Source organism: Lactuca sativa, chromosome 8 (genome assembly GCF_002870075.4).
Source record: "Lactuca sativa cultivar Salinas chromosome 8, Lsat_Salinas_v11, whole genome shotgun sequence".
Classification (NCBI taxonomy): Eukaryota; Viridiplantae; Streptophyta; class Magnoliopsida; order Asterales; family Asteraceae; genus Lactuca; species Lactuca sativa.
The window spans coordinates 71078662-71150750 of record NC_056630.2 but is presented as its reverse complement, the minus strand read 5'-3'; the positions used below and the strand labels follow the sequence as shown (position 1 = coordinate 71150750).

Here is a 72089-nt window from a genome sequence, read left to right as displayed (position 1 = left end):
CCTAATATGAGTTTATGATTGAGAGGCCATTTCCCCCATGAGTTTACGGTCGTAAACTCATGGGAATGGTGAGTTTGTGTGTTTAAAGGTCTCTTGTATCACTAGGAAATGTTCTAAGGTCAAATCAAAGGCTTGAGAAGTGTTTAGGGTTCAAAAGGGTACTCCCTTGGAGTTTGCGGTCCTTGGACCACTCCTTGGTAGTTTAAGGTCGTAAACACTAGGGTTTATGGCCGTAAACCCTTGAGCACATCATTTCTTTCGTGTTTTGTGGTCCTAAGCTCATTCATACAAGTTTCTAGTCCATTAAACATGCTAAGGAAGGAGTTAGGGACACCAAAACACCCTTTAAGGTGTTTACGGTTTTGGGAGATTCCCAAACGGTAAACATGTGTTCTTGAGGGTTTTGAGGTTCATTCCATGGATTTAACAAGCACACTAACTAAACAACTAGTTAGGAAGAGTATACTTACTTCTAGGAGGCTTGTAGAGGTGTTTTAGGACCCAAAAACACAAATGTGTTCTTGGTGATTTGAAGATCCTTTGAAGATCTATGTAAAAATCGGAAATTTATGGATGAGTAGATGTAGAAACACTATATTAAGTGTTTTTATGAAAAAAAAATCTAGGAGGGAAACTTACATTTTTGGCGGATTTGGAAGAAATGTATGATGATAGTTAAGAGAAAACCTTGTGTTCTTGAAGTGGGGAGTGGGAAATGAGGACATAAAGTGTAAACTCATGCTATATGCATGAGTCTTGGGGAAAGAGGGTGTTTACGGCCCAAACACCTATGTTTGGCCATAAACACCTTGCTAAGGTGTCGGGTTGTTCGGTTTGCTACGTGTCGCTAATACGTCACTTCTTTTTATTAAATCATTTGACGGAAAATAAAATAAAGTACTAAACGGGTTTAAATCCGGCCAAAAATATACTAAAATGTTTTTGAATATTATTTGAAGTGTTTGACTGTGGAAATTATACAAATGAAAATTTCGGGTTGTCACATTAAAGATTGTTTTTCTAGTAGTGTCATGTTGATCTTTTTTGCGATAATGAGTCTACAACCAAGAAGCATGCTTTAAATCTAGTGTTCATGATAAAACTAAGCATTTTGAAATAGATGTTCATTTTATTAGGAAAAAATTACAGATGGTATTATTGATCTTGTTAAAGATATATCTATAAATCAAATTGTAGATATTTTGACTAAGTCTCTTGGTTCTTCTCAACATGAACATCTTTGTGAAAAATTGTATTTGGCTGATCCTTTTTCTATAAAATAAGTGGTCAAATGATTAGTTTGACCGAGGGCGTTGAAATAATGAAAGGTTTTATCAAAATAACCATTTAACCATTTTATTATTTTAGTTTGTTTTGTATTTCCTTTTATTGTTTATGTTTTAGGTGTGATTTCTTAGTAGATGAAGGGTGCAGAGTGTAATTTGTTCGGGTCTTCACGCGGGTTATCAGGTCTATGGCCACCTAGCATACTTAATGTATTGTTGTTGTTTTTTGGTTAATAAGTGATATATATTTCCTTGTGAGTTCTCTCTCAGTCGTTGCTCTCTATTTAGGGTTTGTTCTTTAGGGTTTCAGATTCTTTGTTCACAATCCTTCAATATTTGAGTGTATTTTGTATGAGAGTTAAATAGGAAACTTGTAGTGAGACTCGGTTGTAATAGTACATGTAAAACGTTCTGGTTTGGTTTGAAATCAAACTGATCATGTTGTCAAATCATGTTTATAATTTTGTCACAATCCTTTTCAGCAAAAACAACTATAGGTACATGATCGATAAACAAACCACTAATAAATATAGACTAAAGTGCCTCTTGAATATATTTTGCAGCATAGACTTTAATTGACATTTACAAATTTAAGGAAGTAAATGTTATCACCAATAATAATGGGCGAGAACAAGGAACCAGCCTAGATTCAATAGACCCGTGGGAATGTGATTGCTCTTCCGATTACCTACTGCCATGATGTGACATCCCCAATTTCAAGGCCAGAAAAGACCGATTTCTTTATTCTTTGTTTTTAAAATCAGAGCAACCTTTTAAAGAAAACAGTTGTGGAATTTGTCCCCAAAACAAAATATGATAAAAATTATCAAATCATTTCTTTAAAGAAATGTATTTTCATTATATAACAAAATCTCGGGATGTCATGTTCAATACAGACCAAAAGCATAAACAGAACAAAATAGACCTTACAACAGTTATTCATAACTATTGGCCTATAATCCAAAATCTCTCGTCATGTCCACTAACTTATACCCTTGTGCCATCACCTGTAACGCAAAGAAAATTGAGTGGGTCAGGCTTGGGAGCCTGGTGAGCATATAGGGTTTTCAACCCACAATAATATAATTATTATATTTAATTATCAAACAATAAATCCAATTACCCACCCCCATTATCTTCCTTTATTTCATAGAGATTTACCCTAAGAACCAATTACCCTTCTCCCATTCATTGCTAAGAATTGTCCTAAGGAATTGGCATAAAGTCTAGTGCTGCCATGGTTCTTAGATTACATCTGGTGAACACGCAGTTCAAAATAATTAATGAACACCTAGTTCAAGAAAACCCATTGAACACACTCCGTTCAAAAATACCTAATGAACACTTAGTTCAAAAACACCTAATGAACACTTAGTTCAAAAACACCTAATGAACACTTAGTTCAAATATCCCTGGCGAACACATAGTTCAAAACATCTAGTGAACACTTAGTTCAAATATCCCTAGTGAACTCAATCACCTAAGGAACACAGAGTACGAAAGCTCTTAGTTCAAACCATGTGATAATAAAGTATATCTCGATCCTGCAAAACCACTAATATTATAAACACATATAAATCATATTTCTAAAACAATATATCCCATCCTGTCGATCCTCACATACTGACCCTATACAATGATCTTACGAGATCTAGCCTAAGGAATCGATATGAACCACAAACTGACGAAGCTGCTTCAGAAATTCCCTGGCAGCAAACGAGGATCAATAAAGACATCAAATGAGGGGAATGGAATCAGTTTCACCATGAACCTTCGTTCGTAAAAGAAAGAACCTCAAGACAGTTAATTCAGGGGTAGTTATCTAGATAACAATGCCTAGGCGTGGTCTGACTATCATGAGGTATTATACCCCCAGACTCTACCTATCCCAACATCGAACTTTGCCTAGCAGTGGCCTGAATACATGAGGTATTTCACCCCCAGACGCACCCTATCCAGCAATATAACACCTGACATACCTAGAAGTGGTCTATTACCGACACACTTTATTAGGAAGTCTACGAAGTTCCCTTAATTACTTCGTGAAAGAAAACGCTAACATATGAAGCTCGGTCGATCACTTCATAAAAGAAACGCTGACTCCAAATCTCTCTCAAAATAAAAGTATGGCGAAATACTACTAGAGTACTCCCGTATGCTCCCGTAACCGACACACAAAATTGTCAAAAAGACTTTGTACATGATAGTACTTCTGGCACATGATAGTACTCTGGTATGCGAAAGACTCGTACCCGAGAACATAATAGTACCCTGACACAAGCAGCACCTAAGACACAGAGCTTTGAAAAGGACTTCATACAAAAAATGTACTTCTATTCGTAGGACGTACTCTTAATATGAGGCTACTCAATGTCCAAACTTAATGGAACTAAACATCCCTATTTAAGTCTTAACCCATCACTAGGCAAGCTTGCAATGATTATAATCAATTTTCGATATTAACTCCGTTTAGGCAATGCTAACTAGTGTATACTTAACACAGAGTTTTAAGTAATAATATCATATATTCACATCTTAACACATATTGAACCATAACTGATTCGCACGTTGTATATCATCAAATATATCTAACCCGTATTTCGGACAATAACAAATACTTCACATACATATGTATATTTCATACTTTAATCAATACACATATTAAAATCACGTTCATAAAAGGGACTATACACATGATACCTTATCGAATGAACACATAATTCAAAAATACATAATCCGTACTCTCGGATCTAAAATTTACCTCCTTACCTAATCCATATTCCCGGATCTAAAACTAACCTCTTGATTTGATCCATACTCTCGGATCTAAAACTAACCTCTTGATCTGATCCATACTCTCGGATCTAAAACTAACCTCCTGATCTGATCCATACATCCAGATCTAAAACAATTTTATCTCTTTATCCTTTTATCTCATGGTCCAACCCATCTTTTATCACCTACCAACAACCTCATCTACCCATTTTCTACCCAACATATTCTTAGATACAAAATACATATATAGTTTAACTCATTAAAACTTATATAATTCGTCCATTCCACAACCATCTCAAATAAACAACAATATATTATACACATAGCACGTATTTCATAGCAAATACTTAATATTTATGTGTTAGAAGAAAGTGACCACACACTCACTTGATCAGAAGATGATCGGATAACACTACGACTTGTAGAAGTAGTATTCTTCGGTAGATCTGGAAGATCTTCACAAAAATTGGCTTCTCGCGGGCAGAGCTTCGGCTCGGAAACTTTACTTCTCAGGATCTTCGGGGCTTCGGGAATTGCTTCGGGTCTCGGGAATGATACCGGGGCTTCGGGATATTTCTTGCACGAAAAACGAGGTAAAACGGGAGAGATGGGAGAGGAATTGAGCAAGGAACTCGGCTGCCCTCGCGCCCTTTATATAGGGGCTGATTCTTCGAATTACGTTGGGCGTAATGTGGATAAGGCCGGTGACCCCCCCCCCCCTCTTCGGATAATATCGAATTTATATTTAAATTAAATACTTTAATTATTTAATAAACTTCAAAAATTCATATCTTCCTCATACGAGCTCTATTTTCGACGTTCTTTATATCCACGCGTAGGTGAGACTACGATCTACAACTTTCGTTTAGACTCTGTCGGCTAATTTTGAATTTATTTATATTATATTATTTTAGTAGGTTGGGACAGGAAAACTCCGTTATAATTTCATAACTTCTTCATCCGACGTCCGTTTTCGTCTGTCTTTTTATCATTGCACTACTAATAAAGAGATCTTCAATTCTCATTTAGATTTCTTCGACCAAAAATCACTCGATCTCAAATTCGAGTTTCGGGCTGCATACTGTTAAACTGAAACTTAGAAAAATCATAATTTCCTCATACGAAGTCAGATTTGGACGTTCTTTTTATGCACGCTCTCGGTTTAATGTATTCTATGACTTTCGTTTAGATCGCTAAGGCTAAATCCCGCTCTATCGTAAATTCATTATTTACGTCGCGCTGCGTCATGTCGGTTCTGTCGCGAAACTTCGACAGGTCATAACTTCTTCGTTATAACCCGGATTTCAACGTTTTTTATATGTACGGAATCCTTGTAACATATAATACAACTTAGTAAAGATTACTCATTCTAAATAATATTCTATCAAAAAGTCATTTTTTGACGCTTAACGTCTCTAAATTGACTAGCTCGGATCTAGGGGCATTACACACGACGCCCCAATGGCAGCCTTCGTCTTCAACGACAGCATCACAGCAATAGTGGAGCTCGGTGGTGCAAGGAGACGATGGGAGAGATAGTCGTACCTTCATTAGAGCATGACAACGATAGTCCACTGCTGGCATCTACGTGGTGCCCTTCGTTGTTGTCGTCAACTTCTCCAGCGGCTTGGCTTCGGTGGTTTCCAGCTTCAACAAGCAAGGGCGCAGCGGCTGGTGGTTGGGGTCATAAGGTTGGCAGTTGATGAATACTATTAGGGTAAGGGTTATGGGACGAGGATGACGGGTTACGATTCAGCCCTCGGCATTCCAAAATCCCTTAAATTTTAGTCCAATATTTACCAAACACTCCCTGACTTCTAAAATATTTACAAATCAATCCGGAAATTACACTTAGCCCCTAAAAATCTAACTTATGACATATTCAGCCCTTCCTTCTCTAAACATTACAATTTAAATCCTTATTTTACTCTTTAACCCTTGCTTCCAAAACTTTATTACAATAAAGACCTAATTTCTAGAAATTATGTCATTTAGCTCCTTATGACTAACATTGGTAACTTATTACGAATTTATGGCTACTATTCATTTATTAATCTTTATCCATTTATTTATTTAATAAATGAGATGTTACAACTCTCCCCCACTTAAATTAAATCTCATCCTCGAAATCATTCTTATCAATCTCGGTTAGCTAGACCACCTGAGCAACATATCCATGATCTTGAGTATACCACAACCTTCCTAAGCCAACTTAGCTCAAACCTCGCAGGGAATTACAACTCGAAGATTAATGAATTCCTTGCAGCATAAATGCATTTACTCCATTCGAACTCTGCAGTCTCGAGATGGTCTGACTCCCTGACAGACCGCCCATACTGAATCATTATTGTTGAATCTAGTCCACTTATCTCCCAACTAACTATTGAACTTCTGATAACTGGAGGTTCCCACTAGAAACAGTATCACATACCAAATGTCCCTGCAGAGCACTTATACTTGATCGAAGGCTCAAATAATCCTTCGATTAGAAGATTCATCCCTGCAACTGTTAGACTCGGATGAGAGTTGCGCAATAGGGCCAAATCCATTACTTTGAGATTATCCAGCCTGTGCCACACGTGACTTAGCATATTCACTTAATACCTAGCTTACATTTCTAAGATTCCCACAGAACACAAAGCAAGCAACATTCGGATAACGGAAAAACTAACCAACATACTCCAATCAATCCATTCCATCCTCTTATCAGGAATCTGTACTATCATGTAATTCTAAGGCTCATACAATCAAGCATAACCTAAACAGGCCATCCTATTACTGACTCGTCAATATTAGTATGCAGGTCTACAAGCTCATACAGTAGGCCTACTAGGCATCCTTCCTAGATCCTTAGCCATAACCTAGCATGCAGTTCACATATTCACAATTCATATCATAACATAACATGTATGGGTATCTTGGGGGAAACTTGCTTGAGGTCGGCCGATTGCACACATCACACTCATTGTTCTTTATTAAAAACCCTTAATTTTTATTTTAGAAAATCATTTTTCTTGTAAAAATCCTTCAAACCCTAGATTTCATTTTTAATTACGTAATTATAAAAACCATTAGTATGAAATATCAATAATGTCAACTCATTTCAAAATCAAAACCCAGTATTTCAAATAACCCAAAACATGTCATACAAAAGTAATATCATAGTACAACTCCCAAATATCTCATAATGCGTAAATCATAGTGTGATGTGCTGTGATCATGCCGGCTCCTTTCCTTTTGAAGAAGTACCTGAAACCAAAACTGAAAACCGTAAGCACGAAGCTTAGTAAGTTTCCCTATCATACCACATAATCACATACTTCCAAGAATATGTGGGTGCCTGGACTACCCTGTCAGGCATATCTGTGTGCCCGACCTACCCTCTCAAGCATATATGGGTGCTCGACCTACCGTGTCAGGCATCTCTGGGCGCCTGACCTACCCTCCGGTTTATTTCAACCGGTTACAGAGACTATTTCATCCCCTACCACTACCACATAATAACATAGCATAAACATACTGTTAGGCATATCTGGATGCTCGACCTACCCTGTTAAGCATATATGGGTGCTCGACCTACCCTGCCAGGTATACCCGGGTGCCTGACCTACCCTCCGGTTTATTTCAACCGGTTATTAGGACTATTTCACCCCTACCACTACCACATCATAACATAGAAATAAGCATATAAATCATAACAGACAGTGGCATACCAAAAAATTATCACAAAGAAAATAATCTCTACTATAAACAACTACCAGTGGGCCGGTATTGGTGCCTTCGACTCACTCATACAAGAAGGTAACCCACCTCACACTGTTGAAGTCCCATGGATAAAACTCTAGCTGTTTGATGACAGATTCCCGAACTGTCAACATCAAAACAACACCTAATTGATAATTGGGTTCCAATACATAGCCATAAGTCCATGTTTGGGGTAAAAAGACTATTTTACCCCCAACCTAGCTTGATTCATGCCCAAGGCCCAAAATCACACTCCAAAGGCCCAAAAGTAAAACAATGAACCAAAGCCCAACATATGGACCAATTTTCCAAATTAGGCCAAACCCTTCACATGGGCCTTACCCTAAAGCCCATCCAAATTCCCTAGTCCATATACTTGTTATTAGTTGGCCCATCAAGAATCCATACAGAAAGGCCCAACTCAAAACCCAACATAATTAGGGTATTCACATAAAATAACGATTAGGGTTAATTAGAAACACTTAACCCATTAAGGACTTAATCCATTAATCCATCAATCTACTAGGTCAATCATACAGTGTGGTCGGGCTTAACTCATAATTTCAATCCAATGGTCCAAAATGCGGGTCTAGACAATCCCAAAAATAACATCCAAAATTACGATTTTCTAAACCCTAATTAGGGTTTCTAGCACAAACGCATGCCAATTAGACAAATGGTTAATTTTTTAGGTTAATTAATGCTAATTAAGTCGGGCACCACCTACTACCACCTCGGGTAGTGGTGGTCAACATCGGCTCACGGTGGCCGCCACCACCTCGTGGTGGTAGTTATGATTTTAGACTAAAATATGTTCAAGCATTCTAAATAAAAATCACACACACAAATGCACACAACCACCCAAGGTGGCAGTTGGTGGCGACAGAATGGTGGCGTGAGGTGGCAACCACCACCTCACCTCACGGTGGTGGTGACAAGTTTTTTTCCTTGAACACTCCGGTTAAACATTACATTGTACAACATTTATCTAAAAGAAACACACAATATGACATACGCACACCCACACAGCCACCATTGTGGCGGCAGGCAGTAGTTAGACTCTATAGCCACCACTTTACGGTGGTGGTGGTGGCTTTTCTCCTAGGTTCCGGTCAAGCAACCACACATACGATATGCACTCTAGTGGTAAAAGCACACACACATGTCTTTTCTCGGAAAAATGGACACAACCACCTACCTGGTGGCGTACGGCGACGACAGCGACTCGGAACGGCGGGAGCATCAGCGCTAGTAACGGCAGATGATAGCGATGGAACAGCCCCTGGAGTGGTGGTGGTGATGCAACAGAAGAAGAAGAAGAAGAAGCGAAGAGGGTGGGCAACTCCCACCGAAAATAGCAACACGACACCCCCAGACTGCTCTTTCGATTACCTACTTCCACGACGCCCCAATTACAGCCTTCGTCTTCAACGACAATGTCACAACAACAGTGGAGCTCGGTGGTGCATGGAGATGACAGGAGAGATGGTCGTACCTTCACCAAAGAATGATAGTGACGGCCCACTTCTAGCGTAGCCGGTGGTGCCTTTCGTTACTGTCGGCAGCTTCTCCGACGGCTTGGCTTCGGTGGTTTCTGGCTTCAACAGGAAAGGGCGCAGTAGCCGGTGGTGGAGGTCATAAGGTTGGCGGCTGAGGAATACTATTAAGGTTAGGTTTATGGGATGAGGGTGACGGGTTACCATTCAGCCCTCAACATTCCAAAATCCCTTAAATTTTAGTCTAATATTTACCAAACACTCCCTAACTTCTGAAATCCTTACAAATCAATCTGGAAATTACACTTAGCCCCCAAAAATCTAACTTATGACATATTCAGCCCTTCATTCTCTAAACATTACAATTTAAATCCCTATTTTCCTCTTTAACGCTTGCTTCCAAAACTTTATTACAAAAATGTCCCAGATTTTAAGAAATTACATCATTTAGCTCCTTATGACTATCACTGGTAACTTATTACGAATTTAGGGCTACTATTCATTTATTAATCTGTATCCATTTATTTATTTAATAAACAGGATGTTACAAGTTGATTGGAATATTAATCTATCTCACTATAACTATTCATTTATTAATCTTTATCCATTTATTTATGCACAAACCTAGAAGGTCTTGTTAAAGAATTACTTTGAGGCTGTTAAGATATCTTAAAAACAATCCTGGAAAAGTGGTTCGTTATTTAAAAACTGATTCTCTTGTTTTGAGAGGATTTTCAGATGCTGATTGGACTAAGTGTCTCTTTTCTAGAAAATCTATAACTGGTTATTTGGTCTATTTTGGTGACTTACTTATATCATGGAGAAGTAAAAAACAATATACAATTTTCAAATCTTTTACTGAATTTGACTATAAGGCTCTTGGTTCGTTAACTCGTGAAATAATTTGAGTATTGAAAATTATGTTTGATTTAAACTTTACTAATATAGTTATTGTTGATCTTTTTTGCGATAATGAGTCAGCAATCAAGTAGGCTTTAAATCCAATTTTTCATGATAAAACTAAGCATTTTGAAAGAGATGTTCATTTTATTAGGAAAAAAATGCAAATATACCAAATAAGGGGGTATGGCGGTTTTTTCCGGGTTTACCGTTAAACCATAAACACAATATGAACAAAAATTAAAATCAAGAAGAATAAACTTACAAGGAAGGCTATGGGAAGAGAAGCAACCAGAGTCATATGTGCAGCAACAGTTTTTTTTTTTTTTTTTTAAATGTATAAGGGATATAATATGAAGTGTTTGAAAGAACTAGGAATTTAAGAGATAGGCTAAGAGAATCGGAAAGAGAGTGTTTAGAGAGACATGAGGGAAATAACAACATAATTTTTTATTCGTATGAATATTCGATGATTTTTACAATCGTTTACAATCCTTTATATAGGCAAAGGGTAGTGTAATATTTACAATTAAAATATCGACAGACAAAACTTGACATTACATAAAGTAAGAAAAGACTACACACCAAATAAAGTGATGGCACATCTGTAAAAGTAGGAAATAATAATTCTATACGACAATTACAATTTCATAAATGGCCCTTGAACTTGTAATGTCTTGTCTTTTTCACAAATGGCCCTTAAATTTGTTCAAACTTATCACTTTGTATCCTTTGTTGAAAAAACATCACTTGCTAAAAATCCCGATGAGTACTGTCAATACAAACCGGTCACCGGTTTGTATTGACAGTACTCATCGGGATTTTTAGCAAGTGATGTTTTTTCAACAAAGGATACAAAGTGATAAGTTTAAACAAATTTACCGGTTTGTATTGACAGTACTCATCGAGATTTTTAGCAAGTGATGTTTTTTCAACAAAGGATACAAAGTGATAAGTTTAAACAAATTTAAGGGTCATTTGTGAAAAAGACAAGACATAACAAGTTTAAGGGCCATTTATGAAATTATACTTGTCGTATAGAATTATTATTTCCTACTTTTACAGATGTGTCATCACTTTATTTGGTGTGTAGTCTTTTCTTACTTTATGTAATGTCAAGTTTTGTCTGTCGATATTTTAATTGTAAATATTACGCTACACTTTGCCTATATAAAGGATTGTAAACGATTGTAAAAATCATCGAATATTCATACGAATAAAAAATTATGTTCATGTCTCTCTAAACACTCTCTTTCCGATTCTCTTAGCCTATCTCTTAAATTTCTAGTTCTTTCAAACACTTCATATTATATCCCTTATACATTTAAAAAAAAAAAAATTGCTGCTGCACATACGACTCTGGTTGCTTCTCTTCCCATAGCCTTCCTTGTAAGTTTATTCTTCTTAATTTTAATTTTTGTTCATATTGTGTTTATGGTTTAACGGTAAACCTGGAAAAAACCGCCATACCCCCTTATTCGGGTTTGATTTCATAGTAGTTGAAGGGTGCAGAGTGTAATTTGTCCGGGTCTTCACATAGGTTATCGGGTCTATGGCAACCCAGCATACATAATGTTTTGTTGTTTTTTGGTTCATAAGTGATAGATATTTCCTTGTGAGTTCTCTCAGTCGTTGCTCTCTGTTTAGGGTTTGTTCATTAGGGTTTCAGATTCTTTGTTCATAATCCTTCAATATTTGAGTGTATTATTTTGTATGAGAGTAGAATAGGAAACTTGTAGTGAGGTTTGGTTGTAATAGTACATGTAAAACGTTCTAGTTTAGTTTGAAATCAAGTTGATCATGTTGTGAAATCGTGATTATAATTTTGTTACAATCCTTTTCAACAAAAACAACCATAGGTACATGATCAATAAACAAACCACTAAGAAATATAGACTAAAGTGCCTCTTGAATATATTTCACCGCATAGACTTTAATTGACATCAACAAATTTAAAGAAGTAAATGTTACCGCCAATAATAATTCATCAGAACATTTTCAGGCCAGAACAAGGAACCAGCAAAGATTCAATAGACCTGTGGGAATGGGTTTGTCAGACCCAAGTACGCCATAAAATCTCAATAGAGGAGTTTGAATCATGTCGTATCCTAAATGTCTTTTTGGAATCGTCTTCCTCATCCCAAAAATCTAAGCAATCTGTTGTGACTTTTGTTGTTTGCATCGGATCATAATCTTTAGGAATGAGTACAGCTCTAAACCTATTCCCATTTCCATACAAATCCTCAGTGCCAAAAGAAAATGAAATGATATTGTATGTTGAATTGAAGCATCTGGTGTGCCTCAATGAACTAAACGAAACATATCCTACACATGTCTCTTGATATTCAGGATCAAGTGTTTCATCAGACTCCTGCCAAATCTGAGATTGAAAATCTTCGTCTAAGCCTTGCTTTATAGTTATATTAATGCCCATATGAAGGTCCTCAGATCTGACAAACATCAGAATCCCAGAAAAGTGATTGTACCAGTCATGTGGAAGCGTCATATTACAAGTCTTCACCCAGTTGATCCAAACTACAGATGGCCCACTCCAAATGTCAATGCCTGAAAGGTTGATACTGATAAAGTAATGTTTGGCGTTTCCCTACCACAAAACACATTCAATCATGATTCACCTGTATTCTTCTTATGTTTGGGTTTATATATATACAAAAAAGAATGAAATTTAAAAGCCAAACCAGGAGCATGGAGTTTAGTAACATGTCACAAACAAGTGGACCAAGTTTGTGGTTCCCAGTAAGAGTGACTTTCCACAACCATTTACAGTTTGAAATATCTCCAAAGCTTTCAAGTGAGAAACAACCATCCGCTAAAACAACAGCTATACTTAATGGCAGCTCCGACAATTCTACAAGGTCTTTGCAGTATCTTATGTCAAGACATTTGAGCTGAGGAAGTAGCAAGAGACTAAAATCCAACCGAACAAATCCATTTTCTTGTAGATCGAGTTCCAGCAAATTGGGTAACTCCCAACTAGCAGCCGAACTGATGTCTCCATCTCCCAAACTGCAGTTGCTGAGAACCAGTTTTCTTAAGCATCCACTAAAAAACCATACACCTGTGTGGTTCATGTTGTCAGGTAAAAAATTATTAAATGATCTGCAACCTGAGAATACAAGAGTCTCGAGTTTCTTCGACTGGGTAATGGGTGGAACCATCTTAAGATTTTCACAATTTTGTATATGTACGCAAACAAGCTTTTCCAAACGTCCAAATGATGGATGAATCTCTTCTAATAAAGAAGATCCTTCAACTATGAATCTTTCAAGGTTCGGAATCCCATCAAAATCAGGTGTCTTGATCAGGCTTCTCAATCCATCCAGTTTGATCATCCTCAAATTTGGTAGATACTGTATACACAAGTGCACAGAAAGACAAAAGTTAATTTGCCAACACTTCATACAAAATGGGTATATTTTATAATGTTTGTAAACATGATTGCTTTTAAAAAGATTCTTTAAATAAAACCACACGTGTTTTAAAAAACTGTGTCATACAAAATCGGTATCTTACAAAACGTGAATTATAAAACAAGTCATGCTTATAATGAAATTATTGATAGGAAACAGCTTAAATTATTAATTTAGTCATACACTTTGCTTTTATCCATTAAAAAATATATAAGGATTACCTTGTAACCCTCCCAAAGTTGTTTTGCATTGATGTCTTCCAATGTTAGGCAACAAAGCTCCCTTGGTGGAAAATTTTCTGGCATTATAACCAATTCAGCTTTGTCCAGAAAAAATCCCAAATCAATACACCGAAGTTTCTTCATATTTGCAGCGACCTGGAGAACATGTTGTGGTTCCTTGCTCCTAGAACACAGAACATACATAGCTTCAATCTTGTCAAGGTTCTGGGATAGAGGAACAAATTGGTTTCAGAGTTGAGTTACAAGTGTTTCTCTATAAATTAGTATTTATATCATGAAAACCTAGCTTATCTGTTACCGTCATTGCATCCATAGCACATATTTTTAGAACATCTTCCTTCTTCCAAAGTCTACTATGTTTTTCAGGGTTGTTAGGGTGTTCCCCTCTAACAATGTAGTGTGCCATTTCTTGTACCAAATCATGCATATCAAACTTTCCATATTCTGTAATAGTTATGAGAGCCTTTTGTACCAACACCTTTATGCCTATAACAGGGTGAAGACCACAAGCATCAAGCATCGCCATTATCCTTTCATTTTTACAACGTCTTCTAAAGAAACATGCAATATCAAGGAACAATTGTTTCTCCACAGTCTTAAGTCCATCAAAGCTGATTTTTAGCTTTTCAAGTATATTAGCATCTGGGATTTCTTTCAATCTAGCCAAGGCACTCCTCCACTCATTCATCTCTTTGTCACATAGAAAACGACTGAGAACTCTAAGTGCCAATGGGAGTCCTCCAGCATACGAAACCACATCTTTTGAAAGCCTCTCATAATCTTCAATACGTTTGTAACCCCGGGGTGCATGTTTCCAAAAGAGCTTCATTGACTCTTCATTGTTTAACAAACTAATATTGTGTATCACATCTACTTTGTGTCCAGTTAATATATGTTCATCTCTAGTTGTGATTATTATTCGGCTTCCTTCACCAAACCAATCACGTGATCCAACTAACTCTTCTAGGTGCTCCAGGTTGTCGACATCATCAAGCACAATCAACACCTTTTTGTACTTTAATCTATCTGTTATCATGCGTCTTCCTTCTTCGACTCTCCCTACATGCAATTGCTTTTGTTTCAAAATACCACAAAGAATTTCTGCTTGCAATTTTTCAAGACCATTCTTATTACTTGATTCCTCCCGGATATTTTTTAGAAAGCAACAACCATCAAACTTACTAGAAATTTCGTCATAAATACAAGAGGCAATAGTAGTCTTACCACCACCCCCAACGCCCCATATTCCAATCATTCTCTTACCACCAAACCCAATTTGTAACTTTGATATCAAATCTTGCATGCGAGCTTCTACTCCAACAAGGTTGTCATCCACACTTGAAGTTATTGGACGCAACCTATGAGAAATTATGTCAACAATTTTTTTGATGAACTTTGACTCATGCCTGCAAATTGGATATACAAGGATGATTAAAACATGCTCGCAATGACAGATAGCCTTATCATAAACTACTTTGTGAGTTCTTAGCAAATGTTAATAGTGATTATAATATTTGGCGCTTATCAAGTGATCTAGTTAAAGCCTTTGTGTATCAATTAAGGTCATCAACATCATCCAGAATAACCAAAGCATTTGTATGACAGTTTACTCATCATCATCACTCTATACTACCACTTTTGTTTTCAGAATACCTAATAGAACTTCTTCAGATCATATCATCATACATGTTGGACTACTTAAAAAATATAGATATCGTAATTAGATTATTACATAGTACAAGTGTATAATCATTTGTGTCGTTGTACTCTAAAAACATGAATTATATCATCAAGAATTTGGCTGTATACTTCAAAAGCTTATAAGGTATAAGTATAAATGTCTTGTACTAAAGCACACATATCTTAAGCATAAAAAGTGCACAAGCAAAAAAGAATATTACCCATTGGCAATGTGTTGGGGTTCCCATCCAGAAATGTTACTTGCATCCACAAGTGCTTTTTTCCAAGATTCAACCTTCGTCTTGTTTTCCAACTCATGTTTGACAAATGCTTCTCCATATTTTCGTTTTTGTTTCCTCACTTCAGAGGGATCCACGTCATAAAATATGGGCATCACAATTTGACCTCTTGTATCCTTACATTTCATGATACGTTCAAGTTCATCTAAGCACCATGAAGAATCTGCATAGTTTTTAGAAAATATGATGATGGCTATCTGTGATTCTTCAATAGCTGTCACAAGAGATGGGCCAATTGATTCGCCCCGGGGAAGTGTTTCATCATCTTTGTAAGTAAAGATCCCTTGTTGTAGGAGAGCTGTGTAGAGATGATCCACAAACGTCTTTCGAGTATCTTCTCCTCTAAAACTAAGAAAAACATGATACTTCCACACCTCAGAAGAAAAGGTCACATCGGAAGGAGAAGAGGACAATGGATATGCCATAGATATGCAGTTTGAGTACTTCAACGAAATGAAATATAACTGAGATGTGAGTTTCCACTACCTGTTATATCATGTAGAAAAACATCATCAGAACTCATAATTGAAGTAACTGGTTTCCATTTAGAGAACCTTATAACTAGTCCTTAAATTGATTTTTTTTTTTTTTTTTTTTTTTTTTTTTTTTTTTTTTTTTTTTTTTTTTTGTCAATGAACACCTTTGACAAATAATGCAAGTTATGAATTTATGATACAAAAGACGAACATGAACTGATGTAGGTGTTGTAAGTTAGTTGTCACGCCACATTAGGCTACACGGTATGGGTGCGGTCCGAGACCGCACTTTGTGCCACATGGACCGGGAACACCGTCCAGCGGTCTGGTGCGGTCTTCGTCGCATTGCGGTCCTTCAAGGTCGTGTTCTGTGATTGGCTGAGAAGAATTGGGAAGGATTGTCGGTTGTTGGTTGTTGACTATTTAATTTAATTTTTTTTTCTTTTCCTTTTGCTTTTTCTTTCCTATATATATACATAACAACTTCATTTTTTTTCACAACACAATCTCTTCTCTCTCAAAAAAAAAATTAAAAAATCACCACTCTCTCAAAAATGTCATCTTCTGAAGAATTTCAGACTATTTTTAATACCGCTATTGCGTGTGTTCAAATGCGGAACAAACATACAACGTTGTATGTAACAACGCAACTACAAGTTCTCAACGGAGAACACGAAGATATATTTGAAGAAATCGTGAAGAAGCCAACCAACGTTTGGTGCAAGACTATTTTGCAGAGAATGCCACTTACCAAGGGTATTATTTTCGTAGGCGTTTCAGAATGCTCAAAGGTTTATTCGAACGTATAGTTGAAGATGTAACGAGGGAATGCAGTTTTTTCCAACAACACTACGATGCTAGAGGTACACCCGGTTTCACCCCCTTACAAAACTGTACGGCCGTACTTCGTCAGTTAGCATATGACATTCCGCCTGATGTGTTAGACGAAAGTTTAGGATGTCTGCTAGGATCGCACGAGATAATCTCCATTTTTTCTGCAAAACTGTGATTCGGTTTTATGGTCCAAAATATTTACATAAGCCTACACGTAATGACATCCTGCAATTGCAAGCTCATCATACTAGTGTGCATGGGTTTCCTGGAATGCTAGGAAGCTTAGATTGTCTCCATTGGGCATGGGAAAATTGCCTTACAGCATATCATGGGCAATTTACCCGAGGTGATCATGATCACCCAACGGTCATACTTGAAGCAGTTGCATCACAAGATATGTGGATTTGACATGCTTTTTTTGGTTCTCCTGGTTCGATTAACGACATCAACGTTCTTAATCGTTCACCAATATTTAACAACATATACGATGGATCCGCACCAGATTCTTCTTTTCAAGTGTGTGGAACGCCATATAAGTATGGTTATTATCTGGTCGATGGAATCTATCCTGAGTATGTTGTGTTTGTTAAATCGTTTACAGTTCCACATGGTTCTAGACGAAAGAAATTCAAGAGAGCTCAAGAAAGACCTAGGAAGGATGTTGAGCGTGCTTTTGGAGCTCTGAAGAAACAGTGGTTCATATTGAAAAAACCAGCAGCTTATTTAGGCGAGGAAAAACTTCAAGAAATCATGTATGCATGTCTTATATTGCATAACATGATTATTGAAGACGAAGGAAGAGCGATATGTGCATTTGACGAGGAAGAAACCATACCAGAGACACAACCCATAGAAATTGGTGGCAAAGAGTATATAACAAGAGAGTAGAGATACGTTGCACTGAAACATTTCACAATCTTCGCAATGACTTGGTGGAACACATTTACGGGGTTCAAAACATTAACCTTAATTTGAATCCACCGGATGACCCCGAAGACGAGTTCTCAGAGAACAACTTTATGTAGTTTGCTTTAGTTATTTTATTTGTGTTTTTTAAGTTCCTAGGATTATTTAAATGTCATGTGTGTGGTTTTTGTGTTTTATTTTTTTATTTATTATTATTATTATTTTTTTGGTAATGCAATGTAATGTTTTTTTTTAATTTTCAAGTAATGAAAATTTATGTTTTTTTTTATTAAAATAGAAGTTTTATTAAATTAAAATAGTTAAAAAAAAAAAAAAAAAAAAAAAAAAAAAAAAAACAGAAGTTTTATTAAATTAAAATAGTTAAAAAAAAAAAAAACACAAAAAAAGAATGTATGGCACCACTCCCATGGTGTGACAAGAAATCACACTTGAGTGGTAAAAAATGACATGACGCTTATATGGCGGGGGAGGGAGTGCGGTTTCGGTGGCACCACACCCTCCAGCCTTATACAAATTGATGTTTTATTATTATTTCTACTTTGAGATTTTTCTTAAAATAAGTGGAGGAAATTCCACAGGAACACCAAGCTTTGGCATACTCCTTTTCTAAACTCTTCCATTTGCAAGCTTATGCATCAACTTCCATAGGATTTGTTCCTTAATTTCTTATTTCAACATGAATTGATTTGAGTATGTAGATACCTTTCCTCAACCCCTTCACTCTTCTCTGTCAATTCTCTTCAATGTCCCAACTTTAGATCCTTAACATATGTTTATACCAAACAAGCATCTTAATCACTAACCAGCCTAAATTCGAAACACTAGAATTGGTAATCAGTAAATGACTAGTATCTTTGATCTAAATATAACGTTTCAATGTCCCCTCTTAAAAGATCGTTTAAATTTCCTATTACCCTGTTCGATTCTCCTTTTGTATCCACAACACATATGCACATCATGAGACTCATTTACCACTAATTCCAGTCGTTTATAACATAAAAAACATCTCACGAACTTCACAAATTGATTAATTGTTTCATCTAAATATACTAATTCAAAAACTTCACAGATTTGACTAGATTACGTCAACAGACGTTTCCGACATTCCAGATCGACATTTTTCTTAAACTGTTAATAAATTTACTCAGTAAGTCACTTCATTAACACTTCAATTTCTTTATTAATAATTTATACTTTATCAATATATCAGTTTGAGAAAGCGTACCTCAAACTCCCAGCAACTGTGGATTTTAGCAGAGTTCCTTTCTAAGATGTTACTTTGCAATCAAATCACCGCTTACACTTCAATTCCCGTAGAGTTTCTTCCGTAATTTGTTCTTTCAGCTGGGATCGATCTGAGTAGGAAATTTCCCAGCAACACCAAGCTTTGAAAAGTAATCCCAAACACCCTCTGATTATTTCCTCTCCTTTCTCACTTCACAAGTCACAACTCTTTAGATAGATCGGTCAAAATAATGACAAATTTATTCTAAGTTTAGAAGTTTCAACATTTAGTCCCCACATTTTTACATTTGACTTCTCACCTCCAAAACCTTAAATTTTGACCAAGTCCCCAAAAATTACACTTTCAAGTTTAGAAGTTTCAATATTTAGTCCCCAGACTTCTACAATTTACACTCTCCCCAAAAATTATACTTTCAATTTTTCCAACACTATTGAGGTCTTCAATTAACTATTGTTGGTATTCGATTATCGAAGATCATACATAATCGAATATACTAGTAAAGATACCAAAACATCAAAACCAACATCTCTTATGCAAGTATTGGTACTGAATTAATATCAATGTTTCAAAACTACATCACTTAGGCTGCATAGAGTGGACTCGGCACATCTTCGGCAGCGATAACATGGACTCGGGAAACACCACCCCCTGAACTCGGCATCTCCTCACCAAGTCTCTTTCTACGTCATCTGTTTTTTCCTTTTTTTTCTCCCCACTTGTTCAATAACTACAAATTGCCGTTGTTGACGCCACCACCACGACTACCGAGAATTAAATCAAAGGGGAAAGGAACGATGGATTCAATGCTAGACCAGGTGGGAAAGAACCAGCTGTTGCAATGTGAGCCTTCTCAGGATGCGATCAGAATACCTACGGCGTTACTGGAAGGTAGCGACTCTATTAAAGTTTGGTTAATGCAAATACGGGCATAAAAGGTGTCTGTGCGTAGAAATTAGAATATTGGGCTCAAACAACGTAGGTCATATGACGCCCTCAACTGTGAATAACGAATGTAAATCAAGCTCATGTGTTTTTAAATCAACGGTTACAAAGGAGGCCCTATAGTCGGCGACGTTGTTACCGAGTCACACGCCTGTTTCGTCACCGACAACTAGGGGTGTTCATAATCAGATATCCGAAAATTCGGATATATGAATTTCGGATAGTTGTTTTTGGTATCCGATTCCGTATCGAAAATTTTGGATATCCGAAATTTGAATATCCGAAATTTCAGATACGGATTCGGATACCAAAATCGGATATCCAAAAATTTGAAATTTTAAATTAGAAATGTATACGAAGTAATATAGGTATTTAATTAAGGGTATTAGGAATATGTTTTAGTTACTAACATTCATATCATAAGACATATGTAATTAAAATAATAGATCATGTATAAACTAAAATCAAGATTTTCAGATATCGGATATCCGAATTATCCAAAAAAATCATAAAAACATTATCCAATTCCGATTCCGAAAAATTAGATATCCAAAAATTCGGATATTTAATTTTTCGGATATATCGGATTCGGAATTGCGGAATTTTGGATACATATATTTTTGAACACCCCTACCGGCAATTCAGACGACTCCACCGATGCCGGCAATGATGCTGAGATCGTCATCATCGTCTGATGCGCTAAAGGGAAATAAGTTTCCAGTGCGGGCGAGCCTCAGATCAACCACCGGGGATTTCAAAGCTCTCTTGCCCCAAAACTGTTATGCTCCTACCAAAGCCAACCAACACAGGCTAAGGTTAATTTATAGAGGCAAAATCCTAAAGGATGATCAAACTTTACATGGTTATGGTCTGTAGGATGATCATAAAATTCACATGATGTGTGGTTCAGTCCTAGCACCAATAACATATGCTCCTGGCATTGGAAACTATAATACTCCCTCATCACTTTCTCAAAATGGCATCCCCAATGAAGGCTTTAGTTTGGTTGGACATGGTGACTGTGGTGCACTGTCTAGACTACTTGAAGTTGAACAAGTCCAGCAACACCTAACTCAGAATATGTATGGTTTCAATACTCCATCACACCAAGCGAATAAAGTGGCAGGTAATTTTGAAATCAAACGCATAACTCAAGCCCACATAATGACTGTTGATATTAAAACTATTGATTGGCTGGATCTAACTGTGCCTACCCCTACAATTGTGCAAGAGTATGGGAATTATTCACGTACTTTGTTCAAATTCTATTTTTTGGGGGTTTTGTTTATTTATTTGCTTCAACCTCGTGGCATTTACTCTACTGAAGTACCAAATCAATGAACTTATTTTCACATGATCAATCCAAAGACAATTGAGGTGTCAATTAAGAGAGTGGCACCATGGAAGCGTGATAGTGATGCTTGGAAACTTGTACTCACAAAATTGTTCCAGACTCTTATTTTATATGGATTTACAAAAAAAAGTGGTCTTAGAGTTTAGGATGATTTGAATACCGATGTTGTTGACCTTATGAATGCTGCAAAGAGTGCTCATGAGTATGGATTTTACGGGGTTGATTTTAACTCCACCGTTACTAGATTGTTAGTAGCTGATGCCAATAATTTTTTGAAGTTTGGCGACTTTGGGTTTGGGTGTAACATTCCGTTTGAAATTAAATTAATAAAATTAAATAATAAGCCCTAATACCCCGAGATGTAATTTATATTTTTGTTTTATTTTAGCCCAAAATCCATAATAATTTATCAGTGTTAGCCACAAGGAGATAAATGTTATAATTTATGGAAATTAGGAATTATTTGTAATATTTGGCTTGTAATGAAAAGATTTTTGGAGAGCAGGGGGTTGTTTTGTAACTTTGGACCTAAGCTAAAATAAATCTAGGAGGGAGGGACTAAAGCGTCTAAAAGGAAGGATTGTCTGAAAAGTCACGAGACTTAAGTCGTGCCTTCCGCTCCTCTTTCGTTCCTTCTATACGAAACCCCAAACCTTCACCCTGATATACTAGCCGCCACCTTATCCCTCCACATCCCCAACCACCGCCGACTTGCTGCTGTAAACAAGCGATGCCGCCACCTCCATTCCTTGTTGCACCGAACCGTCAAGCATCGCGACTGCCTTCCCTTCGGGCGAGAATGAGTGGTGACCGTGAGTGCGTCCACTGCCACCATTCCTCCATTGTCTTCTTCTTCTTCTTTCTGTTGCCATCCATAGTCGCAACACGACAGTTGTCGTTGCTACTCCGACTGCCCATTCGGCATCTTTCTGTTCTGCAGTCGCCGCCGCCGTTGTCGTTGTTTTAGCTATTTCATTATGTCATTCTTTTCATCGCCCCTCCATCGCCGTCCTCCTCCAAGACTTATGTGCAACTGCTTGGTGGGTGTTTCTGCCCATTTGTGTATGTGTGCTTCAATATGTTTGGCGAGTGTTGTTGGCTGGCGAACGAGAAGATCACCATGGCAGCCAACCATGGTGGCTGCCGCCATTTCTACTTTTCCGCCACCATCAGCCACCATGTGTGAGTGGCTGTGTGTGTTTTTTATGGTGTAAATATGCGTGTGTATTACGGCATGATGTTGTAAGAGCAATCTTTGGCCGTAAAATCAAGGAAAATCCCCCACCACCATCATGAGGTGGTGGCTACCGCTGTGAACCGTCGTCGACCACCACCGCCTGAGGTGGCAATGGGTGGTGCCCGGCCTAGTGAAACCTTAATCAGCCTAAAAACTTAACCTTGGACCTAATTGGCATATGTGTGGGTTGGAAACCCTAATTAGGGTTTAGAAAACCCTAATCTTGGAGACTTTTGTTTGGGACTTGTCGGGACCCGCATTTTGGACCGTTAGATTGGAGTTATGAATTATGCCCGACCACATTGTATGATTGACCTAGTAGAGTGATGGGCTTAATGGATTAAGTCCTTAATGAGTTAAGTGTTCTTACTTAACCCTAATCATCATTTTATGTGAAACCCTAATCGTGTTTGGGCTTCGAGTTGGGCCTTTCTTTTGGGCTTTAGTGATTGGTTTATTGATAGGTCATTTGAGAACAAGTGTATGGACTAGGAAAAATTAGACGGGCTTTAGAGTAAGGCCCATGTAAGGGATTTGGGCCTAATTTGGAAAATTGGGCCTTGGTTGATTGATTGGCTTTTAGGCCTTTAGAGTGTGAGTTTAGGCCTTGGGTTTAGATCAAGCTAGGTTAGGGGTAAAATGATCTTTTTACCCTAAGTACGGATTTATGGTTATGCATTGGAACCCAATTATTAATTGGGTGTTGTTTTGATGTTGACAGTTCGGGGATCTATCAGCCAGCAGCTAGAGTTTTATCCGCGGGACTTTAACAGTTCGGGGTGAGTCTCCTCACTGAGTTTAGCGGATCGAAGGCACCAATGTCAGTCCATGATTTATATGTTAGGATGTTAGATGTATGTGTGACTCTTGCATGTGTTGTATGATGGTATGCTTACCGGGCGAGGCCCGATACCAAGTGGGGTCTGATGAGTAGGCTGTTTGCTAGTTATTAGTATCTGATTTTATGCTTACCAGGCGAGGACTTATGCCGGGAGGGTCCCGATGACTGTATGGTGTGCTATAGTCTTTGTGATTATTGCATGTGCTAGTATGGTTATGTTTCTATATGATTATATGGTTATATGGTAATGTGTGTATCGGGCGAGGCCCGATAACTAGAACATATGCTAGCACTTATGATCATTCTATGTGTTAGCATGATTATGTGACATTTGTATGTGTCTGGTGGGCGAGGCCTGAGAATAACAGATCTATAATCCAAGCAAGGCTCGATGCCGACGAGGCTCGATGTCGAGCGACGCCCAAGGTCGAGTGAGACTCGAGACTGGGCAAGGCCCGATGGAGGGCGGGGGCCCAATATGTGATTTATGTATGTGTGGTATGTGGTCTCTTGGGGAAATCACTAAAATTCATGCTTACAGTTTTCAATTTATGTTTCAGGTACTTCGGTGTTCAATGGAAGAGCTTGGGATGGTTGCAGGGCACCCACCATAGGTTTTCCGCATTCTGTGGTTTACTCTGATTTGATAATGTTTGATAATCAGAATCACTTTGGTTTTATGGAAATGATATGTATTAACGATTTATTTAACTAAATACAAAAAAAAATTATGCCATTATTTTGGGGACGTTACAAGTTGGTATCAGAGCCTTGGTTTGAGGGATTCGGACATACCCTCGGTTGTGTCTGAACTCAAATTGAGGATTTGGTAAGGTTTTTCAAAAAGAAAAAAAGTATTTCTAATACAAGAAAGGGTGTGGTGCATGTAATCGACCGAACTCAAGTAAGGTTTCCCAAAATACCCATACACACTACTAGAAAATAGACCTTTAATGACACGCTTTTTACGACACGCACTAATTAATGATACGCAACAAGGCGTGCTCTAAAAATAATGTCAGATCTTTAGAAATTTGAAGAATTTAGGACGAGCATTTTTGCGTACCCTAAAATTAGTGTCCAATAAAAAATAAATTACAAAGACGGAGTGCCTTTATCTTAAATGTGCGCCCTCTACAAATGTCACTTTATAATTTTTTACTTAAACACGCGTTTTTAAAAGGGGAAATGAAATCCTTAAATTTTCTAAAATTTTGAAGTACCCCGCTTTCCACTCTCTTCTGTAGATCTCCCTTCATTCCATTGCCACCACCAAACCCTAAAAACTCTCCTTATATTAGGGATAAACCACTCTGATTAAAGGAAAAATATCATATCGAGGGTTAATCTCAATATTGCCGACAATAACTTTTTGGAGTCTAAAAGCCCTAATATCATGTCAAACTATGGGTTATGTACAATCAGAGCTTGATGCTAAGGAAACAGAAAGCGACCCAGCCTACCACGAAACCTAAATCTAGGAATGAAGCTATGGAGGAGAAAGGGTTTGCTCTTCTTCCGATTAGCTCAAATATGGTTCAGGGGTTTAATTCATCCGATTGGCTAAAAAAAACCCTAGAGAAATCCAAAACATCATCAACAATAAACCGACATCTTCTGCTAAACCTCACATACGAAGCTTCGATGGTTCCCGATTAGCTCTATTGAAAACCTCGATATGTCCATGTTATCATTATTTGACGATGATGGTTCCCGATCGCTTGTGAAATTGAAGCTTCGAGAGAATCCATTGGATGGATAAGAAGAGGCGAAGACATGGATCAAGGTATGCTTCTACATCACAAGTGATTCACATATGTGGTTATTTTTCCTGAAATTCTCAATTCTTCTGATCTTTTCAATAGCAGGGGAATCGATTGCACAAATTCCAGAGTGAACAGTACATCCTAGCTCCGGTGACGCCAAACAACAGCTAAATAAACTTGATTTCGGCTCCACGGGTCGGGTCAAGCTGCTGGAGCTCTCGGAGAACTGCCGGAGTGAAACTGATATGTTCCGTTTAGTCAAAGATCTTCCAGAATCAGGAAAGTGTACGAGCGTAGTGATAATCCCGGTTTCCGCTACTTTTTTTTTGCAGATCTGGATTTAATGAAACGGTGAATCGACAAAGAGCTCCGGAAGCACTTTCGATCATGAATTCCGGTTTCTAAAATCGATTGGTGAGGATGGAAACGATCAATTTGAGTGCTCTGGCATAGAGAATCCATCACGTCGTTTGAGGGTTTTTTGGAAGGTTAGAGATGACTTCCATTGAAGCGACGCCTTCTTCAACTTTATCGGAAGCTGTTATGATTCTCAACAAAGTCTCCACACATTTAGGCCCAACGTGTTCCTGAAATGTCTCGTCATTCTCACTCCCGTCTTTTATCAAACCACAGAATAGCTTCACGGCGATCGGACGACTGGGTTTTCGTGCTCGCATAACGGAACCAGTACTTGAACCGAAGAGATCTGATGATGAAATTGAACGTAAATGAGCACCGATTGACGATGTAATCAAAGGAGATAAACAGAAAATTGGAAAACTCACCTTCCGTAAAGTTTTCCTAATGTTTGAACCTGGAGGAGATTGAGAAACTACAAGGAACGTTCGAAGAATACTTTGTTGAACATTTGGTCCGTTTAATGAGATGAGAGAGAATAATTTAAAAAGCATCTTCTTCCGATTCCAGAAATGGAATCTCCTGTTGATCTAGTTCACCGGAAGTTAACGATAACGCTAGATTCATAATTGTGGCTACGACCTTTTCAACCACAATCGGCATTGATAAGCTTTCATGGAAGAGTATTCCAAACAACAGATCCACTGCACCTTGTTTGATCATTTTTAATCCATTTTGTGGCACACCTGAGCGTTTTTCCAGGGCTAAAATGGCAGCCTTCTTCATCTCTATATTAACGTGAGAAAGCATAGCAACAAGTGACTCTACTGCTCCGCTTTCACAAACTGTAAGTTTTCCATGATCTGTCATATCAACTTCTGATAATGTCTCCGCCATTTCCCGTTGAACAGTTTCAGACCCTATGTTGATTCGTTTTTTCATCATCAATTTCTATTGAACATTAATTACAGACATTATTGTTTACCTGAAGAAAGAAGGTGAAGTAGAGGTTCAAAATAATTAGCTCTGGCCATTTGCACGATATTTTGAGGAAGAAAAGAGTAATTATCCAAGAGTTTTTTGGCGTCAGTGGCAGCTTGAGGATCATCGCTACCAGATATGGTATAAGAAGAAGTATGCAACCTTGACTACTCCCAATTATGTTTCTTGCCACCTCATTTTCTGATAATTCCATGAGAAATTGCAATGCCAACTTACTTTCTTTGATCTTTCGTGCTAGAGAACACACAATCAATTTGATGCCATCATGCGTTTTCGCTATGGTTTCCTGTAAGTTACCAATCGAAGATTATCAACTTTTAATTCTTTAGAGGTGTTTTGATGTGATTCTAAATTGATTCATACCTTCCTGTCATCGTTGTTGGTTGCAAGGATGCGAAGAATAACGAGAACATGCGATCTAACTTTAAAATTCTTGGTAGAAAGAAGCGAAACAAGAACAGGCAAGTAGTCTTCCATCATCAGCCATTCTTGATGAAGCTCTCTTTCCAAACACAAAACTCGAAGCTTCCCTAACGACACTATCACTTCTTCCTCCTCATTAGAAAGAATCCGCGACTTCATAGAACCAATAAAAATCATCGTGTTTCTATCTCTCCACTCTTCCATCGATTGACGAAGCGTCTTATTAGTCCTCAAACCCGATGCTTTCAACGGCGTCTTCGTAATCGAACAACCATTATTCCCTTCCGCCAACCACTTCTCAATCGCGTACCTCTCAAAGCTATGCCCCGACGGCGTTTCCACCGGATCTTCCATCATGTCGCCGGTGATTGGACAGTAAAACGATTGAAGCAGTTCTAACGGTTGCCGCCCTAACGAGTTTCTCTTACTAAAATACTTCTTTTTTTATATTCACTTTTTTTTTCTTTTAATTATTTCATACAGTTTATTGTTGGTTTATCTAAACTAACTTCAGGCTCAATGTAACTGCTTTATAAAATTCTCATTTAATTTTAGTTATGTAATAATAACAACTTATAAATTTACTAGTTTCAACAGGGAGGAGTTGGATTGAGGATGAGAATCTGTGGTCAGATTATATGTTTTGTGAACTGTCACTTTCCTGCACATCAGGATGTTGTTAACAGGCATAATGACTACACATTGAGTTCATGATACTCCTTTCTGAGTTATGCATAACATATAAAAAAACGAGGAATATCAAAACTGTATCCATGGCAGGTACTTCTCTAGTCTTTTTAACTATTTGTATTTTCTAGTTTCTTTAACTTTTAAATCTATTTTATTTTGTTAATTGAGGTTCTGTTTTTCCAGGTGGACTGCCTTCAGGTGGATGGGGTGCTAAATCTTTTCTACTTAATCACTTTTTCTTAACCATTTGTCTTTTCTGGCATAGTGCTGGGAAAAGTTTTGTTACAGAAATCTTGATGTTACGTAGAGTGTTTTCAATAAGAAAAGTGGCAATTCTTGTTCTTCCCTATGTGTCCATTTGTACAGAGAAGGTCTGGGTATTTTTGTATCTTATTAGTTGAGGATTAGTATTTATGTTCTTGAAGTTCATTATTAGTATGTAAGTGATGCAGGAAGAACATCTTGAAGCCTTACTGGAACCAATTGACAAGCATGTTCGTAGTTAATATGGAAGCCAAGGTGGAGGAACGCTTCCTAATGATACATCTGTTGATGTTTGCAAAATTGAGAAGACAAACTCTACTCAATAGATTGTTGGAAGAGGGGCGTTTGTCAGAAGTTGGGATCATAGTAATTGATGAAGTTCACATGGTAATTTGAATTTCCTTTATTTGAACATTATGATGCAAACAATAAGCTCTTTTTATCATTCATTGTTTCGCAGGTTGGAGATCAGCAAAGGGGGTATCTGTTGGAACTTATATTGACAAAGCTTAGGTATGGAGCTGGTGAAGGCAGGTTGGAGTTTTCAAAAGGAGAATGTTCAGGGTCAAACAGTGGGAAAAGTGACCCCACTCATGGTCTTCAAATTGTTAAAATGAGTGCCACTTCACCTAATGTCAATGCAGTTGCTAATTGGCTTCAAGCAGCTTTGTATCAGACAAATTTCCGACCTGTTGTGTCAACTGGATACACCTCAGAAGAGTTATACACTGAAACAAGTGGCTCGTTGGGTCCTTAGCCTCTTACTTATGGAGATCATGACACACTTTTTATATTACAATGCCCTGAGAATTTGCCACAGTCTTTAAACAACTGCCGAGCTTGCTTGATATGCCAATAGAGAGGTTGTCATATTCTTGATTTGCAACTACAGAGATTGATTGATCCGCTAGTATACTGTATACATTTGCACATGTTGAATATATTGATAAGTTATAGTATTTTGATTTAACTTAGGGACAATGTTTATTCTGTAGACTTTGAATTTACTCCTCTTAATCTGCTAGTATATTGTATACTCATTGAAGAATGCTTGAAAAATTGATGTCAGTTTGTTTAAAAATTGATGTCATTTACTCCGGGAGTTACTTACTCCAAGAGTTACTAGATAGAATGAGCCAACCCACTGCCCATGTGAGTTTTTTTTACCATTTTACCCTTGAATACATAATGGGCGTTTAATTACAGATGGTTCCATTGTTAATGAAAGCTATTTGATGCCAGAGGCAATATTCAATTTTTTTATATATGAAATATACATGTTGATATAGTATACATATGTGTGAGTATAATTGTATGTATGTGTGTTTATACAGGGCAGTGCAAGACAATTATTTCAACGGTTGCAGGGACCAATGGAAGAGGATACACTGAAATCTCATTTTGAAACAACATTACAGAAGGACACACAGGTAGTCTCCCAATAACTTTCTAACTTATTTTATGCTATGCAATTATTATTATTATTATGAATGATTCTACTGTACTCATATAATCATTTTTCTACAAAGAATGATAATCAGGATCCAAAACAGTTGCAGCAGCCTCATACTTCTCATGCATTTGCTCTTTCTCAAGTCATGCCAAATAACCTAAATGGCGGGCCTTTCCTCACGTCAGTTCTCTATTGTACTTTTTACTTCTTCTTTTTTTTAAACTTTTTTTTAATACTATATTCTGCGTAATTACTGAAATAGGCCTCTAGAACTATCCGAACCAAACTGGGAGCTTATAAGTGATGCCATTAACAGCACTTTGCAATTCAAGGTAACTATCATATTTGTTGTGTTGTGTTGGTTCATGATGTGTTGTGTTGGTTCATGATGTACTTCATTCAACCCCAGACCGTATTTTTTATAGTTTTATATTATAATTATGCCTAGAGTATTGCATACCTAAAGAACTATTTGTTAGCTCTACAACACTTTTTGAATCTGAACCTTGTCTTTCATCACTAACACCAGCACCTTTTAAAAGGTGTTGGTGTTAGTGATGAAAGACAAGGTTCAGATTCAAAAAGTGTTGTAGAGCTAACAAATGGTTCTTCAGGTATGCAATACTCTAGGCATAATTATAATATAAAACTATAAAAAATTTCATTTTGTGATATATATTTTTTGTTTTGTTTTGCAGAGGATACTAAAGAGCAAATCTTGCAAAGGATATTTTTTGTTTTGTTTTGCAGAGGATACCCCTCACATTTTCCCAAATTACCCCTTCCTCTACAATGTTTTTTTGTTTCTGTGTATTTTGTGCATCAGGTAAAGTTGATGAAAGAAAGGAATATGAAGCCACTTGATTCAAATCTTGCAGCATTATCAGCAAGATGCAGTAAAGACTTGGAGTTGAATTTGGTTAAGTCATTCTTGAGTGAGATGGGCCAATGTACAACTGCTTATCCATATAATCAGCTGCTTGGAGCATTAGTCTTAAAGAATTATGAAAGACAAGATGCAACTTTATTTAGTTGGAATTTGATGTACAGAGTAGATTAGATGCAAATTTAGATATTGTAAAAAATAGAATTGTATGACACTAAATTTTATGCAATGGATTGTATTTTTTGTATATGATATTTTATTTCTATTATGAGACATTAAATGCAAATTTAATTTAAAAATTAATAAATATATAAATATATTGTTTTTAGAACATTTAAAATTATGATACGCAAAAATGTGTGTCATCTTCATTTATGACATGACCTTTCTTGACAGGGGCTTCCTTGATACGCATTACATGTCATAAACACGCGCATCGTAAGGTTACAACACGCAAATGTGTGTCGTCATCCTTTATGACAGGGCCTTCCTTGATACGCATTGCGTGTCTTAACCGAGCGTTGTAAATGCGCATCATAAATACGCGTCGTAAATGCGCGTCGTCTCTCTTTATGACAGGGCCTTCCTTGACGCGCATTTGCGCGTCGTCTGAGCATTTTACGACGCGCAATGAGCGTCGTAAAAGGCTGTTTTTCTAGTAGTGACATGTTATCTGTTATGCTTTGATCTATGAATTTGTGGAATCGCATGCTAATTAGGGCTAAGGATCTGCTCACTTTTTTCATGTTAGAATGCTAGGAGAGATGCCTTTGTATGCCTATTATATGAGCTTGTAGACTTGCATGCTAGTTCTGATTAGCCAGTGATAGGTTGGCCTATTAGGTGATGCCTGGTAGTCTAGGAAGCATGGGATGTTGGGTTGGGTTGGTTTATATGTGTAAGGCAATCAATAGAGGGAGTGAGAGCTCCTAGTATGTGTTGTAGTAGGTTGGATTGGAGTGATATTGCACGAATGTTGCTTGCTTTGTGTTTTGTGGAACTTCTTGGTGATGGGAGTCAGCTACTAAGTGAATATGTCATGTCACATGTGACAAGGGATGTATAATCTCAGAGTGACGAATTTGACTCTATTGTGCAACTCTTGTTTGAGTCCAACCGTTGTAGGGATGAGTCTGTTACTCGAAGGATTATCTAATCTTGGTTGCATGTGATTGTGTTCATGAGGTAGGTGAATGGCATTAAGGGGAGTTCTTTAGCCGCTGATGGCAGTGTGAGGTCAGGAACCTAGGAAAACCTAGGGATTGCTTCGGTGGGTTTTGTTGAGCTGGGTTAGTGTATGGATTTGAGAAGGTGACTTAGAAGATTCAGGAGGATTCTTGAGGAAAGTATGGATAGGTGTGGAAAGTAGTATTGGGCCCGCACTACTGAAAGCACAGGATCCATACTCGAATCAGGGAGAATCTTGGAGAACCTAAGAAGCCTTTGGGATGAGGATTCTTGGGTATGTTCGGATCTTGTGCATGTTGTTTCGGTATGGTGATGAGTACTCTGGAATGGGATATTTGTATGATCATTTTATGTGTTAGCATGATTATGTGATATTTGTATGTTTCTGGTGGGCGAGGCCTAAGAATAACATATCTGTAATCCAAGAGAGGCTCGATGTCGGGCGAGGCCCACGGCCGAGCGAGACTCGAGAACGGGCGAGGCCCGATGGAGGGAGGGGGTGCAATATGTGATTTATGTATGCATGGTATGTGGTTTATTGGGCAATTCACTAAGCTTCATGCTTACGATTTTCAATTTATGTTTAGGTATTTTGATTTTAAATAGAAGAGCTTAGGATGGTTATAGGGCACACACCATATGTTTCCGCATTATGTGGTTTACTATGATTTGATAATGTTTGATAATCCAAGATCACTTTGGTTTCATGGAAATGATATGTATTAACGATTTATTTATCTAAAAACAAAATTGTGTATGCCATTATTTTGGGGATGTTACATTGGGAACATTATAATTGTTGGGAAAAACGATACCACACCATTCCCCCTCTATAATGGGAAGGTTATCTTCTCTAGTGCTACTATAGATAAGGGCATGCTTCATCTTAACATGAAACTCAAACTCTTAGCAACAGTGTATCGATTTGAGAAGGTGACTTACAGGATTCGGGAGGATTCTTGAGGAAAGTATGGATATGTGTGGAAGGTAGTATTGGGCCTGCACTACTGAAAGCACAGGATCCATACTCGAATCAGGGAGAATCTTGGAGAATCTAAGAAGCCTTTGGGATGAGGATTCTTGGGTATGTTCAGATCTTGTGCATGTTGTTTTGGTATGATGATGAGCACTCAGGAATGGGATATTTGTATGATCATTTTATTTGTTAGCATGATTATGTGATATTTGTATGTGTCTGGTGGACGAGGCCCGATGACAGGCGAGGCCTGAGAATAACAGATCTGTAATCCGAGCGAGACTCAATGCCGGGCGACGCCCAAGGCCGAGTGAGACTTGAGACCAAGCGAGGCCCGATGGAAGGCGAGATCCAGTATGTGATTTATGTATGCATGGTATGTGGTCTCTTGGGGATCTCACTAAGCTTCGTGCTTATGATTTTCAATTTATGTTTCAGGTACTTCGGTTTTCCATGGAAGAGCTTAGGATGGTTATAGGGCACACACCATATGTTTTTTGCATTATGTGGTTTACTCTGATTTGATAATGTTTGATAATCCAAGATCACTTTGGTTTCATGGAAATGATATGTATTAACGATTTATTTATCTAAAAACAAAAAAAAATTATGTCATTATTTTGGGGACGTTACATTAGGAACATTATAATTGTTGGAAAGAACGATACCACACCATTCCCCTCTATAATGTGAAGGTTATCTTTCCGGGTGCTACTATAGATAAGGACATGCTTCATCTTAGCATGGAACTCAAACTCTTAGCAGCAACGGAATCCATCACGTGTTATGCTTCTAAAGCCCTCCAGACGATAAAGTTGAGATTGTAGATCAAAGGAAGAAACTTGGTGATGTCCTACCTAAATTTAAGTGCGTTGTTGGGGTAGTGAAGAAACTATGGGAGGTGTCTGGTTCTAAGTATTGGTCCCCGTGGGTGATTATGGATGAGAATGTGAAGTTTGTGGGTACCATTGTTAATGTTACTAATCTTATGAAGGTGGTAGCATATTATATGGAGCATGTATCCTCTGTGGTAAAGAATTATCTCACATCAAATACAAAGGAGCACAAAGGTTGTATATATGTGGTGATTGTTGTGGTGACTTCAGATTGTGGCAAGGCTAGGAGCAAGATAAAGAGATCTTTTGGAAGCTTTGGATGTTGTGCATCCTTTTCATTCACCTTGAGGACAATGTGAAAGTTTGAGTCGGCAGTATTGATAAGCCCCAACTTTACTGGTTTATGGCCAAGGGGTATTTTAGTACTTTTGACATTATTTTCGGGTTTTACTTTAGTGGTAGACATGGTTGGTGGGGATAACATCGTTTGTGTCTGTTGAGCTGGAATTCCTCCTTGTCTTATCCTAGTCTTAGTAGTATTTATATCTTGTTAAAAGGTAGAATGAGGTAACTAAGAATTAATTTGTTACAGAAGAGGAAATTATGTAAATTAAAATTTCTTTAAGATTTCTATAAAAGCATCTAGTTTTAAATCATATTCTAAGAAGCAAATATATCCGATTTCCCTTCTCTCCTTTATCAAGCTCATCTACCAATGTAAAGCTTCAAGGAACTAAATTGAACATAAATTTATATTAAACATCAAGGAAAATGAGTGAGTTAGGATAACCATCAATATTCGTAAGTGAGTTACAATTCCTAATTTAATTTAAATAACATTTAACAAACGGTTATACTTGACATGATGCTAATAATCCAAGGGCCATCCAATAATACTACAATATGTAAGCATCAAACCTCTTGAATTCCGTCTTTGACTTATGCATTATGGCTAAGATGGATGCTTCCAAGGTCACACGTTTATCTTTCTTTTCTTTTTTTCCTTTACCAAAATAAATATGAAATCTTGGACACACTATCTCAGCCATCTAACGCTTATGTAATGTGTTAAAGATGCACATGAGAGTGGTCTGAACTTAGGTAGGTGTTCAAATCTTTCATTATGAGTTTGATATAATGGGAGTGTTTCTTCAACTTTTGAGCATGTTGATTGTGAAGGAACTTGTAGAACAAATGTAGTTTTGCACCTATAAAAGGATGAAAGAGCATAAAAACTGTTATATGTGCTCAAGCCGTAAAATTGTATATTAGGCATCACATCTCTTGTAATAAAGAGTAATCTTGTATTTGCACTTGTACAAATAGATATAGATTTGAATGTTAAATTGAGTGGTTGTCACTTTACAGTTGAGATAGCAGAAACTTTAACTGTTAAGACGCATGTCTTTCCATTGGGTCATTTATCAATACAAAACAAGATTTAAAAACATTGGAAGCAAAACATGTTATTTTAAGAGGAGAAGTACCATAGTAATCGGTGGACAGGCAATTCATTTGGGTAGGGCTACAATTGAATAGTAGATTATTGCAGCAAAAGGATATCGAGTCGTTTAGGAGTTTAGTGTTATACTAAACTGAATCCAAGTACTCTTAGGTCAAAGTGCCAAACTAATGGTCTACGCTTCAAAATTTAACATAGGGTAACAAACGGTCTAAGCTTCAAAATTTAATTTAGGAAAATCGATGAAAATCGAAAAATTAAACCCACATTGTAAATACCTTCAAAACAAAAAGTATATGTAACCCAAACCGACCCCTAAAATATCATTGCTCATGTTTGTGAGAGAATTGAACAATTTCTTACCAAGTCTTTTGTTTCCTGCCGTTCCGTAGGGTGATTTGGAGGGTTTTATGATGACCTATTTTACATGAGCTTTGACTATTTTACATAGTTTAAATTTATTTTATACCAATTTAAATTATATTGTGTTATATCTTTTTAAATTTATTTTACAAATTTACGTTTAGTTTATTATATTTGTAACTGCAAAGTAATATTTATGATTTTTTTAGTGTCTTTTTTATTTTATTATGAATTATATTGTTTTATAATTTTATATATACCAAAAATGAATGAAATTAAAAATGTTACAAAATAAACAAAATAAAAAGATAAAAACATATAAATAATGTTTTAAAAATAAAAACAAGTGGTTAATAAGAGAACTATAAATATGATAATGATATGTAAGCAGACACACAAATCAACACAGAAATCAACGATATAATTTTCTTTTTATTTGACACATAATTCAATGTGAACCTAGTTGAGTTCAACAACCCAGAAGAGTCGTTAACATCATTGTATCCTGGAAAATAAACGTCTAGTGGGGGTCAAATTTATTTTAAGAAAACTATGTCAAACACAAAGTTTCTTGTTTTTCAAGTTGATCTTTATGTTTTTTCTGGTTTGTTTTCATTCAAATGTTCTACAATATTTTGAGTATCAATAGGAGCCTGGCACAAGAAACCACATTTAGTGAAAAGTATCTCATAATCTTCTATAGGTTTATATTTCCTCATCACTGACAACTAATTAATAATTACTAGCCTAGACAAATGTATACTTAGGTGTTATTTGTTTTTTAGAAGTCAAAATATCTGCAGTTTGCGGACCACATCTGCAAGCCACTGCAGCAGAAGAGGTGGATCAAATGTCTACAGTCTGCAATAAGAATACTGTTTGTTTTTAACGTCTGCGGCTGTTGAAATAAATTGAATTTTAAAACTTAATTTCATGTAATAAACATTAAAAATGCATTTTCAGCAAAAAAAAAAAAAAAAAAAAAATTGCACGGTGACCCATGTTTTTTTTTGTTTAGATTAAAATGAGGTTTGAAGACCTTTGAAGACAGTGGCCCATGTCTGCGCCAAGAAGACCTCGCGCAGATGTTTTTTGATCTATGTACTTCTAAAAAACAAACACTGTCATATGTCTGCGCAGCGCAGACAAAAGTGGTTGCGCAGATCTTCACACAAAAAACAAACAGCCCCTTAGTGAGTTTGTAGCAAATGTTAATATCTGGTGGTGGTGATTATTATTCGGCTTTCTCTTCCTGGCCAAACTAATTATGTGACGTGCTCAAAGCCTTTTGTTTATCAATTAGAATATTTGTATAAAAAGCTTTTCAGGTACAACCATACAAGTATGTATATGTCTTGTAGAGCGCATGTACCTACTACATCTTTTCTTGTACATTGACAATTTCCCACATGAGTTCTTGAAACGTACTTCAATATACATGTACCGAATGCATCTTTTCCTTATATGCTTCCAATATCCATCAAAGAACTCAGCAAATTACACCACCTTTGGAATAGTAGGCCATGTAATGGTTCAACGTCAATTTTTTGCTTTCCATGTCTATAGAAAAGTACTGTTCCCTATACATAAAATTTTCAAGACAAAGTTAAGTCAAACTTATGGTACTCAAATGCAAACAATATGAAAACAAAACTAACACAAAATAAACCTATAAGGGTGGCAACTGTCGTGAAAGTCTGCATTTCTTTTATATTGTGTACATTCAACTCCAGTGTCAATTGCTGCAACTGAAACAAAGAAATAAAATCAAACAATGAATGTTAAATTCAAGAAAGAAATTAATGAGGCTATAAAGACTAATTCTGATCGATTTTATTTTTGCAGCATATAGAGACAACATGCTCTTCATCTGTAATACCCAGTCGAAGCTATTTCAGTTTAATTATCTTTCCTAATTTTGACTTCACTTTTTGTAAAAAAGGTATGATTTCAGAATAGCAAACAAATATTGTTTTTTTAATGGAATATCCCATTGAATGTTGGAATATGTAAAGAATCAATTAACAAAACTTTTATATGTTGGAATAGTATATGTAGAGAATCAACTTCTTTAAGTAATTATTAAGTTTTTGTAAAGAAAAAATTAACAAGAAAATAAATGAATTACTCTAATAATTATTTATAATCCTTGTTATTATTAGTAGAATCAAGGGGATAGTGGGAAACAAGGGAGGCAGATGGAAATGTCATTTTCTTAGAATTTGGTATTCAAAAAAGTAAATGTTAATGAGAATAACGCAAAATAAAAAGTTGAGAATAAACGATGAAATAGCGAATACTTCACTGACCCGTGGGTAGAGGTAAGGTTGCCATGAAATCTTGATAGAAGAAGGTGAATCATGTTGGATCATAAATGTAGTTTCATCCTCAAGTTCCTTGTCCCAAAATTCTGAGCAATCTGTTTTTTGCACCTCATCACCTTTAATTTTCCTAGGAACTAGCTCAACTCCAAAATTACTCTGAGCTGAAGCCGAACTGCAGCCCATGTCTATGGAAAATGAAATCTTATTGCATGAGGAATTCCACCATGTGGTGTGCCTCAATGAACTAAAGGAAACATATCCCACATATGTCTTTGTTTCACGATATTCAAGACCCGATGCTTCATTAGATTCCTCACAAATCTCAGATCGAGAATCTTCATCTACCTCCCACTCGATTTTTATGTAAAGATATGGAGCATTTATTTTGGTAAGAAAGCATATTAAGAATCCACAAAAGTGATTAGACCAATCATGTGGAAGATGCAGTACAAATGTTTTCCACCTAAAGAGCCTACCAACAAACCCCTTTGGAATCATCTGACGTTCAAGAGCAACACTGATAAAATGATCTTCAAGAGCATTTCCCTGCAATGAAAACAACACATTCGTTTATGGTTATTATGTTTGGGTTTATATGATAATGATTGAAATTCCAAAGGTAAGTAGAGTCGAACCTCGAGCATGGAGTCTAGTAATATGTCACCAACAAGTTTGTTCTCCCCCCAAAGTGAGACTTTCCACAACCATCTACATTTTGAAATATCACCAAAGGTTTCAAGTGATCTACAATAATCCGCCTTAACAACAGCTATACTTGATGGAAGCTCTGACAATTCTGTAAGTTCTTTGCAGTATGACACGTTGAGCCATTTGAGTTGGGGAAGTCGCATGCGACTAAAACTTAATCTTGAAAACTTATTTCCTTCTAGATTGAGTTCTTCCAAGTTGGGTAAATCCCAAATGGCATAGTCAATGTCTTTATCTCCCACACTGCAGTATGAAAGATTCAACTTTCTTATATGGTTGTTCATGTTGTTGAGAGGTACACAAGGCTCCTGTAAACTACACTCTACATCATTGAGGTCCTTATGTGGTTTCTTAACTTCTACAACACCACACATCCACCACGTAACCAAAATGTTTGTTGAAAGTTTTTTATAGGATGCAACTTCTTTCCCACCATTATCCAAATGAAGATATGGTAATTTGTCCATGTTTTGTGGGATCTCTACGAGCTTAACAAGTTTGGGGCAATGTGATACTGAAAGGGACTCGAGTTTCTTTAGTCGGGTAAGGGGTGGAAATATCTTAAGATTGGCACAATATTTTATAGATAAGAAAACAAGCCTTTCCAAGCGTCCTATCGATGGATGAATCTCTTTTAAACAGTGACATACATGAAGAGTAAATCTTTCAAGATTTGGAAGTCCGTCAAAATCTGGTGTCTTGATTAGGTTTTTCAAATCAGCAAGTTCCATGATTTTCAAATTCGGCAAATGCTGTTGTATACAAGTGACAAGTCAAAAGTATATCAAGGTAACAGAAACAACAACAATAACAAGTATGCTTCTTAATGAGACCTCCACCAAGAAAAAGTCTGTTAAAGATTTTCTTTTATAGGATTCAACTTCTTACCCACTATTAAAAGGAATGAAAAACTAGAAATGGGGAGGTCAAACGAGAACCATTATGAAATCGAGAACACGAGAACAAGGTTTAATCACATGTGACTAGCGTAATTAATCACATAACTCAATCCAAATAACACTAATAACAAATAAACTGGAAAGGTTATTTGGTTGACCCAAACGATGAACACTGATAACTTGGAGAAAGAAGACTCCTAACAAGCCTAATGTTTATAATTCATGTTGTTTAACAGTGAACGTCATGTGATGTAGAACTTACAATTCATACATCATATTTATTCCTAAAATTTTGATATTTCTCAACCAAAAAAATTACCTTGTAACCCTTCCAAAGTTGTTTTGGCGATATGCCATCCAATGTTAGACAACAAAGCTCACTTGGTAGAAAGTTACTAGGAAACGGACTCGCAAGGTCACCTCTCCAATAAATCCACCGAAGGTTTTTCATGTTTGCAATAATCTTAGGAACAGGTTCTACTAGATCATAACTATTGCATTGTATTGCTTCAACCATGTCAAGTTCCTGTGACACAAACAAAATGGTGTCATAGTTCATTTAAAACTGTTTCTTTATACATGTATCATGCAAAGCTAGCTTAACCATTACCTTTGTCGCATCCATAACACATATTTTGAGAAGGTCTTCCTTCTTCCAAACTCTACTATGTTTTTCAGGATTTTTTGGGTGTTTCCCTCTAACAATGTAGTGTGCCATTTCTTGCACCAGATCATGCAAATCAAACCTTCCTTCCGAAATGGTTATGAGAGCCTTTTCTATCAAAACCTTTATGCCTATAACAGGGTAAAAACCAAAAGCATGAAAGGTTGCCATTATCCTTTCATTTTTATACTCCCTTCTGAAGAAACATGCAATATCAAGGAACAACTCTTTCTCAACCGGTTTAAGTCCATCATAGCTGATTTTTAGTTTTTCCACAATATCAGACTCTGGGATCTCTTTCAATCTGGCTAATGCACTCCTCCACTCAATAATGTCTTTGTCACACAGAAAAGAACCCAGAATCGTAAGTGCTAATGGGAGGCCACCAGCATAAGAAACCACATCACTTGAAAGCAGGGCAAAATCTTTCATAGGTCTATAATCCCGAAGTGCATGCTTGCTAAAGAGCTTAATAGCCTCATCATCATTTAACAAGCTAATATTGTGTATGACATCTACTTTGTGAGCATTTAACAAATGCTCATCTCTAGTTGTTATTATTATCCGGCTTCCATCACCGAACCAATCATGTGATCCAGCTAATGCTTTTAGTTGGTCAAAGTGATCGACATCATCAAGAACAATCAAGACCTTTCTATGGCACAACCTATCCCTTATCATGCATCTTCCTTCTTCAACTCTATGCACTTCCATTTCTTTTTGTTTCAACACTTTTAAAAGAATTTTTTCTTGTAACTTTTGCAAACCATACTTGCTTGATTCGTCTCGAATGTTTTCAACGAAGCAAGAACCATCAAAGTTGCTAGAGATTTCACTATAAACATAAGATGCAAGAGTAGTCTTACCACCACCCCCAACCCCCCATATCCCAATCATACGCACACCACGTGAGTCAATTTGTAACTTTGATTTAAATTCTTGCACACGAGCCTCTATTCCAATCAGGTTTTCATTTGCATTTGAAGTTGCTAGATGCAACCTATGTGAAATTGTGTCAACAATTTCTTTGATGCCTTGTGCTTCATGCCTAAAAATTCAATATACAAGGATAATTAGTATATGCACGGATTGACAAAAGAGATCATTTGTTTTATGCTCCATGAAATAATGAAAAAGCATAACAACCCTTTATATATCACATTCAAAGTAGAATTCATAAAATTAATATCACAAGTAGTTTGTAAGTTGTAACAATTTTCTCAGGGAAGATCAAATTGTTTCAAATATGAAAAAGTAAAGCAAGATAAATTTGTGGTTGTAGCTTGAAATGACATGTTAGTACAGTACAGAATTAGAATAAGACCTCAATGAAATCTATCAGAACTTATTTTCAGCTTATCTGTAATCCTAGGACTTGGGAATCATGTAACATACAAATTTCCTAATATACTCAAACTTGTATTTGTCATATAGAAAAAGAGACTGAAGTTTAAAATGTTAATGGGAGCCTAAGCCTACTAGCATAAGAAACCACGTCTAGTAAAGAGTATCTCATAATCTTCTACCAGTTTATATTCCTCATATGCATGTCAAACAAAAAGCTAAATAGCCTCAACTTTTGACAATGTCTAATTTATGATGTCTTAGCACAGTCATGGTGATTATTATTCAACACTAGTCACCAAACAGATCAACTGACCTAGTCAAAGCCTCTGTTTATCCAATTATTCATCATCTAGAATAATTAGTACAACTGTATAAAAAGCTTATAACGTTTAAGTATAAATGTACTGTGGAGCACACATATCCTAAGCATAAAAGAGTGAAAAAACACAGAAGAACATTACCCGTTGGCTATTTGCTTGGTTTCCCATCCAGAAAGGTTACTTGCATCCACTAGTGCTTTTCTCCAAGATCCAACCTTGTCATTGTTCTCTAACCCATGTTTGAAAAATGCTTCTCCATAATTCTGTTTTTGTTTTCGCACTACAGAGGGCTCCACATCATAAAATATGGGCATAACAATTTGCCCTTTCCTATCCTTGCATTTCATAATGTATGCAAGTTCATCTAAGCACCATGAAGAATCTGCATAATTTTTAGAGAATATAATGATGACAATCTGCGATTCTTCAATAGCCTTCATAAGGGTAGGACCGATTGATTCTCCCTGAGGAAGTGTTTCGTCGTCCTTGTAAGTGTAGATCCCTTGTTGTACAAGAGCTGTGTACAAATGATCCACAAAAGTCTTACGCGTGTCTTCCCCTCTAAAGCTAAGAAAAACATGGTACTTCCACAGCGGAGAAGAAAAGGCTAGAGCAGAAGGAGAAGATGATGAAGATGCCATCAATGTGTTTTAACTTCCAAGATCACCACCTTCTGATGTTGAGATAAATGTCAGGGGTTTTAGCACCTCAATGAAATGACCTATATAGAGAGAGAAAGAAAGAAACAGAGAGATGTGAGTTTCCAAGAAATTTCCAGTTTACCAAAAGCTCAAGAAGAAATTTCCACTTTACCAAAAGCTAAAGAAATATCTCATCACCACATATTTATAAAGGGACTTGTATTCACATTCATGATCTGTTGTCACAGAATATAGGTTAAACTGCAAAAATAGTCCTATGATTTGTCATCTTTCTGGTTTTGGTCCTTAAAAAGTTATTTTTTCTATGTATAGTCCTCATTTCAATGTTTTTTTTTCTGGTTTTGGTTCTCCCATCTAACAATTCTACTAGAAGTCTATAATCAGTTAAATCTTTATCAATCGACTCTATCACTATACTGCGCTTATATTTTTAAACTTTTTTTTTTATATTTTTCATAATTATATTATAGTTCATCATCTTCTTCGTATTATTTTGTTCAAAAACCCACCACCCTTTAATTTGTCGCCGGCCTTTATCATCATCGAGAACCCAACCACCATGTATTTACAATTACTAACCAATAATTTTGACCATCCAACCTTCTCCGCAACTCCTGATTTTACTACTTCCTATCGTTATCATCTTCTTCGAGTTTAAACCCTATGTTCGACATAGATTAAAGGACTGAATCGAATTGAATCGATCCTCCAAAACACCCCCTGAAACACTGTTCTTCTTCTGCGACATCATCATTAGTTGTTCTTCCTCCCCTCGAAACCCCTGCGTCGGACTCTTAAACCCCATTTAATCACCCCCACCAGACTCCGATACCGGATCCAGCCCTACCCTTTTGGAAACCTCGAACAGTCTTGAACAGAATTGAAGAGGAAGTTTATGCACGTCAATAATGTTGTACGTAATTTAGCTTCTTTTTCCACTGGACCGCGGTACGTACTTTAAACTTTAAAGTGAATCGGATGCTTGAAATCTGGTGCTAGACCATCTCCAATGCATTGAACTCATATGAGTTCAATGGATTGACACATATACATTCCACTTACTATACAACTTTACCCATTAAACTCTATACTTCATTAAACTCTATACAATTTAATGGATTATCATATTATTTATTATTTTCTTTTTCTTTATTGTTATTTTAAAAAAAATTAATTAGCATGAAATTAAAAATTAAAAACACAATTAAAATTAACATTAATTTAAAATAAAAAATAAAAAATAATATATATATATATATATATATATATATATATATATATATATATATATGTGTGTGTGTGAGGAGAGAGAATATAGAGTTCAATGGGGATTGAACTCCCCATTCCATTGAATCCTAGTCATTTTCTTACAATGGGGATTTTGGGTTTAATGAGATTAAACTCCCCATTAAACCCTCCATTGAACTCCCATTGGAGATGGCCTAATGTGAACCGAATGTCCTAAGCCGCCCGGTCAACACGTTGGTCAATATGGTCGATCATGCAAGCCCCATCTTTTACAAAGGGCCCAAAATTTTCATAGGTTATGAAATTTATAATCGTTTTTTTTATTTATTTAAATAAAATAAGATTAGTATAAGTTTTGGGGCCAAATTAGATGCAAGATTGGAGCCTAGAGTATAGGTGGATGGGAGTACGTTCAATTTCCATTGATAGCTCATTTCATGAAAATCCAAATAAAAAGGAAAAAGGGTGTTTTACATTCCTTTTAAAATGAGTTTTAAATTTTTAATTTTATTCAAAATCAAAAAAGTCCAAAAATATTTGGCAAATAAAAAAGTTTATTTAAAACTACTTTTTGCCATAAACAAAAAGGAGTTTTTTCAAAGGTTATATAATTTTTTTGTGACTTTTGACTTTTAATTTTTAAAAGTTTTAAAATTCAAGCCAAACATATTTTAAACACATCATTTTAAACTAAAGATAAAAATCGAATTGTCAACACTCAACATTCAATCACATCTCAGGTTTGTTTTGATTGGATAGTCAAATATAAGTTTCTGTTTTTTGTTTGTTTTATATGATTATATTTGCATCTCAAATTTGATAATAGATTATTAGCAATTAGGTTTAATTTTTCTCTCTTTACGGATTTGGTCATTTGGAATATGTTTAATAGTGTAATGACATTAGGAAGTTTAAGTTTGTTGAATTTATTTGACTATTGTTCATTTGTTTGGAAACTTGAAGATTTAGAAATTGATAATTTATTATATGTGATTTCTTAATTCTTCCAAGTTTCAACTCGTACCACAGTGAAAATGAGGTTTTTTATTGTGATTTCTCAAATCTCAATTTTCATTTGTATTTGGTTTTGGGTCTTTTATTCTACACAAGTATAGTAGTAGTATAAGCTAAATATTTTTACTTCCTACAGCGAAAAATACTTTTTACTTATTTTTTAAAGTGATTTCCCAAACTTCTTTTTCCAACTGTATTAAGTCATCCAAAAGTGAATAGTTTTATTTAGGATTGTAGAATTTTGTTATTTATTTCTAATCGATATTTGAATACAATGATTATATTTATGTTTTAATTTGAATTTTTTTCTTATATGTTTTAGTTTTTACCATGATTTTTGAAGGTTCAAGTCTTGAAGGGTATTTTAAAAAATAAAATAAAAAAAAACTACATATTAACTGAACTATCGATAATTCTAAATTTCTAGCATTAATGTGTTTTCTTTTTCTACTAGTTATTTACTTTATCATATATATATATATATATATATATATATATATATATATATATATATATATATATATATATATATATTGCAATGTTTCTTAAAATTGGAATTTTATAAATGATTTAACTATTTTCTGTCTTTGAGAGGGTTGGGGACCTTCTTTCCTTTAGTCCCTGGCCCAAAATATCTTTTGGGCCTGATCCTAAATCCAATTTTAAAAACAAAAAAACTTGAATCAATCAACATATATTACAACTAGATCGAGGTTTAAAATATATACAAAGCTCATCCCAAGATGCAACCTTGGCTCGAAGCTTAGCTATTAATGTCCCAAGCATCTAAAGTAAATTTCTATACATGATGAAAGATTTTGCATTTATAATGCAATTTATTTATATACCAAAAGGAATTTTAAAAAAAAATAGATACAACAACATGGAATCGGAATGAAGTTGGACTGTGCTTCAATTATTTATCGAGCAATTTACGTGCACGTGTGTTCGCACCTTTGACTCGTGTGTTTATCTCGTCAACATCCTCTGAAAGATCATCAAGAGCCTTGTTTTGCCTGCGTTCCAAGAAAACAACCCATGAACCAGATGTAACTAACTCAAAACAATAAACATGTTTTATATTTTCAGTACATATATCAAATGTTACAAATAGTTATCCTATTTATATTTTTAACATTTTATAAGGGTAAATGTCCAAAATACCCTTTTTACTTTCTACATATTTTACAAAATTAACATCAAGTTCAATCATTAAAAAGGTGCAAGGGCCATTATAGTAAAAAAAATTAGAGGAAAAAGAAAAACAAACCTGTCGAGTTCAGATCCCATCTCGGTAGCCATTCCTTTCAAATCACCCAATATATCACTTAAATCATCCAACGCCTCGTCTTGCTTTTCCTTTTCCACCTGATTTTTTTTTTTTTTTTAAAGAATAATAAGATTACATAAAATACAACAACAATAGCATATTGTAATAAATGGTGTCAACATATATATACCTCAACTTTCTGCATGGCACTCTTTGCTTCACCATGACCTTTCTTGTTGTCCTTCTTCCCCTTGTGTCCTTGTTCCAAACCCAACTTTTCTCTTTGCTCCTTACTTGCTTTCTTGTCTCCTTTTCCATTATCTAGCAAAACACAATATACTCAATTAAGATGAAATTAATAAAAGTTCACTCAAAAATTAATTAAACTAATTGGATTGAAATTACAAACCTATTGGCTCTGGCCCTTTAATTTCCTTCCCCTTCTTTGGCTTCCATGTCATGGAAAACATGCCTCCAAGGCTTCCTAATATCTTTTCACCCTGTAAAAACACATTTATGATCAAGAAACACGTTCTTTAATTCTGTTGATTCTATATTGAAGTAGATTGTTGTATCTAAATAGAAGAAAACTTTACTCTACTCAAATCTTTTTCCATGTCAGCAGCCTTCTCATGGGTCCTATGAATCTGCTCTCCTTGAGCATGTAAAGTATCAAGGGTCTTTCCAGCATCCGATTTAATATCTTCTGCAATCTTCAAGGCATTGTTTACACTTTTTGTAGTTTCTTGAGCTTGATCCACAGCATAATGTTCTAATTCCTGATTAGACATGCCATCGAGCTCAGCTTTACTTTTTTTCTTGATTGTTGTTTTCTTTTTCCCGAAGAAGTCGTCATCATCGTCGTCATCATCAATAGGGTTACTTTTTCCTGGGGGTGCAGAAGTTTTTTTGGCAGCTTCTTTCTTATCTGCTTGTTTCTTATCTGTTTCTTTTTTATCTGCTTCGGTTTCTGCTGGTTTAGCAGCAGGAGGAGGCGCTCTTCTAAAGAACATGTTTGTAGATTAGATTATACCTATACTAAACCTAGATTGTTCAGCAATAATACCTGAATTTGAGAAAAATTATGTCAATTCTGGACTTGAAATAACAATCTGATTGTGTTTAAACGATTAACAAGTATATATATCAGCCACAATGTTAGCAATTTAGGTCTAACGTTACGTAGATTTATAGCAAATTCACCATTGTATACATCTTCGAGTTTGTAGCATATGTTGCAGAATCATCAGAGTTTGATGTTGAAAATTAATTTAATCGTTTCGATCCTATATTTCAAAGTTATGTGGTGTCTGATAAACAAATGTTCATTGAGTTCAACATTTTGCACGATTGCATGAGAATAAGCACACTTATCAAACAGAATAAACAAAAAAAATCACCTGACCAATGTACAAAAACGAGGAACAATTACCCTCCGGCCGACCAAATTTATTTTCCTTTATTCTAATGGTGGAGGGAGAGAAAACGGGAAAGAGTCTTCTCTCCAATATACAGATTAATCGACCGATGAAATGCGAGATTGTATTTTGAAATTTGGTGGTTTTGAGGTTGACATTAATCGCTCTAAAATCACAGAGATGATTGAGTGGCATTGCGAAATTTCGTGCTGGTTTTTGCAAAATTGTTTGTTCCGCCATATTTGAGTTCTTTTACGAAAATAATGCAAAATTGCAAAGTAAATATATATATATATATATATATATATATATATATATATATATATATATATATATATATATATATATATATATATATATATATATATTCCGAATAGTAATAATGTAATATGATGTTATTAGTTTTTTGAGAAAATTGCAAAAATAGTCCTTGGGCTTGGGATATGTACTCAATTTCGTATAGTAAATATCAACATTGCAAGTTCCGTCCTTTTAGACTAGTTGTATTGTGATTTTGGTCCTTTTAGACTTTGGTCCTATCATTGTGGTTTTGGTGTATCCAAACTAAAATCACTATTATACATTTTTTTTAATGGGTATATTTGGCAAAAGTAGCTATTAGCTGGAAGCGGATAGCGGTTAGCTGGTAGCGTGTAGCGGGTAACTGGTAACAGGAAGCTGTAGCTTTTATTTGTTATATGAATGTTTAGCAAAAAATAGTTGGAAACTTTTGAAATATATAAAATTACATAAAATAACAATTGATTAAAAATAAATAAATATATAAATATATTTTTAAGGGTAATTATGGAAATTAATTTCAAAAGCTCAGTAGCGTTTTGTTAAACGCTACATGAAGTAGCTTTTAGAATCGGAACGTTTTGTTAAAACTAAAAGCTAAACGTTCGAACTGACAAACGGAGTTTTTTGTTTAAACTAGAACATTTTGTCAAAAGCTAAAAGCTAGAAACTCCCAAAAGCTCTGTGTCAAACACACCAAATATCTATTTATTATTGAAAGAGACAAAATAGGTCTGTCGAACTGTCCACTCCCATTTATCTTCTATTCCTAAAAACTTGCCATCTTCCAATCTTCCTCTCAAACCATCTATGCAGTGAAGGTCTCCTATGACATCTTTGATTCATCTATGGATGTCAATGGAACAACTATTAATGATCTTAGTCTCATACCGATTATAAAATCATATCCCAAGCCTAGTCTCGTATGTTGTGTACCCGGACAATAACTAATCATCATTTTGTTGGTATACCCACGGATATCAAGTATTATAATTATGATCTTAATAAGTTAAAATTTACCCATTTGAATTTTCATCACCCAAAACCCGATAAAAATCTAACTAAAAATATTACAAATTCCAAAACCCGATAACAATCTAACTACCTACATTAACAAGTTTAATTTTTAGCAAATGTTATATAAAATAATCACGTTATACAAAAAGTATAATATCTAAATTTTATGATAAGTAGATCAAGATGTAAATATTAAAAATGATATTAGTAGTGTTCATTATAAGAAGCAAGCAGTAGCCACACAACAAACTTTATATTTTTTATATCACATATAACATTGTAAATTAATTATGAAAACAGATTCTCTTCTCAAACTCCTTAAAACAATTGATCATCATCCCTTAAGCCTTTGACTCAGTGTCTCTTACTCGTTTAAGAGGTGAAATGGTGGTTGTCGAGGCCAACAGAATAAATAATATTAAATCTTATACACTAAAATAGTGTATATTGGTAAAGGAATCATATCCATGGATATTAGTTCAATTTTATAACTCTATGACAATCTTTTTGTAAAAATACTTATAAAATAACAATAAAAGTAAAAAAAAAAAAAAAAAAAAAAAAAAAAAAAAAAAAGATTTTGGTCTTTTGAGATGTTTAAAAGAAAATAAGAGTTAAACTAGGATTTAAAGACCAAATTTAACAAAAGCAAGAATTTGATGTAAATCAATGAGAGAAAGATGGTTGACTTAAGGTTTCATTACTTGAATATTTGGTGAACATATCATTAAAACTTAATGGTGCAATACTTGTTTAAAATCTCTAATTTGGCTAAGTAATCCAAGAAGCTTGAAATTACCTACATTTTTCTTAGTTAATAAAATAGCTAGAGAAGCTCATAACATAATTCCTTTGTTGAAGTCACAATTCTCATTAATCAAATTAATTAGTGAGAATTAACTGGCATTAAGAACCAAAAAGTCACAAAATTCAAGAGGAGTTAAATGTTTTCACTACCATGTTTGAGAAAATGTTTTTGTGATTGTGTGAAATGAAAACTAACACAAGAACCACTTGTTGCTTGCTAATTTGAAGATCAATTACTTAATCAAGAAATTAGCCAACTAATCACTACAAATACATTTAAACTCATGAATAAAAGCATACAAGTAGCAGGAAGATGTTAAAATATAAAAACATTCTCATAAATATTCAATAAAAAGTTCATAGAGTTCTTCAACATTCAACCAAATATTCAAATGATTTCATTAAATTCAACCAATATTAGTTTAGTCTAGCATGGCTAAACTCATGATAACAAAAGAAAAGTTAAGAGTACCCAACATGTAATAAGAATCAAGAGCAAAAGATGATGTTTTTGATGTTCTTCAAGAGCTCCAAGACCTCCAAAAACTCCACAGAATAGCTTCAAAATCGGATGTCAAGAAGTGTGCAAAAGATGCACACCAACCTTCCTCAAATAGCACTCAATATGGAATTTTGAAAATTCCCCTGCAGCTCCGTGCGCGGCTGCGCGGCCGCACAGCTCTGCGCGAGTGGGTTGCGCAGGTGGCTCCTAATGTAGGCTTCTTTAAGTTTTGGGCCTCCACAACTTAGTCCATTGGCCCAGTATAAGTCCATTCAACTCTTATCCTATTTTTCTTCAAGATTTCTTCATTTTAAGCTTTTGGCGTCTTCAAATCACCCAAAGCTCGTGCACTCGCTTAATCAATAATCCATGCATACACAAATATTCTTCCATTTTCTTGCAAATTCAAATCTCATTTACTCCAAGCCTTCAAATAATAACAAAAACCACTCCATGCATCATCTCCACTAGCTATCAAGCCCATAATTCTTGTTGTCTTCCAAGCCCATTCGCCTCCCAAAGATCCCGCTCCGCTAGTCTCCTTAAAATCTACAATTATGCCCACGAAACTTGAAAGTATCCGAAATAGTCATAAAATAACAATAAGAAAACTATGTATGAAGATTAGGTAAATTATGAATGAAAAAAATGCTAAAATTGTTGGATTAGTGTCTAAGCCTGTAACCATATTTGGTAAGTACTTGACCCGATTGTGCATGGTCCTTTTGGGTTGCCTTCACCAAAGCAACTTGACTGGAGAAATAATAGAGAAAGAGGTTATTATGATTTATTGATATATTATAAGAATAATATATTAAAGGAGAAATCATATTTGTTTAATTAATATTGGTCAATAATCAATTAAGAATTAATTTTGTGATCAAATGTAATTAATTAAACTAGAGGGGCTGAATTGTAATTATGTGATAGTTACAAAATAGGGTAATGGTTATCCTTGATATGGGGTGGACGAATTCAAGGGATTAGATATCCTTGAAATCATCCAAAGGATAAGGATAAGGGTTTTTAAGGCTTATCTTATGGTTACTTGGTGGGCAAGCAACTAGATAAGGATAAGGACTGAAACCCTAATCTCTACACCTATATAAAGACCCCTAAGGCCATAAGAATTCGTCTATGCCTTGTCTAAGGTTCCTAGGGACGAATTTCATACCTTTTCTCTCTCTCTCTCTCTCTCTCTCTCTCTCTCTTGTCTCTCCATTTGCTCTTAGTGTTTGTGAGCCATTAGAGGTACTACACTTGTGGTACTTGCTTTCAAGACTTAGGGTTTGAATATTTAAGTTGTTATTGCAATATAACAACAAGAGGTATGTAATCTAACCTTCTTGGTAAATTTCGAAAATTGTAGGCCACATTAGGGTTTCTTTATGTGTTCATAATGTTGTATAACTAATATTGATAACATAGATCCAACTCTAGGGTTGCATGCACACATAGGATTGTTTGTATAAAACCCATCAAAAATAAACTATAAAAAGAAGTAAATAAAATAAAACTATCATGAAGCGATAGGACTAAGGTTGAAATTGGGTGGAAATTGTGCTCTATGTATCTCAATGTGATCATTATCCTTAGACAACAAAAGGATCTAATTCGGGTAAGATGTTGAGCACCGTGGATGCATATTGATGATGATTACACATTTGTTTGAAACATATCATTCAGCGAAATATGATCCGAGGAATATGATTGTAACAACGTAAATTTTAAAACAATTTTTTTCTATTTTTGCAAACACAATAAACTCATATAATATTCTCAAAATATCATGTGTATCAAATGTCATCACAATAAACATATCCCAGAATCTCAAAAACATAATCCTCTGCCAGTGTGTACAAATCATGTCGGCGCCTTCCCGCGATCCTCGCTAGTACCTGAAATGCATATCACATAACATGGTAAGCATAAATGCTTAGTGAGTTCCCCAACATACCATTTACACCACATAAGCCACTCGAGGCTATAACTCGATAAGACCCTCTGGTCAATGTGTCTCAGCGGGACCCTCCAATCTTGTAGTTCGTTGGACCCTCCGGTTCGGTCTAGCTCGTTGGACCCTTTGGTCCGGTCTAAATCGTTGGACCCTTCGATCCGATCTAAATATCACATAGCATACATAAATCACAATACACATAATCTCAAGTAAACACATAACATATAAGACCCTCCGGCCTGCACATGGATACCACTCTAGGTAATGTATAGTGATAAGACTCACCTTGTATGATGTCTAGTAAACTCTCGTGCTCGATATCCCCGACCTAGCCTCCGCCTATCAAAATGATAATATCTCTAATCAATACTCTCCTCATGTTCTCATCTCTAAAGAATAGGTAGGAGACCATTCTACCCCTCCATGGACTCTCTTGAATCAGTGTCACCAAGCCCCCAAGGTCAACTGAAGTCAACCCAGTCAACGATCCAACTTTGACCAGACTCGTCGAGTGCACTCGGGTGACTCGGCGAGTCCATGCGTGTCCTCTGATTCCTCCTAAGCCCTCACTCGACTCGTCGAGTTAACCTTTCACTCGACAGGTTACCACTGATCACAAATCGCGGGGCAACCCGATCCGGCTCGTCGAGTTCTCTCATGGACTCGACGAGTTTCCTCCATGGTAATACTCATTTGGCCTTCTGAGGTCAGATCTGTTTCTCTAACTTATAGATTTGACCCTCTAACACAAAAAAATCACGTAAAGGTTTGAACTTGAGGCTCATGCATGGTGTATTTTGCTCTATACACCATTATGACTCCATTGAAGCTTCATAGCTTCAAGGTTCCAAAGTTACTCATTCAAAGCTACCTACTTTCTGGTTCTCTGGACCTCACATGGTCCAGATCTACAAAATAACCCGAAAAAGGGTTTGGATGCACCCAAAACCCCATCCAAATGGTGATACAAGCCCTAACTCAACAACCAAAGGAAATCTATTCAAACACCAAGGAAACAAGAGCTTGTACAAGATATGAAGCTTTAATGAAGATGAAGTTGATCCACCAACTCTCCTCTGAGATCCTTGTAACACTCTTGACCTTTTTCTTCAAAGAAATGACCTCTAATGAGCCTCTTTCCTATCTAGCTCACAATAACTCTAGGGTTTCTCTTAAGGGACGAAGACACTGGTGGGAAGGGCCAAGGAGGCTATAAGTGCCTTTAAATAGGCCCAAGCCCAAAAGAAATAGGGTTTTTGCCAACAACACTGACTCGACGAGTCAGCTTGTCGACTCGTCGAGTCCATGCATTTTCCACGTCACCAAGTCGCGATCCTACTCGACGAGTTAAGGCGCCAACTCGTCAAGTCACTCCTCATAATTTAGAAAATAATACTCATTTTATCATACTTGGAAATCCGGATGTTACAATGATATTTTATATTCGTATCAAGATATCATGTACTCATGTACTTATCAGACATAATGATGGGGTGGAGGCTCCAATGACTCAAAACATTGTTTGAGTCGTTATTGTAACATGTCAACTGTAATGGAAAAGTTTGATGTTTTTATGTGGGGTCGTCGGTGATGACAAAGGGAGGGGCAAGGGAAGGAAAAAGAAAGGGGTTTATGGACTTACGGAGGGAGTTCTTCCTTATCTCTTTTAAATTGACTATTACTTTATTGAACCAAAGACAAGAGGTAGTCCTACCCTCCGGTGTCGGGTATTTCAATGTACTAAAATGTCAAACGAACGTATTTCCATATGTCTATTTTTTGCAAACTGGTGAAAAAAAGGAAAAATAAGTTCTTTTTCACCCTAAATAGCAAAATTACTTTCCTTTTTCTATTTTGTCATTACATGATGCAAAAAGGAAACTTAGGTGATGTTTGTTTTTTGGTTGTAGATCTTCATGTCCTCTTCTGTCTGTGTGGCGCAGACCACACGCAGACATTAGTCTTCGCAGACTGTTTGTTTTTTTGAAGACTGCAGACCTAAAAATGTCTGCGTGCCCTTTTCTTGGCGCAAATATGGACCAGAATCTTCTAACATATTCAGACATCTTCTAGCCTAAAAAAACACATATACTTTATTTTATTTATTTTTTTAGTTTTTTTGAATTTATATTTATTCCAATTTTATTAGTGATAAACAATTTGAAAAAAAAAGTTACAATACTTAAAAAAAAGTTCGACGACACAAACATGATATTTTTGACAAATTTATAAATAAAAGTTTATGAATATAATAGTCGTTGAAGTTGTTTATATATATATATATATATATATATATATATATATATATATATATGTGTGTGTGTGTGTGTGTGTGTGTGTGTGTGTATTTATATTTTTGTGCCAAATTTTATAAAACATTATTTAATAAAGCATCGTCAATTTCTTAGAAAAAAATATTTATGACACGTTTTTAATTGATTTAATTGAATAAATCGAAGTTTATTTCCATTCATTTATATATCAAATTTTTTTATTTTTAATTACAACGTTTAGGCATAACTTTACGACCAAAATAGTTAGTTTTTTTTTTCAAATATATACGTTAATTTGTACCATTTTTCACTTTTTATACAATAATACTAAAAGTTGATTTAGATTTGTTAATTATTTATAACAAAGTCATAAATATATTAAAAAATCGTTTTGTAGTTTAAAAAAATCAGTTTATTTAGATTTTAGTTTATTTTAGTAGACTGTAGATGTTAAAAAAATAAACAGTCTTCTTTTTTCAGACTGCAGACATTTGGTCCACCTCTTCTGCTGCAAAGGTCTACAAATGTGGTCCACAGACTGCATATTTTTGCCTCAGAAAATACAAACAACATCTTAGTTTCTATAAAACAAATACATGGATTACAAAATCTGTTAATGTACATAGTATAAACTAGGGGGTAAATTTGTTTCTTTTTTCAAAATAAAAGGTTTTTAGCCCATGATTTCTAGAAACAAACTCTTAAAAATGAAGTTCACAATGAAAATCATAATGAATAACAAAGTAATAAGTTCTAAGAAGTAACATTGCCTCAAATCTCTTCAAAAGCTAAACCTTAATCGAAATCTAAGCTTCTTCTGAGTTCCAGCACTTCTATGATCTCCAAAAGTCGAATAATACTCCAAGTATTCGTTAGGCATGAGAGAATAATCATAATATTTATAATTCCCGAATCTGGCCTACCACGTTGTGGTTGACCGCTACCACGACGTGGTCTTCATAAAAAACATGTAATCAACAAGTTACCATTCCATCGGGATTTTCCAAACACCACGTCGTGTTGAGACAATCGCGACTTGGTCTTCCAGCTTTAAGTCTTGTTTGATTTTTATCCATTTTCCTGCTTCCAACTCCGCAATAGCTTTCTTTTGATCTCGAGCGTGTTTTCGCTGCTACAAAAAACAAATTAAATACGTTTTGTTCTATAATAAGCATAAATGTAGCAAAAAGTATTTAAATTAGGTATTAAATATATAACTAAATATGCAGTTATCATTACCCTTTTAAAAATATAATTAAAGCTTTCAAGAGCATTCAATCACATTTATAAAATAATAATTTCAAAACATTGCAGAAGCAGAAAACATCACAGGTTTAAAACATAATGTAGTAATTTCATAAATCTTCAAGAGAATGTCGTTTGTAGTCACACCGGTCTCTTTCCCTTGTCAGTACCTAATGATCCTAAAAAATGTTAAATAACAATGGGTAAGCATAATTCTTAGTAAGCATACACATTAATCTACCATTATATAAACCACTTACTTACACATATCACACATATCATATTTCTTATAAAACATAGCATAACATGAACATTTATAGCACATATTGTTGGTACCAACCATAAGTTTGTTCCACCTTCAGGGAACTACCCCCTTACTCCCTAATACGGAAATAATAGATAAGAGTGTAGCTTGTCTCACTATAGAACAAACCCCATTCTGTCTTTCCTTTCTCACTCTACCGAATTAGGGTATCCGTGAATAATAACATAAAACAAATAATGCCTAAATAATATAATAAGAGAGTTAGTGTAACTCGCCTCTCTTGATAACTTGAAACACTCTAGTTGCAAGAAATAAATGAACCTCCTCCTTTCTGAACACCTACACAAAAAATTATATTGATCACTTACTTACACATAGCACACATATCATATTTCTCATAAAACATAACATAACATAAACATTTATAACACATATTGTTGGTTCCAACCATAACTTTGTTCCACCTTCTAGGAACTACCCCGTTACTCCCTAATAGGGAAATAATAGATAAGAGTGTAGCTTGTCTCACTAGAGAAAAAACCACATTCTTCCTTTCCTTGCTCACTCTACCGAATTAGGGTATGCGTGAAAATAACATAAAACAAATAATGCCTACATAATAGGAGAGTTAGTGTAACTCACGTCTCTTGATAACTTAAAGCACTCTAGTTGCAAGAGCTAAATGAACCTCCTCCTTTCTGAACACCTACACAAAAATTATAATATTTACTTAACTTGTACTTCCTTATTATACTTTAAAATACTTATCTTTGTATTCCTTTAACTTTTCTTTGATTATAGTGTTTTGTTCGCGACTTGATTTCTTACCTTTAGTGTCATAATTAGGTTCTAATAAAATTATATTCATATATTTCCATTTCTTACCTGTAGATATAAAGATTTTATTATAACGATTTTTGGTTGATTTTATATTAATTTTACAATTTAGCAACTCGGAGCTGTCAGTTTCTGGACACACTTGTAAAAGTGGTAGCTTTTACTCTAGTAAGACTAAAAGCTAAATCTTAGGAAACATTCATGGTATACCAGACATTATACCCTAACCATAGCCTCTATCTTTTCATAAATTGAAGTTTTGTAGAATTTATTATGCATATCACAAGTTGATGTATAATTCCAGTCGTTTACCAGACCACTCTACACTCGTTTAATAAATTTTACAAATATACTAAGAATTACGTCAAGCCCTTCATATGGAAGAAACTAGATATTCATATATAATTATAGGCTTTTGAATTTAGGCATTTGGAGTCCTAATGAATTTATTATGATTTTATAATACAATACATGGAATCTATGACAACACAGACCAATATGAGAACATTGACCATGTATCCCTTAAAGAGTTGGAATTATGAAAAGTGATTCAAAGTTTGTAGAAATTAGACACACTAAGATTTTCATAAAACCAAGTCTCATAATTTTTTAGGTGTTGTTATTTCCTTGCATGAATTTTAGAAGTTGACGGAGAGAATTGGAAAGATTAATCATAATAGCTTTTAAGTCACTTTTGATGTCCCATGAAGGACTTAATGGTTAAGCTTTAGCAAAGTGGTAGAACTTGTTACTCGGTACATATTCGGCCGACTACCGAGTAACGAGTACTCGAGATTACTCGCGATTACTCGGAGAGAACTCGGATTTGGTAATTCATGTAGAAATATTTTTAAGGAATTATATTTGTCAAATCATAAGTTGATTGAAATATATAAAACTTAGATACATGTGGATACACAAAAACTGAAAAACACATAGTGGTATCACTTTGTGAAGAAGTACTGAAAATTTAAGATATATATATATATATATATATATATATATATATATATATAGTAATAATCACATGTGTGTGTGTTAAATAATAAATCATGAAGTATATTATTCATATTAATCATTGAGTTGCCCGATTTTTACAATATTGCTCAATTCAGTAAGTGGCCGATTGGGGAGTACTCGAGATTCTATAACTTGCTTCGGTAAAGAGCCGAGTAGCGAGTACTCGGAGGAGTAATCGGACAACTCGGCAAACTTTATAACACTGAGCTTTAGTATTAATACTTTAGATATAATATTTGGTTACCTATAAGGTTTTCAAAGTGTATTAATCATCTTTACTCAAGAGTCTTAATGCAAGACTTAATGGAAGTATAAAATTAGGGTTTAACCATGAATTATTAACTTTTTCTCAAGTTAGGGTTAAGTGTCCAACTTAACCCATTAAGATCCTTATAGCACAAAGGCTGGAAATTTAGTCCCTCAGAGCACCACTATATGTTGGTGGCTTAATGGTGGTGTTGTGGTGGTCAATGACTCAATGGTGGTCAAAACACCAATAATACAAAATACATTGCTAATAATGACACAAAACATCGAAACAATACAATTAATCAAGGACTTAGAATTGTCTGCTTATGGAGCAACCACAACTTGCAGCCACCCTCTAGTGGAGGCATATGGTGGCACCATCCACCTGCCAGTGGTCGGTGGTGGTGAACGGCATCGATAATGACCAAAACGCAATAAAGAAAAAGAAGAAAAATAAGAATTTAAACCACTTAATTACTCTAAGATCTAATTAAATAGGTTTCTCCCTCTTTCCCTCACCAACTAAACATCTCTCCAGTCCTTCTTCCTCGCCCACGGCCCCTTCTCGTCCATCCTCTTCTTCCTACTCTTCTCTTACTTCTTCACTCTCTATCCCCTCTTGATTTCTTCTTCTAAGTCGATCACACGTTAAATGCAAGGGTTTATTTGCCCTAATACTTGTCTTAGAAGTGGTAGGCTACCAGGAATGAGCCCAACCCTAATCTCATAGGTTTCATGATGCTTTTGAGTCAAATTTCATTTTCAGCCCCCAAATATCCCATAATGACATTTCCAACCCTCAAAACAAAATTCTTTACAAAAGATACTTTAAACCTTGACATTTCCGGCCCCTAATAAATCATTACCTTTAATTATGGTCTTTAAGTTCCATTTCATTTTATGATATTTAATTTGTTAATTTTATTTATTATTTAACCACTTGCTATTTATTGAATGCCATTTTTTTTTCATTTTTTTCATCAATTTAATTCTTTAGAATATTTATCCCTAATTATATGTTTACTCTTATTAATTAACAAACTCGTTTCTTGAATTACTAATGAGAATTAGGACGTTACGAGAGAGAGAGAGAGAGAGAGAGAGAGAGAGAGAGATTCTCATTCTCCTCCTTCTTTTCTTCTCCCTCACTTCTCCTTCACTTTAGTAGCCCACCTCTCTTTTCTTTCCAACTTGGGAAAACTTTCATATTCTTTGTAACTTTGTTGGAGCTGATGTGGAACCCGACATGTCCGATACCACTCCTTCGGCCTAATCATGTTATTGCATAATATCTATCATTTTTTGTTCGCCATCAGTAAATACTCGGTTGGGTAATTCAATGTGTTTCTTATGTTTCTATCTAATTACTCGAGGGGCACATTTTTATAAGGGTCAGGAGGGGCTTCCCCCCCCCCCCCCCCCCCCCCCCCCCCATCCTTGAATTTTTTTTATTAGAATAGACAGTGGTCCAAACTTTTTATGCATAATAGGCTTAAATATTTAAACTTGGGTTCCCTGCATAGTCCGAACCAAAAGAGCAAGAACAAAAGTCAAACGAAATAACGAACCATCAATAATCACTCACGCTCTATGCCTCTAACCTTCATTGAGTCAATGTCTCTCCATCCTTCGTTGATCATCGATTCATCGCCCATTCTCCCCTCACTGATCATGTATGTTCTCAATTTTTAGTTCTCTCTATTTCTCTATTCTCATGTTTAGTGTTTTGCGTTGATTTCAGTCCCTTGATTTTTATGTTTATAAATCATAATGATTTCAGATTGTTAGATAAATTGTTTATTTTTAGATAAATTGTTGCAAAATTTTGCTATGATAGATGAATATTGGAGGATTTAGGTTATGAACATTGTTATGTTAGATAGATTGTTGCAGAATGTAGCATGTCCGTTCATGAGACGACGATTAATTTTAATAGATACAATCATATAAATCATACAATTTCATAAGAACGGTAATTTGGTTTTTAATTGCTGAAAATTTTTGTTTTTTTTTTTTTTCATGTGTAAGACCTGTAATTTTAGGTATTTTTGATCTTGCTAAAAATAATAATATTTTTTATGTAATACTTTTGGCTTCCAAAGTCGCTATTCATAAAAATGTAGTAAAATGTTAATGGCTAGATTTAGTACAGCAGCGGGGAACCCATGGCAATTGCGAAAGGACACATGCAATGCATGTCAAGAAGTGGAGGTAGGTAACAGGTTGTGTAGGGTACATTTTTGAATATCAACAAATACAAAACTTTTCTTCATATCCAAAATATCTTCAACTATGATTCGTTAATTCGTTTCCAACTTCCATGGTCCCCATATACTTTATTTACAAAATAATAAACGTTTTATGTAACAACTTGTTTAATAAATATGTAACACATACAAAATAATGAATTTTGTGGTACACACTATTTTTTTTTTTTTATAAAAAAATGTAATATTATGCTTACAATTAAAAAAAAACCTTAATCAAATGATAATATCACTAACATTTGTTGTCGTTTAAATTTGAAAATTCAAAAATTTGTACTTGTATTAAGATTACTAAAATAAATATTCGATAAAATTAAACTAAAAATAGACAAGTTAAGGAGCAGATCAATTGCAAAAAGTTTCCGTGAACTGACGGCGACCGGAGTGAAGACGAAGACCAGAAGACGACGAAGCCACCACTTAATATCATATCTTCCCTTCGATTCAATGATCGCCATTTTTCTCCACTCGTTCCCTCTCTCTCTCTCTCTCTCTCTCTCTCTCTCTCTCCATTCTTGATATCAGTAGTTTGTAGAGTGAGAAAGTGGGGAGAGTATCAGTAACAATGGCAGCTTCATCTTTCTCTGCCACGAGCTACATTTCAAAATCAAGCATAGTCGATTCCAGTTTCAATAGCGAACACTCCAAAAATTTGTTGTTGTTGAAGTTCAAATTGAGCAGGAGGATACGCCCTAGAGGAAGGAATTTCGCTGTGACTAACGTCGCTAGCAGAAATCAACGGCTTCAAAATTCTCCAGATCAGTCGATTCAAGGTGTTATTAGTTACATTTACATTGTATATCTCTCAGTTTTGATGATTTTTAATTGTTCAGGATTGCTCTCTTGAGGTTATTTTTTTATATCTTCGAGTATAACTTGCAATGTCAATGGAACAGTTTTTTATTGTACAATTGCGCAGCTGAACGTGTTTTTCTCTCCAATTTAAACAGCAAAAAGATTATATGCAAGTAGTCTAAGAAATCTAGTGTTAATATCGATAGCTTCACTTATTTTTGACTGATTTTAAACATAAAAACGTGAATTATATAATCCCTTCATTAAAGAGAAAACAGAGCCTCATGTTTGATTTCAGAATTTGAGCCTAGTACTCTTCCATATGCAACTTTAGTACTCTTAAATAATGCTTTTACTCCAAGTTTACCTCTTTGCAAGCTATCATCATAATTCCAATGTAATGGTAAAGATTTTAAGCTTTTTTTTGTCATGCAGAAACAACAGATGCTTTAGATAATGGAATTCTTGTCCCTGATTCTGAATCTGTTATATCAAGCATCAAATACCATGCAGAGTTCACACCATCATTCTCTCCAGACAAATTTGAGCTTCCAAAAGCATACTATGCTACTGCTGAAAGCATTCGTGATATGCTCATCACTAATTGGAATGCCACATACAATTTCCATGAAAAGATGAATGTGAAGCAGGCATATTACTTATCTATGGAGTTTCTTCAGGTTTGTTGTAGTCTTCTAATGTATCACCATGTTGACTTCTTAGTGGATATGTTGTTTTAATGTTCTTCTTCTTGAATTTCATATATAGGGCAGAGCATTGCTAAATGCCATTGGTAATTTAGAGCTTTCAGGAGCTTATGCTGAAGCTTTAAGGAAACTAGGTCATGATCTGGAGGATGTTGCTAAGCAGGTGAGCTTATTAGATTTTACAGTATTGTACTTAAGTTTTTCTTATTATAGTATTTATTAATGATTATCACATGGCGTCTTAGGTACATAATTTGACATTTAATTTGGAACTCTTAATTACTTAATTTCTATTTACAAGTGTCTTAATCAATTAGTAGTTAACAGGAGCCAGATGCAGCACTTGGAAATGGTGGTTTAGGTAGACTCGCCTCCTGCTTTTTAGACTCCTTAGCAACACTTAGTTACCCTGCATGGGGTTATGGTCTTCGTTACAAATATGGACTTTTTAAGCAACTCATTACAAAAGATGGTCAAGAAGAAGTTGCAGAAAATTGGCTTGAGGTTTTCATTCAATCATTACCTGACATTCTTCAAATACATAATTATCCTTTTCTGCATCTTATAAACATATTTTTACCATATTTTACAGATGGGAAATCCTTGGGAAGTACCAAGGAATGATGTCACTTATCCTATAAAGTTTTATGGTGAAGTTGTCAAGGGGAAAGATGGACATAAGACATGGGTTGGTGGAGAAGATATCATGGCTGTTGCATATGATGTCCCAATACCTGGATATAAAACCAAAACAACTATCAACCTACGATTATGGTCAACAAAAGTTGGACCAGAAAATTTCGATTTACATGCTTTTAATGATGGAAACCATGCCAAAGCATATGAAGCATTAAAAAAAGCAGAGAAGGTTTGTTTTTTTAAGTTTTATTAGTGTTTGATAGGATGGAATCAGAGAAGGAATGGAATGGCTAATTCCATTCCTTCCAACTAAACAGATCCATTATGTTTTTCTATCAGATTTGCTACATTTTATACCCTGGAGATGAATCACTTGAGGGGAAGATTCTTAGATTGAAGCAACAATATACACTATGTTCTGCTTCTCTTCAAGATATAATAGCACGATTTGAAAGGAGATCAGGGGAATCATTAGATTGGAATGAATTTCCTGAAAAAGTTGCTGTACAGATGAATGACACTCATCCCACACTTTGCATACCAGAGTTGTTAAGAATATTAATGGATTTCAAGGGTTTGGAATGGAAAGAAGCATGGGAAATCACTCAAAGGTGAAGTTTGTAATTACCAAATACATGAAATATCAACATACTTTCATTTATTTGTTTGTTAATTGTTATATCAATCCTACTTTCATTTCTTCCTATTACAACATTGTACTTCAAACAATCTTACCATGTTACAAACATGTCATCCAAATACAAAAAACATTTTTTTACTGATGTAATTGGGTAGATTTTTAAGAGCAGAATGTTTTAATAAGAAAAATATAAAAGTACAAAAGTTTAATGAGTATTCATCAACATCTTGCAGAACTGTGGCATACACAAATCACACTGTTTTACCTGAGGCTCTAGAGAAGTGGAGTTTGAATCTTCTTCAAGAACTACTTCCTCGCCATGTTGAGATAATAAAAATGATTGACAAAGAGGTATTTTTTTTTTATGGAATCATCTTTTATTTTTCTCAAAACCAAATGGTAATTTTTTTTGCTCAGTTGATTGATACCATCATTGCTGAGTATGGGACTGAAGACCTTGAATTGCTGAAAGAAAAACTGAAGCAAATGAGAGTTTTGGAAAACATTGAACTACCTGCTTCCATCTTGGAGTTGCTTGTTAAGCCTGAAGAAATCATCATTGTTGATTCACTTGAAGAAAAGAGTTCTGAAGAAGTAACAGAATTACCAAAAACTGAAAATAATGATGTTGATATTAGGGCAAAAGTGACATTTGATCCGGACCCAAAGCTTCCACAAATGGTGCGAATGGCTAATTTATGTGTAGTTAGTGGACACGCTGTCAATGGGGTTGCAGAAATCCATACTGAAATAGTGAAAAACGAAGTGTTCAATGACTTCTATAAGGTAATATAAATTTTAATAAGTAAATAAATTTACCTATTTCTTGTATTTATGATTTAACCCTTTTTGTAATGCAGCTATGGCCTAAGAAGTTTCAAAACAAGACAAACGGGGTGACACCAAGAAGATGGTTGAGTTTCTGTAATCCAGAGCTAAGTAAAATCATAACCAAGTGGACAAGAACAGAAGATTGGGTGTTAAATACCGAAAAGCTAATTGAACTTAAAAAGGTGGGATTACATATTTTATCTTTCGCATTCATTCTTTCAAGTAATTAACAATTTTAGTTTTATTATTTGTTATTTTACAGTTCGCTGATGATGAAGAACTACAATCCGAATGGAGGAAAGCCAAAAGGATGAACAAAGAGAGAACCGTGTCTTTTTTGAAGGAAAAAACCGGATATCTTGTCTCCCCGGATGCAATGTTTGATGTGCAAGTGAAGCGTATTCATGAATACAAGAGACAGCTGTTGAATATCTTGGGAATTGTTTACAGATATAAAAAGATGAAGGAAATGAAAAGTGATGAAAGAAAAGAGAAATTTGTTCCTCGAGTATGTATATTTGGAGGAAAAGCCTTCGCTACATATGTTCAAGCCAAAAGGATCGTGAAATTCATCACCGATGTTGGTGCTACTGTAAACCATGATCCTGACATTGGAGATCTCCTGAAGGTGTACATATTTATTATTATTATTTATTTATTTTTTGTTGTTGGGAAAAATGAAAATGGTCATGTCACTGAAATATTCAAAATTTAAATTTATTTTAGGTCGTGTTTGTCCCGGATTACAATGTGACAGTAGCCGAAGTTCTGATTCCGGGAAGTGATCTATCCCAACACATCAGGCATATTCCTAATTATGATTTATCATTTTTTTTTTTATTTTTTTACTTTTTATGTTTGAAATAAATGTTGCTAGCTTTTTTTTTTTTTTTTTTTTTTATTTTTTATTCTTAGCACTGCTGGAATGGAGGCAAGTGGGACCAGCAACATGAAGTTTGCGATGAACGGGTGCATCCAAATTGGAACTCTGGATGGTGCTAACGTTGAAATACGACAAGAAGTTGGAGAAGAGAACTTTTTTCTTTTTGGCGCTGAAGCTCATGAAATTTCTGGTTTACGAAAGGAGAGATCCGAGGGGAAGGTGAGCTTATAAATAAAAAGACTAATTTACCCTTAAAACAAATAACGAAAATATTAATTAGTGTTTGTTGATTAATGTATTTCTCACTTGTTTAGTTTGTACCCGATCCACGATTTGAGGAGGTGAAGGAATACGTGAGAAGTGGTGTTTTTGGGCGAAACAGTTATGATGAACTCATGGGATCATTGGAAGGGAATGAAGGATATGGTCGAGCTGATTATTTTCTTGTGGGAAAAGATTTTCCTGCTTATATTGAGTGTCAAGAGGAGGTTGATAAGGCATATAGAGACCAAAACGTGAGTAATAAATAAATATTACCATAAGAATTGGGCTTAAAATCTGTCAATAAGCATTTTTTTTTTTTTTTAAATTTTTAATTCGTAAATGTGGCAGAAATGGACAAAGATGTCGATCTTGAACACTGCTGGTTCATACAAATTTAGTAGTGACCGGACTATACATCAATACGCACGTGACATTTGGAGGATCGAACCTGTTGTATTGCCATAATCAGAGGGGAATTGAACTGATCAAGTTTTGTACACGTTCTCATGTTATAATATGAATCGTAGTTCCATTCTTCTAGAAGGTGATGTAACTTTAATTCTAAGGTTTGTTTCATATTTAAAAGTTATTATTCTTAGTAAAAATCTATAGAAAGCAAAGTATGGAAGTTTCAAAGCTAAAGGAAATACTATGCTTAAATGATCAAATAAAGTAAAATACTAATTTACATTTCTTTCCAAGAAACTTTTTGAAAGTTATTTTTCCATGAAAAAATTAAACAGTAGGTCAATTGCAATAATAGGTTTATCTTCCCAATAAACCCTAAACAATATTATAGCCTTTTATATATATGTCAACTAGTAGCTATGTTAAAATATAAAACAAGTATTTACTCATAGGTTAAGATCTACTTGCAAAATTAGAACATAAAATTAGTAAAACAGTTTTAATCGATGTATAAAATAAACTAAAATCAAACCATATAAATATGTAAATTACAATCAAATTATTAAAGTATTGACAAAAAATGTGTATACATATATGTATATATGAAAATAGGATGTACGTATATGTATGTCACGACATTATTAATAATTAAATTTTGTTAATAGTTTGCTATTGAGTATTTGATAGACAATCACGACATCAAAGATATACGTAGTATCATACTTCAGATTGAGATTATGCATATGTTACATCCTAGCAAAAAATAAACAAATAATCGAAGTATATAAGTACGAGTAATAAAAACAAAACATTTATGAATATGTTGAAGTAAAAAAGTTATATATGGTTTACAAGAGGTTTGACATTTTGTTTTACACGTTTATTTCATTAAAAACACTAAACCTATTAAAAACAATTTCACAAATGGCAACATAATTAGAATAAAAGGTTACTTCGAGATTAAGAACATATGTACCAACACTAATCAATACAAGGCATAAAAAATCAAAAATACACTAAATACTTTACCTGCTTTCTGAATTCTGATTATTTCAGTTTTAAAAAACTAACAAAAATAAAGTTATAATAAAAATAAAATGATCCCAACACTTGTGAAACAAACAATTATTACCTGAAATCATGGTAAATACATTTACAATTTGAGTGCACACCACTTAATCATATGAATAGGTAAAGTTTCCCATAGGGGAAGTCAAAGACATTGACATTTCAACATATCTCTTTTTCAAAGATTTCCTTAAATGTGGTATAAGATTCAACAATCCTATCACCACTAACTTTATGATCATGAGATCATACCAACTATAGTATTAGTAGTGGTGTCTATCATGATTTCAACAAGGTTCAATGTTTCTACCCCTTTCTTTGCCCTAATATATTATGCTTATTGTGTATATATAATGTCGGCATAATTTACTGTATCGTTTTTTTTACAAGAATCTAATATGGGATTGCTCATGATTTGCCTTAGGTGCACTGAGTAAAGCAATTACAAGCGACACGGTTATATTAAGTTTCATTCATTGTACTACTGTAACTGATCTGTTCATTCAACACAACAGATTTAATGGAAAGAGAATACTAGCTTTTACCCGATATAATTATATCAACCACATAAATATGTATGAATAATCTTGTATTTTGAGTAAATAAAAGAAGGTTATGGATGATAATGTCAATAAATAATTAAAATTTGTAATATTGCGCCCATTGGTTAACGGGAGTATTATGTTTCAGTAAAACAAACGTAGACAAATGAAATAGTACATTAACTTGTGTTACATGTAGACTCGACAATTTGATATACGATAAGATTCACAAGTCGTGAGTTTTCTGTGTATGGGTTTTAGAACTTCATGTTTCATGCTTATTCGTGTTGACACAAAATTTAAATTTCTGTTTCGTATTTTACCCGTGTCAAACACGAATTTAAATGTTTAAACAAGTATAGACACGAATTAAAACCGTGTTGACACACGGCACATATAAACACGAGACACGCAACATGTATAAACACGCATAAACATGTATAAACACATATAGACACAAATTAAATTCATGTTTATCGGTGTAATGTATACACAACTCACCAAACATATTGTGGAGATGTATGATACAAGTTACTAATGGTTATGCCTAGCCTCCATTTCCTGCCAATCCTTCAAATCTTGCTCACCATTCGGTTCATGCCCAACCTTCAACTCCTACTCTGCATAAGGACCCTACTTAACCTTTAGGTCTTACTCAACCTCAACACCATACCTAGTATCCAAATCCTACTTTGCTTTTGGTTCCTACCCAACCATCGACTCCTACTATACTTTTGGAACATGTTTAGCATCTAGATACTACTCAACCTTTAGGTCCTGCTCAGCCTCCACTCCTACTCAATTTATGTCACTGGATCCTGCTCAGCCTTCGGCTCCTGATAATCCTCCGGTCCCCACTCAACATTCGACTCCTTCCCAGCCTCTGATTCACACTCCAACTACGGAACCTACTTAGCCTTTAGGTGCTAGCAACCTCTACATCTTGTGCAATATCCGAATCTTGCTCGGTCTCTGGGTATTATCAAGCCCTTGGCTCTTACTCAACCTTTGGTTCATGCCTATCCTCCAGCTCTTACTCCATCTTCAGACCCTGCCCAACCTCTAACTCATACTCAGCAATTAGTTCATGCTCAACCTTCGACTCCTATCAATTATCTACTCATTGTTCAACATTTGGTTCTTACCCAGCTTGACACCCTACTCGGCATTCGACTCCTACTTAGCCTCGTCACCCTACTCGACATTCGAATCCTGCTCACCCTCTGGTTTTTAACCAGCTCCTGGCTCATGCTCTGCCTTTAGATACTAATCTGTTCTTGTTTTGTCTTTGGACCCTGCTCAGCCTCTGGCTCTTGCTCACCCTTTGGGTCTTATTTAGCTTTCGGCACCTGTTTTGCTTCTGAATCACGCTCAGTTTAAGTCTCCTACTCATCCTTTAGGTCATGCTTAACCTTCAACTCTTGCTCACCCTCCGGATCTTTCCCATTATTTGGCTTTTTCTCTACCTCCTACCAAGCCTTGGGGTTATACCCAACCTCTCACTCCTACCTAACTTTTATGTCATGCACAACCTCTAACTCCTGCCTAATCTTTGGATCCAACACAACTTTTGGCTCATTCTTATCCTTTGACCCTGCTCTCAACATCTAATTCCCACCCTTGGAATTTGTGCTCCACCATTAGCTAACTCTTATTAGTTTCTATAAATGAACAATCTAAGACTACTTTGCTTTATCTTGCTATTATCAGCCATGGAGTTATTAAAGCATGGTTACAATATAATATTTCTCTGACATAATGTCCTTCAACATGTCTATTCCAACAATGGAAAAGGAAGACGGTTTTGGTAATATCAAAAATAAACTCTCATTCTCAACGCATTCTAGTATTGGCAATGGAAAACATGCATTACTCAATCTTAACATTAGCTTCTGTAGTCGGCTATATTCTATCATACATTCAACACTCAACTTTGCCATGCCTTTATCTTTAGTTATGCACCGTCCTCAAAATCATGCTCTACCTAACAGAATGAGTTGTGTCACGACCTCATCCACATAATAGTACTTTAACAAAATATATGCAAAATACCAAAATGGTTAATTTTTAACACATATTATCCAACACAAGCATTATAATTGTCTTGGAAGCATAATAAAAGGCTTAAAATAGAGTAAAACTAGTTGATCCCAGTATCTTCATCTGGCACTTCACCCAAGCATTAGGTTGCTTAAGCTTCATATCCTCTACACCAAGGAGGGGAAAATAATCTTCCTCAACCAATCCTTGATGACATACTTTACTTTCATTCATGAAATCCATTGGAGTCAATTCATTACATGGAAAAATGAAGTTATATTTCACTCGAACAACTCTCTATCTATACCAACCTCATAATTAACATGAGTTAAATATAATCGGAATAACATACCCTCTCCATAAGATTTCCAAACAAAATCATCTAGCCTCGTTCCTCAACAACTATGGTAAAATAACGTATAAAATACTCTATATCGGCTACTAACCCATCTATCGAGGGTACTATGCTAATTTTCCATGATTTATGTGAAATCCCAAAATCACAATAAAACTTTTCATTTTTAATTAAGGAAAAATCATTGTTTTTAAACAACCCCCAAGACAAAATCAAGTATCAAATACAAATATCCCAGAATCATAATGTAACAAAATCTCCCAAACATGTCACTGAAGGATGTGTACGATCACGCCTTTGCTTTTCCCCAGTCAATTGAAGTACCTGAAACATAAAACTTAAACTGTAAGACAAAGAATAGTGAGTTTCCCTACCTACCACACAACAAAACATATACAAATAATACATACTAAGTCCACAACCTTCCGATTGAATTACCCTCGACCCACAACCTCCCAGTTGGATTGCCCTGGCCCACAACCTCACATTTGGATTTTCCCAGCCCACAACCTTATGGTTGGATTACCCCCTTCTGGCACACAACCTCACCGTTGGATTGCCATCGACCCACAACCTTTCACTTGGATTGCACAGGTTTGTTGACTAGCAGCACAAAGTAATACAATCTCAACCCAACCACACTATGTCGACATGTGAAACAAATAAACACATAACAATAACCAGATAATCATGATAACCTTAAAAGTTCACTACAATATAGCAACATTCCAAACCAGAATACACAATCTACTAGGCCGACATTAGTGCCTTCGACCCACATGTACAGTGAAGAAAACTCACCTCACAGTCTGAAAAGATAGCAGAAAAGAACGATGCCCCAACTATGTAACGTCCTGTTCCGAATCATTTCCTAATGCGGGTTGGTGACCCAAAGACTGAGTATCATCAGGCTTAGGGACTTTGAGGAAAAGAGATTTAGACCCATTTGGGTGTGGGTAAGGTAATTTGGATGATCCAGGGGTTCAGTTTGTGTTTTGGAGCCAAGGGGTATTTCGGTAAAGTGTCAGTTCAGGCTTTTATGGAAATTGGATTTTTGTTCGGGAAGTTTAAAGGAAAGTATGATTTGATAGAAGTGTAGAGCTTCTCGTTACCTTTTCGTGGATATAAGGATCGTCGGAAACAGACTTATAATGAAAAAGTTTTGGCCTTCAGAAGAGCATTTGTCATTGGCACGAACGACGTTGCCCAGAATCTTCCCCTAAGAATCAGTAAGTCCTTCCTTATAACTTACATGCAAACTAGATAATGATATAGTTTTATAAACATTAGATAAGAACACGTTAAAATATAAATCTAAGAAACACATGTTATTAATTATGAACGAATACATAGATTGTATGATTAGAAAATTCAGTGTTTTAGAAGGGCTGATTTGGATCTATTCCACAGCTCTCGTATGAGTCTAACTGTTATAAAGTAAAATCATTCAATCAAAAAACTAGCTAATTTTAAACAAGCATGTGATAGTATCCACCAGATAACTAGATAAGCTTTTACGGATAATAATGAAGGTTGAATGAGTCCTCGTAATAATAATAGGACTTATTAAGTAACCCTTCAGTTATTATAGACCCTCTTAATATAAGTAAGTACTTATATGAGGAAATCACTATCACTATGTATCAGTAAGTAGTTGTCTGAAGAATCACTATCACTATGTATCAGTAAGTACTTGTCTGAAGAAATCACTATCACTATGTATCAGAATGTACTTGTTTGAGGGAACCACTACCACTAAAATATATATTACTCACGACTATCATAAATGATAGGTGATTATATATAAAATAGAAATATTAATTACGACTATCCTAAAGGTAGGTGATTGGAATATTAAACAAACATAATAATAATAATAATAATAATAATAATAATAATAATAATTATTATTATTATATATATATATATATATATATATATATATATATATATATATATAAGTTAAGCGTATATATATGGATAATTATAAGAAAAAATAATAAAAATATATAAAAAAATATTAATCATTACCATCAGTTCCAAAATCTAAAGAGTTTATTTACTCTCTATAGAACCAAATATTAAAATGATTAATAGTAGTTACAAGCATATTTGTAATTTCTCCCGAAATTTTCGTCGCGTCTAACACTCCTAGTTGAATTTTGGGGACGGAATTCCTTAAACGGGAGGAGAATGTAATAACAGCGACCTTTTCACCAATCGTTATTTACGAAAAGGGACAAGTGTTGAGTATAATAGACTTAATACGTAATATATATATATATATATATATATATATATATATATATATATATATATATATATATATATAAATGTGGGCCAATCAAAATTAAATAATTAAATAAATAAATAAGGGTAATTTAGTCATTTGTTTAATAACTTCCAAAAATAATCCCTATAATCATGGTATCTCTCCAGTTTAAATCTCGTTCCCCTCTTTATCTAAAAACCGATTCTGAAAACCCTAAATTGAACGAATCGACACCCCCACCCTTGTCCCTCCAACCGCCATTACCCCTTTATTCTAGTCTTGCATCAAATTCCGATTCTGAATCGGAGGAAACAAGGCGATACTGAATGCGGAGGCGAGGTAAATGACGGTGGCGGTGGCCATCACCGATGGATTAGAAGTTGACGGAAGTGACGCTGTCGACATTAACATACGGTGTTCTAGAATCACGAAGTTCGTCATTCATGTGAGCTTGGATTCGTCTTCCGATGATCCATTTTTGTCCAGTTCGAGTTTCTCTGTTGGTGACGATCTAATGTAACGTTCTTCAACCCACCCCCACCCGTGAAGTTGATTCAGGTTAGTCCCTATGTCTTTGTCTCTTTCAATTTCATGAACACCTTCTCACCTTAAAATTCTTCAATTTCCCATTCGCTTTTGTCTCACAGGAACTCACT

General features: G+C 35.3%; 4 protein-coding genes and 1 pseudogene across 5 annotated transcripts; 1 reads left to right on the top strand and 4 right to left on the bottom strand.

Annotated features, from left to right (window-relative positions):
- Positions 1 to 12093: 12093 nt before the first annotated feature.
- LOC111902641 (TMV resistance protein N) lies at positions 12094 to 19526 on the bottom strand. 2 transcript variants are annotated; one of them, XM_042897795.2, is made up of 7 exons: positions 19316 to 19526; positions 15776 to 16339; positions 14173 to 15280; positions 13854 to 14078; positions 12901 to 13572; positions 12688 to 12806; positions 12448 to 12581 (listed from the first exon to the last, which is right to left on the bottom strand). In XM_042897795.2, coding segments are annotated over exons 2-7 (2628 nt in total). In that variant the 5' UTR covers positions 16279 to 16339; positions 19316 to 19526; the 3' UTR covers positions 12448 to 12580. The 2 variants fall into 2 exon arrangements, with proteins under 2 accessions (XP_023754223.1, XP_042753729.1); XM_023898455.3 differs by having other exon boundaries at positions 12094 to 12806.
- A 5978-nt stretch (positions 19527 to 25504) lies between these two features.
- On the bottom strand, positions 25505 to 27948 carry LOC111902623 (U-box domain-containing protein 44-like; annotated as a pseudogene).
- Positions 27949 to 35894: 7946 nt separating this feature from the next.
- LOC111902642 (disease resistance protein Roq1) lies at positions 35895 to 43219 on the bottom strand. Its single transcript, XM_023898456.3, has 7 exons — positions 41780 to 43219; positions 39918 to 41019; positions 39627 to 39833; positions 38336 to 39160; positions 37686 to 38246; positions 37046 to 37124; positions 35895 to 36956 (listed from the first exon to the last, which is right to left on the bottom strand). The coding sequence occupies exons 1-7, from the start codon at positions 42277 to 42279 to the stop codon at positions 36937 to 36939; spliced, it is 3294 nt and encodes a 1097-aa protein (XP_023754224.1). The 5' UTR covers positions 42280 to 43219; the 3' UTR covers positions 35895 to 36936.
- A 2021-nt stretch (positions 43220 to 45240) lies between these two features.
- Positions 45241 to 47377, bottom strand: LOC111902658 (putative SNAP25 homologous protein SNAP30). The gene is made up of 6 exons (XM_023898475.3): positions 47233 to 47377; positions 46429 to 46898; positions 46242 to 46332; positions 46023 to 46153; positions 45833 to 45930; positions 45241 to 45578 (listed from the first exon to the last, which is right to left on the bottom strand). Exons 2-6 carry the CDS (start codon positions 46843 to 46845, stop codon positions 45479 to 45481), a joined length of 837 nt encoding a protein of 278 aa, XP_023754243.1. The 5' UTR covers positions 46846 to 46898; positions 47233 to 47377; the 3' UTR covers positions 45241 to 45478.
- Positions 47378 to 60434: 13057 nt separating this feature from the next.
- LOC111902643 (alpha-1,4 glucan phosphorylase L-2 isozyme, chloroplastic/amyloplastic) lies at positions 60435 to 65353 on the top strand. Its single transcript, XM_023898457.3, has 14 exons — positions 60435 to 60762; positions 61220 to 61464; positions 61553 to 61654; positions 61819 to 61995; positions 62084 to 62359; positions 62470 to 62741; positions 63004 to 63121; positions 63188 to 63556; positions 63631 to 63783; positions 63864 to 64229; positions 64328 to 64404; positions 64517 to 64703; positions 64799 to 64999; positions 65097 to 65353. Exons 1-14 carry the CDS (start codon positions 60555 to 60557, stop codon positions 65211 to 65213), a joined length of 2868 nt encoding a protein of 955 aa, XP_023754225.1. The 5' UTR covers positions 60435 to 60554; the 3' UTR covers positions 65214 to 65353.
- Positions 65354 to 72089: the final 6736 nt, after the last annotated feature.

Bases quoted from the DNA above. Each gene is read 5' to 3' on its own strand.
- LOC111902643 (XM_023898457.3), top strand. From the start codon at position 60,555: ATGGCAGCTTCATCTTTCTCTGCCACGAGCTACATTTCAAAATCAAGC. The intron at 62,360-62,469 runs GTTTGTTTTTTT...TTTTTCTATCAG, and splicing joins CATTAAAAAAAGCAGAGAAG to ATTTGCTACATTTTATACCC. The intron at 63,784-63,863 runs GTGGGATTACAT...GTTATTTTACAG, and splicing joins AGCTAATTGAACTTAAAAAG to TTCGCTGATGATGAAGAACT.
- LOC111902658 (XM_023898475.3), bottom strand. From the start codon at position 46,845: ATGTTCTTTAGAAGAGCGCCTCCTCCTGCTGCTAAACCAGCAGAAACC. The intron at 46,333-46,428 runs GTAAAGTTTTCT...GTGTTTTTACAG, and splicing joins TGGAAAAAGATTTGAGTAGA to GGTGAAAAGATATTAGGAAG. The intron at 46,154-46,241 runs GTTTGTAATTTC...GTGTTTTGCTAG, and splicing joins TAAAGGGCCAGAGCCAATAG to ATAATGGAAAAGGAGACAAG.
- LOC111902641 (XM_023898455.3), bottom strand. From the start codon at position 16,278: ATGGCATATCCATTGTCCTCTTCTCCTTCCGATGTGACCTTTTCTTCT. The intron at 14,079-14,172 runs GTAACAGATAAG...CCTCTATCCCAG, and splicing joins GTGCTATGGATGCAATGACG to AACCTTGACAAGATTGAAGC. The intron at 12,807-12,900 runs GTTTGGCTTTTA...GTTTTGTGGTAG, and splicing joins TACTAAACTCCATGCTCCTG to GGAAACGCCAAACATTACTT.
- LOC111902642 (XM_023898456.3), bottom strand. From the start codon at position 42,279: ATGGCATCTTCATCATCTTCTCCTTCTGCTCTAGCCTTTTCTTCTCCG. The intron at 38,247-38,335 runs GTTCGACTCTAC...TTTTCATTGCAG, and splicing joins TACTAGACTCCATGCTCGAG to GGAAATGCTCTTGAAGATCA. The intron at 37,125-37,685 runs GTCAGTGAAGTA...TCTTTGTTTCAG, and splicing joins AACCTTACCTCTACCCACGG to TTGCAGCAATTGACACTGGA.